General features: G+C 45.9%; 1 protein-coding gene across 1 annotated transcript; it reads left to right on the top strand.

Annotated features, from left to right (window-relative positions):
- The first annotated feature begins 30,303 nt into the window (after window positions 1-30,303).
- cga (glycoprotein hormones, alpha polypeptide) lies at window positions 30,304-61,357 on the top strand. Its single transcript, XM_085977695.1, has 3 exons — window positions 30,304-30,407; window positions 58,251-58,435; window positions 60,878-61,357. The coding sequence occupies exons 1-3, from the start codon at window positions 30,308-30,310 to the stop codon at window positions 60,953-60,955; spliced, it is 363 nt and encodes a 120-aa protein (XP_085833821.1). The 5' UTR covers window positions 30,304-30,307; the 3' UTR covers window positions 60,956-61,357.
- Window positions 61,358-72,089: the final 10,732 nt, after the last annotated feature.

The following is a 72,089-nucleotide window of genomic DNA, read 5'->3' as shown; positions in this document are numbered from 1 at the left end:
AGTATGGTGTAGATTCTGATGATGCAATATGGTGTAGATTCTGATGATGCAGTATGGTGTAGATTCTGATGATGCAGTATGGTGTAGATTCTGATGATGCAATATGGTGTAGATTCTGATGATGCAGTATGGTGTAGATTCTGATGATGCCGTATGGTGTAGATTCTGATGATGCAATATGGTGTAGATTCTGATGATGCAGTAATGTGTAGATTCTGAAGATACAGTATGGTGTAGATTCTGATGATGCAGTATGGTGGAGATTCTGATGGTGCAGTATGGTGTCGATTCTGATGATGCAGTATGGTGTAGATTCTGATGATGCAGTATGGTGTAGATTCTGATGATGCAGTATGGTGTAGATTCTGATGATGCAATATGGTGTAGATTCTGATGATGCAGTATAGTGTAGATTCTGAAGATACAGTTTGGTGTAGATTCTGATGATGCAGTATGGTGGAGATTCTGATGGTGCAGTATGGTGTAGATTCTGATGATGCTCTATGGTGTAGATTCTGAAGATACAGTATGGTGTAGATTCTGATGATGCAATATGGTGTAGATTCTGATGATGCAGTATGGTGTAGATTCTGATGATGCAGTATGGTGTAGATTCTGATGATGCAGTATGGTGTAGATTCTGAAGATGCAGTATGGTGTAGATTCTGATGATGCATTATGGTGTAGATTCTGATGATGCAGTATGGTGTAGATTCTGATGATACAGTATGGTGTAGATTTTGATGATGCAGTATGGTGTAGATTCTGATGATGCAGTATGGTGTAGATTCTGATGATGCAGTATGGTGTAGATTCTGATGATACTGTATGGTGTAAATTCTGATGATGCAGTATGGTGTAGATTCTGATGATACAGTATGGTGTAGATTCTGATGATGCAGCATGGTATAGATTCTGATGATGCAGTATGGTGTAGATTCTGATGATGCAGTTTGGTGTAGATTCTGATCATGAAGTATGGTGTAGATTCTGATGACACAGTGTGGTGTAAATTCTGATTATACAGCATGGTGTAGACTCTGATGATACAGTATGGTGTAGATTCGGATGATACACTATGGTATAGATTCTGATGGTAGAGTATGGTGTAGATTCTGATGATACACTATGGTGTAGATTCTGATGATGCTGTATGGTATATATTCTGATGACACAGTGTGGTGTAAATTCTGATTGTACAGTATGGTGTAGATTCTTATGATACAGTATGGTGTAGATTCTTATGATACAGTATTGTGTACATTCTGATGATGCAGTATTGTGTAGATTCTGATGATGGATTATGATGTAGATTCTGATTACAGTGTGTTGTAGATTCTGATTATAATATATGGTGTAGATTCTGATGATGCTGTACGGTGTGGATTCTGATGATGCAGCATGGTGTAGATTCTGATGATGCAGTCTGTTGTAGATTCTGATGATGCAGTATGGTGTAGATTCTGAAGATACAGTATGGTGTAGATTCTGATGATGCAGTATGGTGTAGATTCTGATGATGCAGTATGGTGTAGATTCTGAAGATACAGTATGGTGTAGATTCTGATGCTGCAATATGGTGTAGATTCTAATGATGCAGTACAGTGTCGATTCTGAAGATACAGTATGGTGTAGATTCTGATGATGCAGTATGGTGGAGATTCTGATGGTGCAGCATGGTGTAGATTCTGATGATGCAGTATGGTGTAGATTCTGAAGATATGGTATGGTGTAGATTCTGATGATGCAATATGGTGTAGATTCTGATGATGCAGTATGGTGTAGATTCTGATGATGCAGTATGGTGTAGATTCTGATGATGCAATGTGGTGTAGATTCTGATGATGCAGTATGGTGTAGATTCTGATGATGCAGTATGGTGTAGATTCTGATGATGCAATATGGTGTAGATTCTGATGATGCAGTATAGTGTAGATTCTGAAGATACAGTATGGTGTAGATTCTGATGATGCAGTATGGTGGAGATTCTGATGGTGCAGTATGGTGTAGATTCTGATGATGCAGTATGGTGTAGATTCTGATGAAGCAGTATGGTGTAGATTCTGATGAAGCAGTATGGTGTAGATTCTAATGATGCAGTATGGTGTAGATTCTGATGAAGCAGTATGGTGTAGATTCTGATGATGCAGTATGTTGTAGATTCTGATGAAGCAGTATGGTGTAGATTCTAATGATGCAGTATGGTGTAGATTCTGATGATGCAGTATGGTGTAGATTCCAATGATGCAGTATGGTGTAGATTCTGATGATGGAGTATGGTGTAGATTCTGATGATGCAGTATGGTGTAGATTCTGATGAAGCAGTATGGTGTAGATTCTAATGATGCAGTATGGTGTAGACTCTGATGATGCAGTATGGTGTAGATTCTGATGAAGCAGTATGGTGTAGATTCTGATGATGCAGTATGGTGTAGATTCTGATGATGCAGTATGGTGTAGATTCTGATGAAGCAGTAAGGTGTAGATTCTGATGATGCAGTATGTTGTAGATTCTGATGAAGCAGTATGGTGTAGATTCTAATGATGCAGTCTGGTGTAGATTCTGATGATGCAGTATGGTGTAGATTCTGATGAAGCAGTATGGTGTAGATTCTAATGATGCAGTATGGTGTAGATTCTGATGATGCACTATGATGTAGATTCTGATGATACAGTATGGTGTAGATTCTGATGAAGCAGTATGGTGTAGATTCTGATGATGCAGTATGGTGTAGGTTCTGATGATGCAGTGTGGTGTAGATTCTAATGATACAGTATGGTGTAGATTCTGATGATGCAGTATGGTGTAGATTCTGATGATACAGTACGGTGTAGATTCTGATGATGCAGTATGGTGTAGATTATGATGATGCAGTATGGTGTAGATTATGATGATGCAGTATGGTGTAGATTCTGATGATACAGTATGGTGTAGATTCTGATGATACAGTATGGTGTAGATTCTGATGATACAGTATGGTGTAGATTCTGATGATGCAGTAAGGTGTAGATTCTGTTTATATTGTATAGTGTAGTTTCTGATGATGCAGTTTGGTGTAGATTCTGATGATGCAGTATGGTGTACATTCTGATGATGCAGTTTGGTGTAGATTCTGATGATACAGTATGGTGTAGATTCTGATGATGCACTTTGGTGTAGATTCTGATGATACAGTATGGTGTAGATTCTGATGATGCTCTATGGTGTAGATTCTGATGATGCAGTATGGTGTAGATTCTGATGATGCAGTATGGTGTAGATTCTGATGATGCAGTATGGTGTAGATTCTGATGATGCAGTTTGGTGTAGATTCTGATCATGAAGTATGGTGTAGATTCTGATGACACAGTGTGGTTTAAATTCTGATTATACAGCATGGTGTAGATTCTGATGATACAGTATGGTGTAGATTCGGATGATACACTATGGTGTAGATTCTGATGGTAGAGTATGGTGTAGATTCTGATGATACACTATGGTGTAGATTCTGATGATGCTGTATGGTATATATTCTGATGACACAGTGTGGTGTAAATTCTGATTGTACAGTATGGTGTAGATTCTGATGACACAGTATGGTGTAGATTCTTATGATACAGTATGGTGTAGATTCTTATGATGCAGTATTGTGTACATTCTGATGATGCAGTATTGTGTAGATTCTGATGATGGATTATGATGTAGATTCTGATTACAGTGTGTTGTAGATTCTGATTATAATATATGGTGTAGATTCTGATGATGCTGTACGGTGTGGATTCTGATGATGCAGTATGGTGTAGATTCTGATGATGCAGTCTGTTGTAGATTCTGGTGATGCAGTATGGTGTAGATTCTGAAGATACAGTATGGTGTAGATTCTGATGATGCAATATGGTGTAGATTCTGATGATGCAGTACGGTGTAGATTCTGATGATGCAGTATGGTGTAGATTCTGAAGATACAGTATGGTGTAGATTCTGATGCTGCAATATGGTGTCGATTCTAATGATGCAGTATAGTGTAGATTCTGAAGATACAGTATGGTGTAGATTCTGATGATGCAGTATGGTGGAGATTCTGATGGTGCAACATGGTGTAGATTCTGATGATGCAGTATGGTGTAGATTCTGAAGATACAGTGTGGTGTAGATTCTGATGATGCAATATGGTGTAGATTCTGATGATGCAGTATGGTGTAGATTCTGATGATGCAGTATGGTGTAGATTCTGATGATGCAATATGGTGTAGATTCTGATGATGCAGTATGGTGCAGATTCTGATGATGCAGTGTGGTGTAGATTCTGATGATGCAGTATGGTGTAGATTCTGATGATGCAATATGGTGTAGATTCTGATGATGCAGTATGGTGCAGATTCTGATGATGCAGTGTGGTGTAGATTCTGATGATGCAGTATGGTGTAGATTCTGATGATGCAGTGTGGTGTAGATTCTGATGATGCAGTATGGTGTAGATTCTGATGATGCAATATGGTGTAGATTCTGATGATGCAGTATAGTGTAGATTCTGAAGATACAGTATGGTGTAGATTCTGATGATGCAGTATGGTGGAGATTCTGATGGTGCAGTATGGTGTAGATTCTGATGATGCAGTATGGTGTAGATTCTGATGATGCAGTATGGTGTAGATTCTGATGATGCAATATGGTGTAGATTCTGATGATGCAGTATAGTGTAGATTCTGAAGATACAGTATGGTGTAGATTCTGATGATGCAGTATGGTGGAGATTCTGATGGTGCAGTATGGTGTAGATTCTGATGATGCAATATGGTGTAGATTCTGATGATGCAGTATGGTGTAGATTCTGATGATGCAGTATGGTGTAGATTCTGATGATGCAGTGTGGTGTAGATTCTGAAGATGCAGTATGGTGTAGATTCTGATGATGCATTATGGTGTAGATTCTGATGATGCAGTATGGTGTAGATTCTGATGATACAGTATGGTGTAGATTTTGATGATGCAGTATGGTGTAGATTCTGATGATGCAGTATGGTGTAGATTCTGATGATGCAGTATGGTGTAGATTCTGATGATGCAGTATAGTGTAGGTTCTGAAGATACAGTATGGTATAGATTCTGATGATGCAGTATGGTGGAGATTCTGATGGTGCAGTATGGTGTAGATTCTGATGATGCAGTATGGTGTAGATTCTGATGAAGCAGTATGGTGTAGATTCTGATGAAGCAGTATGGTGTAGATTCTAATGATGCAGTATGGTGTAGATTCTGATGAAGCAGTATGGTGTAGATTCTGATGATGCAGTATGTTGTAGATTCTGATGAAGCAGTATGGTGTAGATTCTAATGATGCAGTATGGTGTAGATTCTGATGATGCAGTATGGTGTAGATTCCAATGATGCAGTATGGTGTAGATTCTGATGATGGAGTATGGTGTAGATTCTGATGATGCAGTATGGTGTAGATTCTGATGAAGCAGTATGGTGTAGATTCTAATGATGCAGTATGGTGTAGACTCTGATGATGCAGTATGGTGTAGATTCTGATGAAGCAGTATGGTGTAGATTCTGATGAAGCAGTATGGTGTAGATTCTGATGATGCAGTATGGTGTAGATTCTGATGAAGCAGTAAGGTGTAGATTCTGATGATGCAGTATGTTGTAGATTCTGATGAAGCAGTATGGTGTAGATTCTAATGATGCAGTATGGTGTAGATTCTGATGATGCAGTATGGTGTAGATTCTGATGAAGCAGTATGGTGTAGATTCTAATGATGCAGTATGGTGTAGATTCTGATGATGCACTATGATGTAGATTCTGATGATACAGTATGGTGTAGATTCTGATGAAGCAGTATGGTGTAGATTCTGATGATGCGGTATGGTGTAGGTTCTGATGATGCAGTGTGGTGTAGATTCTAATGATACAGTATGGTGTAGATTCTGATGATGCAGTATGGTGTAGATTCTGATGATACAGTACGGTGTAGATTCTGATGATGCAGTATGGTGTAGATTATGATGATGCAGTATGGTGTAGATTATGATGATGCAGTATGGTGTAGATTCTGATGATACAGTATGGTGTAGATTCTGATGATACAGTATGGTGTAGATTCTGATGATACAGTATGGTGTAGATTCTGATGATGCAGTAAGGTGTAGATTCTGTTTATATTGTATCGTGTAGTTTCTGATGATACAGTGTGGTGGAGATTTTGATGATGCAGTATAGTGTAGTTTCTGATGATACAGTATGTTGTTGATTCTGATGATGTAGTATGGTGTAGATTCTGATGATACAGTATGTTGTAGATTCTGATGATACAGTATCGTATCGATTCTGATGATACAATATTGTGTAGATTCTGATGATACATTATGGTGTAGATTCTGATGATGCCGTATGGTGCCGATTCTGATGATGCAGTATGCTGTAGATTCTGATGATGCAGTTTGCTGTAGATTCTGATGATGCAGTTTGGTGTAGATTCTGATGATGCAGTATGGTATACATTCTGATGATGCAGTTTGGTGTAGATTCTGATGATACAGTATGGTGTAGATTCTGATGATGCACTTTGGTGTAGATTCTGATGATACAGTATGGTGTAGATTCTGATGATGCTCTATGGTGTAGATTCTGATGATGCAGTATGGTGTAGATTCTGATGATGCAGTATGGTGTAGATTCTGATGATGCAGTATGGTGTAGATTCTGATGATGCAGTTTGGTGTAGATTCTGATCATGAAGTATGGTGTAGATTCTGATGACACAGTGTGGTGTAAATTCTGATTATACAGCATGGTGTAGATTCTGATGATACACTATGGTGTAGATTCTGATGATGCTGTATGGTATATATTCTGATGACACAGTGTGGTGTAAATTCTGATTGTACAGTATGGTGTAGATTCTGATGACACAGTATGGTGTAGATTCTTATGATACAGTATGGTGTAGATTCTTATGATGCAGTATTGTGTACATTCTGATGATGCAGTATTGTGTAGATTCTGATGATGGATTATGATGTAGATTCTGATTACAGTGTGTTGTAGATTCTGATTATAATATATGGTGTAGATTCTGATGATGCTGTACGGTGTGGATTCTGATGATGCAGTATGGTGTAGATTCTGATGATGCAGTCTGTTGTAGATTCTGGTGATGCAGTATGGTGTAGATTCTGAAGATACAGTATGGTGTAGATTCTGATGATGCAATATGGTGTAGATTCTGATGATGCAGTATGGTGTAGATTCTGATGATGCAGTATGGTGTAGATTCTGAAGATACAGTATGGTGTAGATTCTGATGCTGCAATATGGTGTCGATTCTAATGATGCAGTATAGTGTAGATTCTGAAGATACAGTATGGTGTAGATTCTGATGATGCAGTATGGTGGAGATTCTGATGGTGCAACATGGTGTAGATTCTGATGATGCAGTATGGTGTAGATTCTGAAGATACAGTATGGTGTAGATTCTGATGATGCAATATGGTGTAGATTCTGATGATGCAGTATGGTGTAGATTCTGATGATGCAGTATGGTGTAGATTCTGATGATGCAATATGGTGTAGATTCTGATGATGCAGTGTGGTGTAGATTCTGATGATGCAATATTGTGTAGATTCAGATGATGCAGTATAGTGTAGATTCTGAAGATACGGTATGGTGGAGATTCTGATGGTGCAGTATGGTGTAGATTCTGATGATGCAGTATGGTGTAGATTCTGATGATGCAATATGGTGTAGATTCTGATGATGCAGTATAGTGTAGATTCTGAAGATACAGTGTGGTGTAGATTCTGATGATGCAGTATGGTGTAGATTCTGATGATGCAATATTGTGTAGATTCAGATGATGCAGTATAGTGTAGATTCTGAAGATACGGTATGGTGGAGATTCTGATGGTGCAGTATGGTGTAGATTCTGATGATGCAGTATGGTGTAGATTCTGATGATGCAGTATGGTGTAGATTCTGATGATGCAATATGGTGTAGATTCTGATGATGCAGTATGGTGTAGATTCTGATGATGCAGTATGGTGGAGATTCTGATGGTGCAGTATGGTGTAGATTCTGATGATGCAGTATGGTGGAGATTCTGAAGATACAGTATGGTGTAGATTCTGATGATGCAATATGGTGTAGATTCTGATGATGCAGTATGGTGTAGATTCTGATGATGCAGTATGGTGTCGATTCTGATGATACAGTATGGTGTAGATTTTGATGATGCAGTATGGTGTAGATTCTGATGATGCAGTATGGTGTAGATTCTGATGATGCATTATGGTGTAGATTCTGATGATGCAGTATGGTGTAGATTCTGATGATACAGTATGGTGTAGATTTTGATGATGCAGTATGGTGTAGATTCTGATGATGCAGTATGGTGTAGATTCTGATGATGCAGTATGGTGTAGATTCTGATGAAGCAGTATGGTGTAGATTCTGATGATGCAGTATGGTGTAGATTCTGATGATGCAGTATGGTGTAGATTCTGATGATGCAGTATGGTGTAGATTCTGATGATACTGTATGGTGTAAATTCTGATGATGCAGTATGGTGTAGATTCTGATGATACAGTATGGTGTAGATTCTGATGATGCAGCATGGTATAGATTCTGATGATGCAGTATGGTATAGATTCTGATGATGCAGTATGGTGTAGATTCAGATGATACTGTATGGTGTAAATTCTGATGATACAATGTGGTGTAGATTCTGATGATGCACTTAAGAAGCCCACCTACCGATATGCTCTGTGCCTGCACTGAATTCTGTTGCTGTGCCTGCTCCAGCTGAATTTTTGCAGGGCATGCGTATCCCAGGGGCGCAGTTAGTTCGCAGCGTCCCTGGGATCACGTGGGCCACGGGGAGCCAATCAGAGCAGGGAATCTCCATTCATAGATTTGACAGGAATACCTGTGTATGAATAGAGATCAGCCCCTTAAAAGCTAAGTAAAACTTCATATAAATTTCAGAAAAATCACCTTTTTAAAATAACTATAAATTACATAATTTGACTATTTTAAACAAAAATTTAAATCTTTGGAAAAAATGTTTTAATTTTACTTCCTTTTCCTCTTACCTTGTTAAAAGCAAGCCTTCTGCTTGCGTTTCCAGGCACAGCTGCTAGGGACTTACCCGCACTGAAAAACTGAGAAGAAAGCTAAAGCTTGATGCGTATGTGCTGCCTCTCCGGCGCACGCAGTTGTGCTTCGAACCCCTTTCTTCAAGAGAGTGGAAGTTCCGGTTTCCAGTGTATGCACAGTGCATGCGTGTAACCGGCACTTCCGTTGGCCCTACGGGTGAGTACACAGCGCGTGCTCACACGTAGGGAACGGAATTTCAGGCCCTATGTCATACTCACAGAATCAAACTCCTTCATCACCATCCTTGGGTATGTCCTATCCCACCGGCAGGACAGACCCACCAGGCTTGGCGGCACAGTGGTATACAGTCGGGAAGGAGTGGCCCTGGGAGTCCTCAACATTGACTCTGGACCCCATGAAGTCTCATGGCTTCAGGTCAAACCTCCTGCTGATTACCAACTACTGCCCTCCCTCAGCTGATGAATCAGTACTCCTCCATGTTAAACACCACTTGGAAGAAGCACTGAGAGTAGCAAGGGCACAGAATGTACTCTGGGTGGGGGACTTCAATGTCCATCACCAAGAATGGCATGGTAGCACCACTACTGACCGAGCTGGCTGAGTCCTGAAGGATATAGCTGCCATTCTGGGCCTGTGACAGGTGGTGAGAGCACCAACACGAGGGAAAAATCTACCTGACCTTATCCTCACCAATCTACCTGTCACAAATGCATCTGTCCATGACAGTATTGGTAGCAGTGACCACCGCACAGTCCTTGTAGAGACGAAGTCCAGCCTTTACACTGAGGATGCTCTCCATCGTGTTGTGTGGCACTGCCAGAATGCTAAATGGGATAGATTCCGAACAGATCTAGCAGCTCAAAACTGGGCATCCATGAGGCGCTGTGGGCCATCAGCAGCAGCAGAATTGTATTCCACCACAATCTGTAACCTCATGGCCAGGCATATCCCTCACTCTACCATTACCATCAAGCCAGGGGACCAACCATGGATCAATAAGGAGTGTAGAAGAGCATGCCAGGAGCAGCACCAGGCATACCTAAAAATGAGGTGCCAACCTGGGGAAGCTGTATCCAGTTGTGAATGGTGGTGGACCATTAAACAACTAATGGGAGGAGGAGGCTCCATGAATATCCCCATCCTCAATAATGGTGGAGCCCAGCACGTGAGTGCAAAAGACAAGGCTGAAGCATTTGCAACCATCTTCAGCCAGAAGTGCCAAGTGGATGATTCATATCGGCCTCCTCCTGAGGTCCCCACCATCACAGAAGCCAGTCTTCAGCCAATTTGGTTCACTCCACATGATATCAAGAAACAGCTGAGCACACTGGATATAGCAAAGGCTACGGGCCCCGACAACATCCCGGCTATTGTGCTCCAGAACTAGCCGCGCCTCTAGCCAAGCTGTTCCAGCACAGCTACAACCCTGGCATAAGAACATAAGAACATAAGAAATAGGAGCAGGAGTAGGCCAATCGGCCCCTCGAGCCTGCTCCACCATTCAATAAGATCATGGCTGATCTGATCCTAACCTCAAATCTTCTATCACTCTGCATCCACCCGAACCCATGTGATCTCCCGGGAGAGGCGAAAAACCAGATAAAGACCCAATGGCCAATTTGGGAGAAAAAAATCTGGGAAATTCCTCTCCGACCCATCTAGGCGATCGAAATTCTTCCAGGAGATCACTCTGTCCCTATATTTTCTACAGTACTTACCTTCTGTAAAGGCGATCTCCACCCCAGCCAGGAACAGGAATAAAACCATCTCCTGAAATCTAACAGAATTAGAACACAGTAGGAGCAGAACAAGGCTACACGGCCCCTGGGCCCGCTCCACTACCCACAGGGCCATGACCATTCCGAACCCAGACTCATGTCCAATTTCCTGCCCGCTCCCCGTAACCCTTTATTCCCTTTACTTCTAGGAAACTATCTATTTCTGTTTTAAATTTATTTAATGATGTAGCTTCCACAGCTTTCTGGGGCAGCAAATTCCACAAACCTACCACCCTCTGAGTGAAGAAGTTTCTCCTCATCTCAGTTTTGAATGAGCAGCCCCTTATTTTAAGATTATGCCCCCTAGTTCTAGTTTCACCCATCATTGGGAACATCCTCACCGCATCCACCCGATCAAGCCCCTTCACAATCTTATATGTTTCAATAAGATCGCCTCTCATTCTTCTGAACTCCAATGAGTAGAGTCCCAATCTACTCAACCTCTCCTCATATGACCACCCCCTCATCCCCGGGATTAACCGAGTGAACCTTCTTTGTACTGACTCGAGAGCAAGTATGTCTTTTCTTAAGTATGGACACCAAAACTGTATGCAGTATTCCAGGTGCGGCCTCACCAATACCTTGTACAACTGCAGCAATACCTCCCTGTTTTTATATTCCAAACCCCTAGCAATAAAAGCCAACATTCCATTGGCCTTCTTAATCACTTGCTGCACCTGCATACTAACTTTTTGAGTTTCGTGCACCAGGACCCCCAGATCCCTTTGTACTACAGTACTTTCCAGTTTCTTGCCATTAAGATAATAACTTGCTCTATGATTTTTCCTGCCAAAGTGCATAACCTCACACTTTCCAGTATTGTATTCCATCTGCCAAATCTCTGCCCACTTACTTAGCCTGTCTATGTCCCTTTGCAGGTTTTTTATGTCCTCCTCACTCACTACTTTCCCTCCCATCTTTGTATCATCTGCAAACTTTGATATGTTACACTCGGTCCCCTCCTCCAAATCGTTAATATAGATTGTAAAGAGTTGGGGACCCAGCACTGACCCCTGCGGAACACCACTAGTTACTGGTTCTTATGTACTCACCAATAACCTGCTCACTGATGCTCAGTTTGGTTCCGCAAAGACCACTCGGCTCCCGGCTTCATTACAGCCTTGGTCCAAACATGGACAAAGGAGCTGAATTTCATAGGTGCGGTGAGAGTGACTGCCCTAAACATCAAGGCAGCATTTGACTGAGTGTGGCATCAAGGAGCCCTAGTAAAACTGAAGTCAATGGGAATCGGGGGGGAAAACTCTCCACTAGCTGAAGTCATATCTAGCACAAAGGAAGATGGTTGTGGCGGGTGAAGGTCAATCATCACAGCCCCAGGACATCGCTGTAGGAGTTCCTCAGGGCAGTGTCCTAGGCCCAACCATCTTCAGTTGCTTCATCAATGACCTTCCCTCCAACATAAGGTCAGAAATGGGGCTGTTCGCTGATGACTGCACAGTGTTCAGTGCCATTCACAACTCCTCAGATAATGAAGCAGTCTATGCCCGCATGCAACAAGACCTGGACGACATTCAGGCTTGGGCTGATAAGTGGCAGGTAACATTCACACCACAGAAGTGCCAGGCAATGACTATCTCCAACAAGCGAGAGTCTAACCACTGCCCCTTGACATTCAATGGCATTACAATTGCCGAATCCCCCACCATCAACATCCTGGGGTCACCATTGACCAGAAACTTAACTGGATCAGCCACATATATACTGTGGCTGTAAGAGCAGGTCAGAGGCTGGGTATTCTGCGGCGGGTATCTCACCTCCTGACTCCCCAAAGCCTTTCCACCATCTACAAGGCACAAGTAAGGAGTGTGATGGAATACTCTCCACTTGCCTGGATGAGTGCAGCTCCAACAAAACTCAAGAAGCTCAACACCATCCAGGACAAAGCAGCCCGCTTGATTGGCACCCCATCCACCACCATGAACATTCACTCCCTCCACCACTGGCGTACCATGGCTGCAGTGTGTACCATCTACAAGATGCACTGCAGCAACTCGCCAAGGCTTCTTCGGCAGCACCTCCTAAACCCGTGACCTCTTTCGCCTAGAAGGACAAGGGCAGCAGGTGCATGGGAACACCACCACCTCCAAGTTCCCCTCCAAGTCACCCATCATCCTGACTTGGAAATATATCGCCGTTCCTTCATCGTCGCTGGGTCAAATCCTGGAACTCCCTCCCTAACAGCACTGTAGGAGTACGTTCACCACACAGACTGCAGTGTTTCAAGAAGGCGGCTCACCACCACCTTCTCAAGGGGAATTAGGGATCGACAATAAATGCTGGCCTTGCCAGCAATGCCCACATCCCATGAATGAATAAATGTGTTGTGAACTGCTCCATGCTCTTCTAGTTGAGGAATTTTCAGGGTGGCTGGCTGCATAACCAACTGGCGAGGTGCAGAGAATGCAGGAGGCCACACTGGGCTTGTGTGAGTCCCAGCTGTGGTCTTCACTGTAGTTGCTGTTGCTTTGAGTGGCAGTGCCCTCTATCACTTGGGCAGTTATTCTATTTTAATTCATTTTCAGGATGTGGGCATCAGTGGTAAGGCCAGCATTTATTACCCATCTCCATTTCCCCAAGAAGGTGGAGGTGGGTCTTCTTCCTGAACCATTGGAGTTTTAGCCATTTGATACAACTTACGAGCTAACCAGTTTGTTGTGGGCCTGGAATAACATCTAGGCCAGACCGGGAAAGGACAGCAGGTTTCCTTCCCTAAAGAACATTGGTGAACAGGTTGGGGTTTTTAGAACTTTGTGGTCACTTTCATTGATACCAGCTTTTTATTTCCAGATTTTTTTTCAAAATTCTCAAACTACCATGCTGGGATTTGCCTCCTCTGGATTACTAGTCCAGTAACATAACCATTACGCTACCGTACCCTCGCATGATGGTATTGCATGCTAGCCACTGCTTCTGTGTAATGAAATGGTGGGATGGATGAGTGGATGCCGAGTCAAAGAGGAAATATTGGGAGGATTGAAGTGGTGTGTTTTAAGGAGGGCCTTAATAAAGGAGAGAGGCGGAGGGGATTGGTATGAAGGTATGGCCACATCAGTTAGTGAAGAGAGGGGGCAATGTGCAAGAGGCCAGAGTCAGAGAAATGGAGAGCTTGGAGGAGAGGGGTGGTGGAGGGAGTTGTTGGGCTGGTGGAGGTTCTAGAGATAGGCAAGGGCGAGGTCATGAAGGCATTTCAACACAAGGTTGAGAATTTTACACTTGAGGTGTAGGGAACTGGGAGTCAATGTAGGTCAGTGAGCACTGGGGTAATGAATACGTGGGTCTTGGTGTGTGATAGGATCCGGGCAGCAGAGTTTTAGATGAGCTGAAGCTTATGAGGGTGGAAGATGGAAGGTTGGTTTCTAGGCTGGATTTTTTTACTGTGAAATAACAGTGACTACACTTCAAAAATAATTCATTGACACAGTTTGAGATGTTCTGAGGTTGTGAAAGACACTCAGGGCTAAAAATTGGATATCGCTAAAAACCTGCCGGTGCCACCGCAGGCCTGAGTTAATGGCTGCACTGCCAGGACCGAACAATTGGACCTGGAACGAATTAACATCAGCCCAGAGCTAAACTCACCCTGCAACATGGTCCTGGGAGCTTTCACCCCGACAGGAGGCCCCAATATAGCCCAGAGCTAAACTCATCGTGCAACACCGTCCTAGAGTCATAGGGCAGGGTTTTCATTGGGCCGCGGAGGCGGGATTGGAGGCATGTGGGGGGTTAAAATCTTGAAATCGGGGGGCATGAACCCATCCCGCCCCCAACCCGCCTCCATGCCAGTTTCAAAGCAGGCGGGTACCCGACCCGCACTGGGACCCGCCTCCCCGAGGCGGGAAGGGGATTAGTGCCAAGTAACTGTCTAGTTAACAGGCAGTTTTTAGCCTAATCCCTATTTTCATTCTTGAAGTGTGGGATTCCCGACAGCTCCAAACCACGCTAAGTTAACGAGGCGGGCCGCCAGGTGGAAGGGCTTGGAGAGGTCGAGATGTCCGGTGTTCAGGTGAGTGATGGGTGCATGAGTGCAGAGGTAAGTGTGTTTGGTGTGTTTAAAGTGTTTAAAGAAGTTTTACTTACCTTTACAGCCTTCCTTCCTTCAGGTCTCTGGAGTCCCTCATCTCACCGGCACAGAAAGCAGAATGGCCACGATCTGTCAAAAATTGCAGCATTCAGCTTTCTGTTCCGGAGAGATCTCTAAATCATCCTGAGCAGAAGGAATTAACTTAGAGTACAGATTGTCAGTGTTTGACAGCTTCACACAGCTGTGAAACGCTGATATTTCATCTGTCAAAAGGTCTTGACAGATGAAATATCAAACTGTGACGTCACCTGTTGCCGGGTGGCCCTTAATTGGCTTGCTGAGCCCGCTGGGTGGGCTCAACAAGGCCAATCAATTCAAAATTATTAAAGTTGTAGTCCAGCCTCCTACCTGCCTCCTCAATGAAAATCCAGCCCATAGAGTCATAGAGTTATACAGCACAGAAAGAGGCCCTTCGGCCCATCGTGTCTGCACCGGCCATCAAGCCCTATCTATTCTAATCCCATTTTCCAGCACTTGACCCGTAGCCTTGTATGCTATGGCGTTTCAAGTGTTCATCTAAATGCTTCTTGAATGTTGTGAGGGTTCCTGCCTCTACCACCCTTTCAGGCAGTGAGTTCCAGATTCCAACCACCCTCTGGGTGAAAAAGTTTTTCCTCAAATCCCCTCTAAACCTCCTGCCCCTTACCTTGAAACTATGCACCCTGGTTATTGACCCCGCTACTTAGGGGAAAAGTTCCTTTCTATCTAACCTATCTATGCCCCTCATAAATTTGTACACCTCAATCATGTCCCCCCTTAGCCTTCTCTGCTCTAAGGAAAACAACCCCAGCCTGTCCAGTCTCTCTTCATAGCTGAAATGACCCAGCCCAGGTAACATCCTGGTGAATCTCCGCTGCACCCTCTCCAATGCAATCACATCCTTCCTATAGTTTGGCGACCAGAACTGCACATAGAAACATAGAAGATAGGAGCAGGAGTAGGCCATTCAGCCCCTCGTCCTGCTCTGCCATTTAAAGAGATCATGGCTGATCATCCAAATTCAGTACCCTGTCCATGCTTTCTCCCCATATCCCTTGCTCCCTTTAGCCTTAAGAAATATATCTAACTCCTTCTTGAATATATTTAATGAATTGGCCTCAAATGCCTTTTGTGGTAGAGAATTCCACAGGTTCACCACTCTCTGGGTGAAGAAATTCCTCCTCATCTCTGTCCTAAATGGCTTACCCTTATCTTTAAACTGTGTCCCCTGGTTCTGGACACCCCGCTATCAGGAACATCCCTCCTGCATCTAGTCTGTCTAGTCCTGTTAGAATTTGATAAGTTTCAATGAGATCCCCTCTCATACTTCTAAACTCCAGCGAATATAAGCCCAATCGACCCAATCTCTCCTCATACGTCATTCCTGCCATCCCAGGTATCAGTCTGGCGAATCTTCGCTGCACTCTCTCCATGGCAAGAACATCCTTCCTCAGATAAGGCGAGCAAAACTGCACACAATACTCCAGGTGTGGTCACACCAAGGCCCTGTACAACTGCAGCAAGACATCCTTGCTCCTGTACTCGAATCCTCTCGCTATGAAGGCCAACATACCATTTGCCTTCTTAACCGCCTGCTGCACCTGCATGCTTACCTTCAGTGACTGGTGCACAAGGACACCCAGGTCTCGTTGCACTTTCCCTTCTCCCAATCTATTGCTGTTCAGATAATAATCTGCCTTCCTGTTTTTGCCACCAAAGTGGATAACCTCGCATCTAGCCACATTATACTGCATCTGCCATGCATCTGCCCAATCACCCAACCTGTCCAAATCATACTGGAGTTTCTTGGCATCCTCCTCACAGCACACATGCCCACCCAGCTTTGTGTCGTCTGCAAACTTGAAGATATTACATCTAGTTCCCTCGTCTAGATCATTTATATATATTGTGAATAGCTGGGGTCCTAGCACTGATTCTTGCGGTACCTCACTAGTCACTGCCTGCCACTCGGAAAAAGACCCGTTTATTCCAACTCTTTGCTTTCTGTCTGCCAACCAGTTCTCTATCCAAGTCACTACCTTACCCCCAATCCCATGTGCTTTAACTTTACATGCTAATCTCTTATACGGGACCTTATCGAAAGCCTTCTGAAAGTCCAAATACACCACATCCACTAGTTCACCCTTATCTATTCTAAAAATTCCAGTAGATTAATCAAGCATGATTTACCTTTTGTAAATCCATGTTGACTTTGTCCGATCCTGTCACTGTTTTCCAAGTGCTCTGCTATTACATCTTTTATAATGGACTATAGTATTTTCCCCACTACCGATGTCAGGCTTACCAGTCTATAATTCCCCGTTTTCTCTCTACCACCTTTTTTGAATAGTGGGGTTAAATTAGCTACCCTCCAATCCATGGGAACTGTTCCATATTCTATAGAATTTTGGAAGATGACCAGCAATGCATCTAGTATTTCTAGGGCCACTTCCTTGAGTAACCTAGGATGTAGATTATCAGGCCCTGGCGATTTATTGGCCTTCAATCCCGTCAATTTCCCTAACACCATTTCCCTACAAATACTGATTTAATTCAGTTCCTCCCTCTCATTAGACCCTATGTTCCCCGACATCTCTGGGAGGTTGTGTCCTCCTTTGTGAAGACAGAACCAAAGTATGTATTTAATTGGTCAACCATTTCTTTGTTCCCCATTATAAATTCCCCTGATTCTGACTGCAAGTAACCTACACTTGATTTCACCAATCTTTTTCTCTTCAAATATCTATAGAAGCTTTTACAGTCAGTTTTTATGTTCCCTGCAAGCTTACTCTCATACTCTATTCCCCCCCTCTTAATTAATGCATTTGTCCTCCTTTGCTGAATCCTAAACTGCTCCCAATCCTCAGGTTTGCTGTTTTTTCGGGCCAATTTATATGTCGCTCCTTGGATCTTATGCTATCCCTAATTTCCCTTGTTAGCTACGGATGAGTCACCTTCTTTGTTTTATTTTAATGCCAAACAGGGATGAACAAATTCTGTAGTTCAACCATGTAATCTTTAAATGTTTGCCATTGCCTATCCATCGTCAGCCCTTTAAGTAATGTTCCCCAATCCATCCTAGCCAACTCACGCCTCATACCATTACAGTTTCCTTTATTTAAATTCAAGACCTTAGTCTTTGAGTCAAATACTTCACTCTCCGTCTTAATGAAGAATTTTATCATATTATGATCGCTCCTCCCCAAGGGGCCTTGCACAACAAGATTGCTAATTAATCCTTTTCTCATTACATAATACCCAGTATAAGATGGCCTGATCTCTAGTTGGTTCCTCGACATATTGGTCCAGGAAACCATCCCGTATACACTCCAGGAATTCCTCCTCCACAGTATTGTTACTAATTTGGTTAGCCCAATCTATATGTAGATTAAAGTCACCCATGATAACTGCTGTGCCCTTATTGCACGCATCTCTAATTTCCCATTTAATGCCATCCCCAACCTCAGCATTACTGTTTGGGGGTCTGTATACAACTCCCACTAACGTTTCCTGCCCCTTGGTATTTCTCAGCTCTGCCCATACAGATTCCACATCAGAGCTAATATCCTTCCTTACTATTGTGTTAATCTCCTTTTTAACTAGCAATGCTACCCCACTTCCTTTTCCTTTTTGCCTGTCTTTCCTGAATATTGATACCCCTGGATGTTGAATTCCCAGCCTTGGTCACCCTGGAGCCATTTTTCCGTAATCGCAATTATATCATATCCGTTTACATCTATTTGCACAGCTAATTCATCCACCTTATTATGAATGCTCCTCGCATTAAGACACAAAGCCTTCAGGCTTGTTTTTTTAACACTCTTAGACCTTTTTGAATTATTATTATTATTTACTGTGGCCATGTTTGATTTAAACCCTTGATTTCTCTGACTGCCACTTTCTCATTCCTGTCTTTTGCTTCTATCCTTGCTTCCCTTGCCTCTGTCTCCCTGCACAGGTTCCCAACCCCCTGCCATTTTAGTTTAAACCCTCCCCAACAGCACTGGCAAACACTGCGCACAGTATTCTAGCCCCGGCCTAACTAGCATTTTGTGCAGCTCCATCATAGCACCCCTGCTCTTATATTCTATGCCTCGGCTAATAAAGGCAAATATCCCATATGCCTTCTTAACAACCTTATCTACCTGTCCTGCTGCCTTCAGGGATCTATGTAGATGCACACCAAGGTCCCTCTGATCCTCTGTCCTTCCTAGCATCCTACCATTCATTGTGCATTCCCTTGCCTTGTTAGCCCTCCCAAAATGCATCACCTCACACTTTTCAGGGTTAAATTCTATTTGCCACTGTTCTGCCCATCTGGCCAACCCATCTATATTGTCCTGTAGCCTGAGGCTTCACTCCTCGCTATTTACCACTCCACCAATTTTTGTGTCATCTGCATTCACCCCGACAGGAGGCCCAGTGTAGCGCAGAGCTAAACTCACCATGCAACACCGTCGTGGGGGCATTCTCCCCGACAGGAGGCCCAGTGTAGTATGGCTGAAGCATCATTGCAGCAACAACAGCCTTCTGTTAAAACGAGGCTGTCGTTTCAGAAGGCAGTTCGATCTCTTAAAGGGGAACTGCCTTCTGAAATGAAAAATAAAGGAACAAAGAACATAAGAAATAGGAGCAGGAGTAGGCCATTTGGCCCCTCGAGCCTGCTGCGCCATGTAATGAGATCATGGCTGATCTGATCTTGGGCTCAGCTCCATTTCCCTGCCCACTCCCCATAACCCGTCACTCCTCCCTTATTGTTCAAAAAGCTGCCTATCTCCACCTTAAATATATTCTATGACCCAGCCTGCACAGCTCTCTGGGGCAGAGAATTCCACAGATTTACGACCCTCTGAGAGAAGAAATTCCTCCTCATCTCAGTTTTAAATGGGCGACCACTTATTCTGAAACTATGCCCCCTAGTTCCAGATTCCCCCATGAGGGGAAACATCTTTGCTGCATCTACCTTTTTGACCCCCCTCAGTATCTTATATGTTTCAATAAGGTCACCTCTCATTCTTCTAAACTCCAATGAGTATAGGCCCAACCTGCTGAACCTTTCTTCATAAGCCAACCCCTTCAGGTTCAAGGGAGAGGGATTCAAATTCCTGGGACATTGGAACCAGTTCTGGGGGAGGTGGGACCAGTAAAAACTGCACGGTTTGCACTTGGGCGGGACTGGGACCGATGTCTTAGGGGGACTGTTTGCCAGTGCTGTTGGGGAGGGTTTAAACTAAAATGGCAGGGGGTTGGCAACCTGTGCAGGGAAAGGGAAGCAAGGATAGAAACAAAAGACAGGAAGGAGAAAAGTACAAGTGGAAGGCAGAGAAATCAAGGGTGTAAATCAAACAGGGCCACAGTAAATAATAATTCTAAAATGACAGAGATTGTTAAAAAATCAAGCCTGAAGGCTTTGTGTCTTAATGTGAGGAGCATTCATAATAAGGTGGATGAATTAGCTGTGCAAATAGATGTAAACAGTTATGATATAATTGGGATTATGAAGACATGGCTCCAGGATGACCAAGGCTGGGAATTCAACATCCAGGGGTATTCAATATTCAGGAAGGACAGGAAAAAAGGAAAAGGAGGTGGGGTAGCATTGCTGGTTAAAGAGGAGATTAACACAATAGTAAGGAAGGACATTAGCTCTGATGATGTGGAATCTGTATGGGCAGAGCTGAGAAATACCAAGGGGCAGAAAACATTAGTGGGAGTTGTATACAGACCCCCAAGCAGTAATGTTGAGTTTGGGGATGGCATTAAATGGGAAATTAGAGATGCATGCAATAAGGGCACAGCAGTTACTATGGGTGACTTTAATCTACATATAGATTGGGCTAACCAAATTAGTAACAATACTGTGGAGGAGGAATTCCTAGAGTGTTTACGGGATGATTTCCTGGACCAATATATCGAGGAACCAACTATAGATCAGGCCATCTTAGACTGGGTATTATGTAATGAGAAAGGATTAATTAGCAATCTTGTTGTGCAAGGCCCCTTGGGGAGGAGCGATCATAATATGATAGAATTCTTCATTAAAATGGAGAGTGAAGTAGTTGACTCAGAGACTAGGGTCCTGAATTTAAATAAAGGAAACTACTATGGTATGAGGCATGAGTTGGCTAGGATGGATTGGGGAACGTTACTTAAAGGGTTGACGGTGGATAGGCATTGGCAAACATTTAAAGATCGCATGGATGAACTACAGAATTTGTTCATCCCGGCTTGGCATAAAAATAAAACAAAAAAGGTGACTCAACCGTGGCTAACAAGGGACATTAGGGATAGCATAAGATCCAAGGAGAGGACATATAATTTGGCCAGAAAAAGCAGCAAAGCTGAGGATTGGGAGCAGTTTAGGGTTCAGCAAAAGAGGACAAAGGGATTAATTAAGAGGGGGGAAATAGATTATGAGAATAAGCTTGCAGGGAACATAAAAACTGACTGTAAAAGCTTCTATAGATATGTGAAGAGAAAGAAATTGGTGAAGTCAAACATAGGTCCCTTGCAGTCAGAATCAGGGGAATTTATAATGGGGATCAAAGAAATGGCAGACCAATTAAATACATACTTTGGTTCTGTCATCACAAAGGAGGACGCAAATAACCTCCCAGAGATGTCGGGGAACATTGGGCCTAATGAGAGGGAGGAATTGAATGAAATCAGTATTTGTAGGGAAATGGTGTTAGGGAAATTGACGGGATTGAAGGCCGATAAATCCCCAGGGCCTGATAATCTACACGCTAGGGTACTCAAGGAAGTGGCCCTAGAAATAGTAGATGCATTGCTGGTCATCTTCCAAAATTCTATAGACTCTGAAACAGTTTCCATGGTTTGGAGGATAGCTAATGTAACCCCACTATTTAAAAAAGGTGGTAGAGAGAAAACGGGGAATTATAGACCGGTAAGTCTGACATCGGTAGTGGGGAAAATGCTAGATTCCATTATAAAAGATGTAATAGCAGAGCAATTGGAAAGCAGTGACAGGATTGGACAAAGTCAACATGGATTTACAAAAGGTAAACCATGCTTGCATAATCTACTGAAATCTTTTGAGTTAAAGTTAAAGCACATGGGATTGGGGGTAAGGTACTGTCTTGGATAGCGAACTGGTTGGCAGACAGGAAGCAAAGAGTTGGAATAAACCGATCTTTTTCCGAGTGGCAGGCAGTGACTAGTGGGGTACCGCAGGGATCGGTGCTGGCACGCCAGCTATTCACAATATATATAAATGATCTAGACGAGGGAACCAGATGTAATATCTCCAAGTTTGCAGACGACACAAAGCTGGGTGGGCGTGTGTGCTGTGAGGAGGATGCCGAGAAACTCCAGTATGATTTGGACAGGTTGGGTGATTGGGCAGATGCATGGCAGATGCAGTATAATGTGGATAGATGCGAGGTTATCCACTTTGGTGTCAAAAACAGGAAGGCAGATTATTATCTGAATGGCAATAGATTGGGAGAAGGGGAAGTGCAACGAGACCTGGGTGTCCTTGTGCACCAGTCGCTGAAGGTAAGCATGCAGGTGCAGCAGGCGGTTAAGAAGGCAAATGGTATGTTGGCCTTCATAGCGAGAGGATTCGAGTACAGGAGCAAGGATGTCTTGCTGCAGTTGTACAGGGCCTTGGTGTGACCACACCTGGAGTATTGTGTGCAGTTTTGGTCACCATATCTGAGGAAGGATGTTCTTGCCATGGAGAGAGTGCAGCGAAGATTCACCAGACTGATACCTGGGATGGCAGGAATGACGTATGTGGAGAGATTGGGTCGATTAGGCTAATATTCGCTAGAGTTTAGAAGAATGAGAGGGGATCTCATTGAAACTTATCAAATTCTAACAGGACTAGACAGACTAGATGCAGGAAGAATGTTCTCAAAGGTGGGGGAGTCCAGAACCAGGTGTCACAGTCTAAGGGGCAAGCCATTTAGGACTGAGCTGAGGAGGGTTTCTTCACCCAGAGAGTGGTGAACCTGTGGAATTCTCTACCACACAAGGCAGTTAAGGCCAATTCAGTAAATATATTCAAGAAGGAGTTAGATATATTTCTTAAGGCTAAAGGGATCAAGGGATATGGGGAGAAAGCAGGGACAGGCTACTGAATTTGGATGATCAGCCATGATCTCATTAAATGGTGGAACAGGCTCGAGGAGCCAAATGGCCTACTCCTGCTCCTATCTTCTATGTTTCTATGTTTCATCTCAGGAATCAACCTCGTGAACCTTCACTGAACTGCCTCCACCTTAAATAAGGAGACCAAAACTGTACACAGTACTCCAGGTGTTGTCACACCAATACCCTGTACAGTTGTAGCAGGACTTTCCTGCTTTTATTATCCAACCCCTTTGCAATATAGGCCAACAGTCCATTAGCCTTCCTGATTACTTGCTGTACCTGCATGCTAACTTTTTGTGTTTCATGCACAAGGACCCCCAGGTCCCTCTGTACTCAACATTTTGTAATGTCTCTCCATTTAAATAATAATTTGCTTTTTTATTTTTCTTAACAAAGTGGCTAACCTCACATTTTCCCACATTGTACTCCAACTGCCAAATGTTTGCCCACTCACCTAGCCTGTCTATATCCCTTTGCATATTCTTTGTGTCCACTTCACAACTTGCTTTCCCACCTATTTTTGTATCATCAGCAAATTTGGCCACATTACACTCAGTCCCTTCATCCAAGTCATTAATATAAGTTGTAATTAGTTGAGGCCCCATCACTGATCCCTGTGGCACCCCACTACTTACCGTTTACCAATCTGAAAATGACCTATTTATCCCGACTCTCTGCTTTCTATTTGTTAGCCAATCCTCTATCCATGCTAATATATTACCCCCAATCCCGTGAGCTCTTATCTTGTGCAATAAACTATTTTGTGGCACCTTATCGAATACCTGCTGGAAATCCAAATACACCACATCCACTGGTTCCCCTTTCTCCACCCTGCTCGTTACATCCTCAAAGAACTCCAGCAAATTTGTCAAACATGATTTCCCTTTCATAAAACCATGCTGACTCTGCTTGATTTTATTATGATTTTCTAAATGTCCTGCTATTACTTCCTTAATAATGGACTCCAGCATTTTCTCAGTGACAGATGTTAGGCTAGCTGGTCTATAGTTTCCTGCTTTCTGTCTCCCTCCCTTCTTAAATAGGGGCGTTACATTTGTGGTTTTCCAATCCACTGGGACCTCTCCAGAATCCAGGGAATTTTGGTAGATTGCAACCAATGCATCCACTATCTCTGCAGCCACTTCTTTTAAGACCCTAGGATGCAGACCATCAAGTCCAGGGGACTTGTCCACCTTTAGTGCCATTATTTTACCGAGTACTTTTTCTTTAGTGATAGTGATTGTTTTAAGTTCCCCCCTCCCTATAGCACCTTGATATGTATTATTGAGATGGTTTTAGTGTCTTCTACCGTGAAGACTGATATAAAATATTTGATCAAAGTCTCTGCCATTTCCCTGTTCCCCATTATTAATTCCACAGTCTCATCCTCTAAGGAACCAATGTTTACTTTAGCTACTGTCTTCCTTTTTATATACCTGTAGGAGCTCTTACTATCTGTTTTTATATTTCTTGCGAGTTTATTCTCAAAGTCCATCTTCTCTCTCTTTATTAGTTTTTTAGTTGTCCTTTGCTGGTTTTTAAAAATTTCCCAATCCTCTGGCTTTCCACTAATCTTGGCAACATTGTATGCCTTTGTATTCAATTTGATACCATCCTTTACTTCCTTAGTTAGCCACGGATGGTTCTCCCTTCTCTTAAAATCTTCTCACTGGAATATATTTTTGTTGAGAGTTATGAAATATCTCCTTAAATGTCTGCCATTGCTTATCAACTATCTTACCATTTAATCTATTTTCCCAGTCCACTTTAGCCAACTCTGCCTTCATATCTTTCTAATTTCCTTTATTTATGATCAGGGCATTGGTTTGAGACCCAACTTTCTCACCCCCCAATTGAATTTGAAATTCAACCATGCTATGATCACTCTTTCCTAGAGGATCCTTTACTATGAGATCATTTATTAATCCTGTCTCATTACACATTACCAGATCTAAGATAGCCTGCTCCCTGGTTGGTTCCACAATGTATTGTTCTGGGAAACCATCCCGGATACACTCTATTTACTCTTCCTCGAGGCTACCTTGGCCAATTAGATTTGTTCAATCAATATGAAGATTAAAATCACCATGATTATTGCTGTACCTTTCTTACAAGACTCCATTATTTGTTGATTTATACTCTGTCCAACAGTGTAGCTACTGTTAGACGATGCCCACCAGTGACTTCTTTCCCTTATTATTTCTTACCTCCACCCAAACTGATTCTACATCTTGCTCTTCTGAGTCAATATCGTTTCTCACTACTGCACTGATCTCATCCTTTATTAACAGAGCTCCTTTTCCTTTCTGTCTGTCCTTCCAAAATGTCAAATACCCCTGGAATATTCAGTTCCCAGCCTTAGCCACCTTGCAACCATGTCTCTGTAATGGCTATCAGATCATACCCATTTATATCTATTTGTGCCGCCAACTCATCTATCTTGTTACGAATGCTGCATGCATTCAGATAAAGTGTTTTTAATTTTGTCTTTTTACTATTTTTCCTTGCTTTGACCCCACTGTCTGATGCACTCTTATTTTTATATGTTCGGTCCCTTCCTGTCACACTCTGGTTACAATTACCCCCATCGCTACCCTGCTCTGTTGCCTTCTCCTTTCTCTTTGACTTTTTAAATTCCCGCTCACCTGAGCCCTCCCCCCCACTATTTAGTTTAAAGCCCTCTCTACAGCCCTAGTTATTCAATTCACCAGGACACTAGTCCCAGCATGGTTCAAGTGAAGCCCATCCCAATGGAGCAGCTCCCTCTTACCCCAGTACTGATGCCAGTGCCCCATGAATCTAAACCCATTTCTCCCACACCAGTCTTTGAGCCACACGTTCATCTCTCTGATCTTATTTACCCTATGCAAATTTGCTCGTGACTCAGGTAGTAATCCAGAGATTCTTACCTTTGTGGTTCTGCTTTTCAATTTAGCCCCTAGCTGCTCATACTCCCTCAGCAGAACCTCTTTCTCTGTTCTACCTATGTCATTGGTACCTACGTTGTCCATGACAACTGGATCTTTTCCCTCCCACTCCAAGTTCCTCTCCAGCCCAGTAAAAATAGGCCCTTACAGCTCAACTACCTTCTGAAAAAAAATAAACATTAAGAAGTATTCCCAAATGGGAGTTTGCAGCTCTTAAAACTGAATTGCTTTCTGCAGCTAAAAGAATGGGAAAAGTGCTTCAACACTAACATAATGTGTCTCGCATACAGCACTCCAGCTTTGTGCAGGGGGCCAACACTGCAAGAGAGGTCCTCTACCCACAGGGGCCAGGAGGCCCCCCAAGAAGAACGATGTGGGACCACATCACCGAGGCCGTCACTGCCCACAGTATCGCCCCCACCACCTGGCTCCAGTGCCCAAAGAAGCTTCATGACCTCAGACCACTGGTCAAGGTCAGTGAATGCATCTTCAAATGCCGCCTCCTACCAACTGCACCACGAGCCTCACACACTACTCAATGCACGATTCCCCCCACCACAATCACTGACCTACCAACAATCTGTACCAATCACGAGGCACAGCTCCCATTCCTGGAATCATCGAATCAAAGAAAGTTACAGCACGGAAGGAGGCCATTTCGGCCATCGTGTCCGCGCCGGCCAACAAAGAGCTATCCAGCCTAATGTCACTTCCCAGCTCTTGGTCCGTAGCCCTGCAGGTTAGAGCATCCCAAGTGCACATCCAAGTACTTTTTAAATGTGGTTAGGGTTCCTGCCTCTACCATCCTTTCAGGCAGTGGGTGAAGAAATTTCCCCTCAAATCCCCTCTAAACCTTCCACCAATTACTTTAAATCTGTGCCCCCTGGTTTTGACCCCGTTGCTAAGGGAAATAGGTCCTTTCTATCCACTTTATCTATGCCCCATATAATTTTATACACCTCAATAAGGTTTCCCCTCAGCCTCCTCTGTTCCAAGGAAAACAGACCCAGCCTATCCAGTCTTTCCTCATAGCTAAGATTCTCTACTCCCGGCAGCATCTTTATAAATCTCCTCTGTACCCTCTCTAGTGCAATCACATCTTTCCTGTAATGTGGTGACCAGAACTGCACGCAGTACTCTAGCTGAGGCCTAACTAGTGTTTTATACAGTTGAAGCATAACCCCCCTGCTCTTGTATTCTATACCACGGCTAATAAAGGCAAGCATTCTGTATGCCTTCTTAACCACCTTATCTACCTGGCCTGCTAACTTCAGGGATCTGTGGACATGCACTCCAAGGTCCCTTTGTTCCTCTACACTACTCAGTGTCCTACCATTTAATGTATATCCCCTTTCCTTGTTAGCCCTCCCCAAATGCATTACCTCACACTTCTCCGGATTGAATTCCATTTGCCACTGTTCTGCCCACCTGACCAATTTATTGATATCTTCCTGCAGACTACAGCTTCCTTCTTCAGTATCAACCACACAGCCGATTTTAGTATCATCTGCAAATTTCTTAATCATACCCAATATATTCAAGTCAAGGTCATTTATATATATCACAAAAAGCAAGGGACCTAGTACTGAGCCCTGCAGAACCCCACTGGAATTAGCCTTCCAGTCACAAAAACACCCATGAACCATTACCCTCTGCTTCCTGTCTCTGAGCCAGTTTTGAATTCAACTTGACACTTTGCCCTGGATCCCATGGGCTTTTAACTTCATGACAGTCTGCCATGTGGAACCTTATCAAAAGCCTTGCTAAAGTCCATATACACTACATCAAATGCACTACTCCTAGTTTCTATTCCTAGTTTCACCTCACCACTTGGAGGAGACGGTGCTGTCCATTCTTGGCAGGGGCATGGCTCAGCCCTTGGCCAGCAGTGAGGCTGAAATGATACAAGATGCTGGTATCCTCATATGTTATCCTCCTTCTGGCATGCACGCCTTGATTTCCCGCCTTCCCCTCATCACAACTCCACCCTTGTGCTTTCCTCATTTCACACACCCAAGAAATGCAGCCTGCCCAGCCAATGGTTGGCCAAGAAAAGGGAGAGGAGAAGAAGAAGAAACACCGTCACTCGACTTCACACTTACAGCCACCAGCTCCTCGAGGTTGTCCTGCAAGGCCACTTGCAGTGTCCCCCACTGAAAGTCAGCAGCCTTCCACCAGCCATGCTGCAGGCACTGGGGTAGCACTGCGTGACATCAGTAAGATAGGCAAAGGCACACACAAGACAGTCACTAAGAGAATGCATAAGGGTGATGAGTTTATTTCTTGATGTCATATTGGATGGATAAATGTATAAAGTTGAATTGAAAAGTTTGCTTTGTGGTGGCTTTTAATTCAACATCGTGGCCAAGTGGATGCTGTGATGGTCAGTAACAGAGGGAAGGTAAGGTGTGGGATAAATGTTGAAAGGGGAATTGGGGTTGTGGTCACTGATACCGCAGACGGATGATTCCATCCCGGATATCCCGGTTAGAAAGGGGCTGTCTGGACTGCATCCTTCCTTCTGCTTCCTCCTCTTCTGCGTCCTCCTCTCCCTATGCGAGCAGATGCTGGCTATCTGAAATGACAGCATAAAATGCTGAAATACTTAGCAGGCCAGGCAGCACCTTGACCTGAGACGTGAACTCTGTTTCTCTCTTCACGGATGCTGCCTGACCTGCTGAGTATTTGCAGCATTTTCTGTCTTCTCAGAGGCCTAACTTTATCATCCGAGGCCTTGTAAGCATCCAGCAGGACTCCCTACACTCTTAAAAAACTTTTAACATATATTGCATCAAGTCACTACTTTAATAAACTTTAAAAAATCCAGTCCAAAAGCTTAAATGCAAACTAGCCTGAAAGATGTGTGTGTCCCTTTAAGAGGTGCTGACATCATCTCCGTGATTCTGCTGAACGCTGGGTTTTCAGAGCGAGCTTAAGGCCCAGCGCTGAACTCTGCACTAAGGTCGAAGTTGGCTGGCGTGGCGTCAAGTCGGTGTTGCCCGCCGATTGACGTCACGTTCTCTTCATTTCCATTTCCAGGGCCAGCGCTAGTATCGGCAGCTATAAGGCCCTCACCAAAATGGCAGCCGCCATTTGTCCCCAGGATAGCGGCGTGAGCGGGTGGCGATAAGTGGCCCAATTTCTGGGCCTCCGGATTTGGAAGTTTTGGTTGTGCCTTTACGAATATTACTAAAGGCTTGGAGGTGGGTGGGATAGGGGTGAAATTGCTCCTATCAATAATTTCAGGAAAAAAAAATGGGAAATACCGTTTTGTGCCATGTGCCCACCTAAATTGGTGAACTGGAGGACTTTCACCCCAGGCATTCAACGCTACCAAAAAGAACTACTTTGCAGTTATTTTATGACCTCACGCTGCCAGCACTGAGCTTTGCACATGTTGGAAAAATGGGCGTGCACTGCCCGTGGTCGTAAAATGATGTAGTGCGCCTGCCGCGATGTGTATTTCTAGCAGGCAAGGCTCCCCGATGAGATCACAACTCCATTAAACACAAATGGCCGAGTAGACTTTGGATTAATTTGACTATGTGACAATAGTAATTGGCCTAGAAATTCGGTATGGCCCCGCCAGGTCTTTTGCGCCCGAAATTTTGTGCTCGCCAGGATTCCCGTAGCGCCCGCCTAAAATTCAGTTGCGACGGGCCAAGACGGCGGCAGGCGCTACTGCAGGGTTTGGCCGCCTCGCTAGGGGCGATGAATGTCACTTTCAGGCGTCCAGCTGCCGCTGCGGCACCCGATGCGGTGCGGCAGGCTGGGGTACTGCAGGCCTCCTCCTTCTCTTAAGGAGGAGCTGCCTGCAGCCGTCAGATCGCCGGTGGATTCCCCCGGCAAATGAGCCCGGCACCACGGAGAAGTGTCGGGCTCGCGGGACTCAGACATCAATGCCGCGGGAGGGTGGTGCAGGAGTCCGGGGAGGGAGGTGCGGGCAGGCGGCCACCGGGAAAGCGGCCGGCCGCTGCTCCACCTTTATGCGCCGGCCTTTCGGAGCTGCAAGACCCCGTTTCACAAACGCTGTTTGCGGCTGCCACGGGCGAGGCGGCCGCAACTGAATTTGGCCATCGGGCCGGAATAGCATTGCAACCGGGGCGCTGCGCACACCGATGACGTCATCGGTGCCGGCGCGGCGCTACCGGCTAACGCCGATGTTAGGGTCCATCTGAATTTCAGGCGATAAAAAACTTCAGGCGCAAACCACTTTATAGCCAATAAGTGGGCGCAAACGCAACTGAATTTCTAGGCCATTATTTTTAATGGTTGTTATTTATGTTTCAGCCTGTGTACAGGATGGCTCGTTACATGAAGTGTGGTGGTCTGGCTCTGGTGGTTCTCCTCGTGGTGGAGCAGGGCTTGCGTTCCTTCCCTGAGGTGGAGGCTGCAGCACAGGGTGAGTATCACCAGGGCTCAACAGGACCAGTAAGTGGTCGAGATTAAGCCACCATTTGAAGGCAGGATATGTGGAAGATATCAGAAGCGTAAATCAAAAGAAAACCAACGCAAAAGGCAAAATCTTAACCGATGAATCCTGGCCAATTGGCATCTTCTGGCAATAGCATCTTCAGGACGGGTAACTAGCCACATTTATAGAAGAGAGCTGGAGTGCCTGGCGGTGCCGAGGGTTTTTTGAGGGCATGTTGTTGTTGGAAGAGAAAGAGAGAGAGACTGGGCGGAGAAGAGAGAGACTTGGGGGGAGAGAGCGACTGGGGGGAAGCGGGGGAGAGAGCGACTGGGGGGAAGAGAGAGAGAGAGAGACTGGGGGGGAGAGAGAGGCTGGGGGGGGGAGAGAGCGACTGGGGGGAAGAGAGAGAGAGAGAGACTGGGGGGGAGAGAGAGGGACTGGGGGGAAAGAGAGAGAGGGAAAGAGAGAGGGGGAGGGAGAGAGAGAGAGAGAGAGACTGGGGGGAGAAGAGAGAGATGGGGGTGAAGAGAGAGAGAGAGACTGCTGGATTTAGTTTGGGATTAGCCTGAAGAGAGAGGGGGGGAAGGAGCACCTCAGTCCTGGCCCAATGGACCCCTGCGAAGGAAGGAAGGAAGGAAGAAGGCGAGCTCTCCCTCCCTCTCCCACCCCCTCACTCTTTCCCTCCCTCACCCTCTCTCTCCCTCCCCCTGTCTCTCCCTGCTTTACACTCTCTCCCTCCCTCCCCTCTCCTCTCCCTCCCTGCCCCTCTCCTCTCCCTCCCTGACCCTCTCCTCACCCTCCCTCCCCCTCTCCTCACCCTCCCTCTCTCCTCCCCCTCTCCTCTCCTCTCCCTCCCCCTCTCCTCTCCTCTCCCTCCCCCTCTCCTCTCCCTTCTCCTCTCCTCTCCCTCCCCCTCCCCCATCCTCTCTCTCCCCCTGTCCTCCCCCTCCCCCTGTCTCTCCCTGATTTCCTCTCTCTCCCTCCCCCCCCTCTCTCCCCCTCCCTCCCCCTCTCTCTCTCTCCCCCTCCCTCCCCCTCTCTCTCTCTCCCCCTCCCTTCCCCACTCTCTCTCTCCCCCTCCCTCCCCCTCTCTCTCTCTCTCCCCCTCCCCCCTCTCTCTCTCCCTCCCTCCCCCTCTCTCTCTCCCTCCCTCCCCCTCTCTATCTCCCTTTCCTCCGAGCCCGGATGCGGTGAGCCGAAGCCCCCGTGTGCGGATCAGCGCCTCAGGGCCGGCCGGTGCGCGGCCGAGCGCGTGAGGCCCGGCCCAACTCTCAGGTCCCGCTCCGGGCCGCAGCCGACGTTCACGCGTTCGCTGTCTCCCGCCCCACCAGCCTTTACCAAGATGGCTACACCCGGCTCAGTCCCACCACGCCAGTCTTTACCAAGATGGCGGCGATCGCGGGACGCTGGTTTGGAATCGGCCCCAGCGGGACGGGTGGTGCCTAGCTCGGGCATGGCTGGCGAGGAGAGGCCGAGGCTTCGAGGCCTGAGGGCTGCAGGCAGCTCATCCACCGCCGAGGGTGGGAAAGCCCGAGTCCCCTTTGCAAAAGGATTTTTTTTTTTTTTAAAAGCAACTTTTTTTTTTGCTGGAAATCTAAATTTCAAAATAAACACACAGAAAGTGGGAAAAATAAATCAATAGTTAGGAATCAAGATGGCGGCCACTCACCTCAGCTCAGAAGGATTAGGCCCGCCCACACGCAATGAAACACCCCCCGTGATGCACCAATTGGTCAACCATCAGGTTAACCCCCTGTACGATTGGTCAACCATCACGTCACTCAACGCTAATGAGCGGAATTTTGCCATTTTTTGAACCTTTTTTGTATACTGTCCGAACAATTTTTGTCTGACCAAATAGTAAATATGCCAATTAGACTCCCCTAATGATAAGCTTTCTTTTGATATAACATATGTGTAGGTACGCTCTATAACTTTTGATTGTATAGCCGGACAGGCAGACAGACAGACAGACAAACAGACAGAAAGACAAACTCTTTTATATATATAAAAATAAGACTAGCTGGCGTGCCCGGCAGTGCCGAGGGTTTTTTGAGGGCATGTTGTTGTTGGAAGAGAGAGAGAGAGACTGGGGGGAGAAGAGAGAGACTGGGGGGGAGAGAGCGACTGGGGGGAAGAGAGAGAGACAGAGACTGGGTGGGAGAGAGAGAGAGACTGGGTGGGAGAGAGAGAGAGAGACAGAGACTGGGTGGGAGAGAGAGAGAGACAGGGGGGGAGAGAGAGATGGGGGGGAAGAGAGAGAGAGAGAATGCTGGATTTAGTTCGGGATTAGCCTGGAGAGAGAGGGGGGAAGGAACGCCTTAGGCCTGGCCCGATGGACCCCTGCGAAGGAAGGAAGGAAGGAAGAAGGCGAGCTCTCCCTCCCTCTCCCACCCCCTCACTCTTTCCCTCCCTCAAACTCTCTCTCTCCCTCCCCCTGTCTCTCCCTCCCTCCCCTCTCCTCTCCCTCCCTGCCCCTCTCGTCACCCTCCCTCCCCCTCTCCTCTCCTCCCCTTCCCCTCCTCCCTCCCCCCTGCCCTCCTCCCTCTTCCCCCCTCCCCCTCCTCCCTCTTCACCCCCCTCCCCTCCCCCCTCTTCCCCCCCCCTCCTCCCCCCTCCCCCCCCCTCCTCCCCCCTCCCCTCCTCCCTCTTCCCCCCGCCCCCTCCTCCCTCTTCCCCCTCCCCTACTCCCTCTTCCCCCCTCCCCTTACTCCCTCTTCCGCCCTCCCCCTACTCCCTCTACCCCCCTCCCTGTTCCCCCTCCTCCCTCTTCCCCCTCCTCCCTGTTCCTCCCTTCCCCCTCCCCCCTCTCCGAGCCCTCATCCCCCGCTCCAATTCCTCTTTCCGCCCCGGGGCCCGGGCCTTGGCACCTGGATGAACGCGTTCCCCTGGACGTTTTTGGTGGCCTCGGCCATCACCCTGATGCCGTTGGCCGAGGCGAAGACGGTGACCTGGTTGGCTTTCTGCCCCGGTGCCCGGGCCTCGGCACCTGGGTGAATGCATTCCCCTGGACGCTTTTGGCGGCCTCGGCCGTCACCCCGATGCCGTTGGCCGAGGCGAAGATGGTGACGTGGTCGCGGAAATGAACGGACTTCAGCAGGTTCGACAGGTTCCGGGCGCGCCGGGAATCCGCTGAACTCGAAGCCCAGGCTTCCCGCGCTGCTAGGCCGCAGCTCCGCGCATCCACTACAATAAAGAGAGATTCCTAAATATTATAGTTCAGGTTTTTAAGCACCCCATAGCTAAGAAGAGAACTGCACAAAAGAACCTAACGGGGTACACACAGAAAGTGGGAAAAATAAACACACAGAAAATGGGAAAAATAAATCAATAGTTAGGAATCTAGATGGCGGCCACTCACCTCAGCTCAGAAGGGTTAGGCCCACCCACACATGCAATGAAATGCCCCCTGTGACGCACCGATTGGTCAACCATCAGGTTAATCCCCTGTACGATTGGTCAACCATCACGTCACTCAACGCTAATGAGCGGAATGTTGCCGTTTTTTGAACCTTTTTTGTATACTGTCCGAACAATTTTTGTCTGACCAAAAAGTAAATACACCTATTAGACTCCCCTAATGATAAGCTTTCTTTTGATATAACATATGTGTAGGTACGCTCTATAACTTTTGATTGTATAGCCGGACAGACAGACAAATAGCCGGACAGACAGACAGACAAACAGACAGACAGACAAACAGACAGAGAGACAAACTCTTTTATGTAGATAGATACTAGCAGACCTCCTGTGGCGATGCTCACGTCGAGCCAGAGGGTAGGTAATGTCTGATGTGTGACATCTCGAGTGTGATAGGAAGCTTACAGGAAGTGTGCACTATATGCCAGCCTTTTGATGTATTATACACACAATTTCATGAAACTCATCTCCTACTGGGCACTCTCAGCTGGCATTTTTGCCATTATTTGATAGAGAAGGTAGCTTTGACTCCACATTTATTTTTGTCTGTTTCGTCCCAACACATCATTCTACATCCCTTCAACTTCCAACCTCTCAAGACTACTTTTCTGCTGATATGACAAGATGGCAATGCAAGGGCACAATTCCAACCTACAGAAAGACCTCCTTCAAGGTGAGGTGGTGAAAGCACATCTCTGTTGACATGCCCAAGGAGATCTGATGAATCTGTGGACCAGCCTACATTGGGCAATGGCGGGTCTATGCCACTTGTCTCAAGAACAGGCAGTCCTCCCTCTGAGGAATCCTTTGGAAATCCTCCTTAACCTCCAGCTGTAAGAGGGAAAGAGGAAATTCCAGAAGGTATGGCTAGCCTACCAGCGGGAGATGTTGCAAATCAAAGTGAAACTCCCCTCGCTGGTAGGTGCTAAAGGGGAATCTTTTAAAATAAAAATCAAAGGCTAGGTTAAACCAAAATGCAAAACAATGTACTTAAACAAATGCAGAAGGAAACTGAAAAAGAAAAAATAAATGAAAAAAATAACATTCATTCACCTAACCACTGGACACAGAGGTTTAAGACGAATGGGAAGTGACTTCTCCTGGCTATACAGTTGGTGTGATATCATTCAAAAGCTGCTGCAATATGGAAAGTCCCTAGCTTGAAGGCCCACCATCTATTTGTATTATTTTTGACCTCTAATGAGGCTTGCACACAGTCGTGGCACGAACCTCTGTTTCTCCCAATGCAGGCCAATTGGAAATGACAGCACTTGGCTGCTCCCAGCCCCCCTCTCCTCCAGTCTCCTCCTCTGACCGACTAGGTACCAGTGCCCAGCAGCAGAAAATATACCTTCATATGCCATCTTAACTTGATACACTTGTTACAGTGTTAACTGGTTTGTTTGAGGGAGAGGCCAAGCTATTCATAGCATTACATACAATTCACAGCACAGAAACAGGCCATTCGGCCCAACTGGTCTATGTCAGTGTTTATGCTCCACATGAGCCTCCTCCCACCCCTCTTCATCTAATCTTAGCAGCATAACCCTCTATTCCTTTCTCCCTCATGTACTTATCTAGCTTCCCCTTAAATGCCTCTATGCTATTCACCTCAACCACTCCTTGTGGTTGCGAGTTCCACATTCTCACCACTCTCTGGGTAAAGAAGTTTTTCCTGAATTCTTTATTGAATTTATTAGTGACTATCTTATATTTATGGCCTCTAGTTTTGGACTCCCCAACAAGTGGAAACGTCCTCTCTATGTCTATCCTATCAGAATAGTTCAGAAATAGGAGGGAGCAGACAGCGCACAAATGGAGAGGGTTGATGTGGTTGAGGGGCTAAAGACAGACTCTATCTGGTTAGAATTAAGGAACAGTAGAGGAGCTATTACGCTACCAGGTGTGTACTGTAGGCCCTCAAATAGTGGGAAGCAGATAGAAGAGCAAATTTGAAGGCAAATTACAGAAAGATGCAAGAACTACAGAGTAGTGATAATGAGGAACTTCAATTATCCTAATATAGACTGGGATAGTAACAGTGTAAAGGGGAAAGAGGGGGAGGAATTCCTAAAATGTGTACAAGAGAACTTTCTTGATCAGTGTGTTTCCAGCCTAACAAGGAAGGAAGCAGCACTGGATCTCGTTCTGGAGAATGAAGTGGAGCAAATGGAGCATGTTTCAGTGGGGGGGTGGGGGGCATTTGGGGAACAGTAATCATAATATCATCAGGTTTAGAATAGTTATGGAAAAGGACAAGGTACAATCAAATGAAAAATACTTAACTGGAGGAGGGCTAACATCAGTGAGTTGAAAAGGGATCGGGCCCAGGTAGATTGGAATCAAAAATTGGTAAGCAAACCAGTAATTGAACAATGGAAGGCCTTCAAAGAGGAAATGGTTCAAGTACAGAATAGACGCATTCCCCTGAGAGGGAAAGGAAGGGCCTCCCTGGATGACTAAAGATATAGAGGTTAAAATGAGACAGAAAAAGGAGGCTTATGACAATTGTACGGTTCATGCTACAGTAGAGAACCAAGTTGAATACAGAAAGTACAGGAGATCATAAAAGGGAATACGAGGGGCAAAGAGAGTAGATTAGCAGCTAACATAAAAGGGAACCCAAGAGTCTTTTATAAATATATAAATAGTAAAAGGGTAGTCAAAGAAAGGGTGGGTCCAATTAGGAACCTAAAAGGAAATCTTCTTGTGAGATACTAAATGAGTACTTTGCATCTATCTTCACTAGAGAAACATAGAAACATAGAAGATAGGAGCAGGAGTAGGCCATTCGGCCCCTCGAGCCTGCTCTGCCATTCAATAAGATCATGGCTGATCATCCAAATTCAGTACCCTGTCCCTGCTTTCTCCCCATATCCCTTGGTCCCTTTAGCCTTAAGAAATATATCCAACTCCTTCTTGAATATATTTAATGAATTGGCCTCTACGGCCTTCTGTGGTAGAGAATTCCACAGGTTCACCACTCTCTGGGTGAAGAAATTCCTCCTCATCTCTGTCCTAAATGGCTTACCCCTTATCCTTAGACTGTGACCCCTGGTTCTGGACTCCCCGACCATCGGGAACATCCTTCCTGCATCTAGTCTGCCCAGTCCTGTTAGAATTTGATAAGTTTCAATGAGATCCCCTCTCATTCTTCTAAACTCCAGCGAGTACAAGCCCAATCGACCCAATCTCTCCTCATACGTCATTCCTGCCATCCCAGGTATCAGAAGAGGATGTTGCCAATGTAGCAGTAAAGGAGGAGGTAGCTGTGATATTGGCTAGGATAAAAATAGATAAAGCGGAGGTACTTAAAAGATTGGCAATCTTCAGAGTAGAAAAGTCACCCGGTTCGGATTGGTTACATCTTAGGCTACTGAGGGAAGTAAGGGCAGAATTGCGAAAGCTCTGGCCACAATCTTCAAATCCTCCTTGGATATGGGGATGGTGCCAGAGGACTGGAGGATTGCAAATGTTACACACCTGTCTAAAAAAGGGGAGATGGATAATCCCAGCAACTACAGGCCAGTCAGCCTAACGTCAGTGGTAGGGAAACTTTGAGACAATAATCCGGGACAAAATTAATGGGCATTTAGAAAAGTATGGACTAATAAATGAGAAGTCAGCATGGATTTGTTAACGGTAAATCGTGTTTGACTAACTTGATCCAATTCTTTGATAAATTAATGGAGAGGGTTGATGAGGGTAGTGTGGTTGATGTTGTGTATATGGACTTTCAAAAGGTGTTTGACAAAGTACCACATAATAGACTTGTTAGCAAAATTAAAGCCCATGGATTAAAGGGACAGTGGCAGCCTGGATACAAAATTGGCTAAGAGACAGAAAGCAGAGAGTAGTGAATGGTTGTTGTTTAGACTGGAGGGAAGTATACAGTGGTGTTCCCCAGGGGTCAGTATTAGGACCAATGCTCCTTTTGATATATATTGATGACCTGCACTTGGATATACAGAGCATAATTTCAAAATTTGCAGATGATACAAACCTCAGAAATATAGTAAACAATGAGGAGGATAGTAGCAGACTTCAGGAGGACAATAACAGACTGGTGAAATGGGCAGACATATGGCAAATGAACTTTAATGCAGAGAAGTGTGAAGTGATACATTTTGGTAGGAAGAATGAGGAGAGGCAATAAAGGTACAATTTTAAAGGGAGACCTGGAGGTGTATGTACACAAATCTTTGAAGGTGGCAGGACAAGTTGAGAATGCTTTTAAAAAAAACATACGGGATCCTTAACTTTATTAAGAGGAATAGAGTATAAAAGCAAGAAAGTTATGCTATACCTTTATAAAACACTGGAAGGATGTCAAGGCCTTGGAGAGGGTGCAGAGGAGATTTACTAGAATGGTACCAGGGATGAGGGATTTCAGTTATGTGGAGAGACTGGAGCGGTTCTCCTTAGAGTAGAGGAGGTTAAGAAGAGATTTGATGGAGGTGTTCACAATCATGAATGGGTTTGATAGAGTAAATAAAGAGAACCTGTTTCCAGTGTCAGAAGGGTCGGTAACCAGAGGACACAGATTAAAGGTGATTGGCAAAAGAACCAGAGGCGACACGAGGAAACACTTTTTTTAAACGTAGCGAGTTGTTGTGATCTGGAATGCGCTGCCTGAAAGGCTGGAAGCTGATTCAATAGTAACTTTCAAAAGAGTACTGGATAAATACTTGAAGGAAAAAAAATTACAGGGCTATGGGGAAAGAACAAGGGGTTAATTGGATAAGTCTACCAAAGAGCTGGCACAGGCACGATGGGCTGAATGGCCTCCCTTTGTGTTGTATCTTCCTATGATTTTATGATTCTAAACCCCTTCCTAATTTTAAAGACCTCCATTATGTCACCCATCAGCCTTCTCTTTACTATAGAAAGGAGCCCCAGCCTGTCCAGGCTTTCCTGATAGTTATAACCTCTCAGTTCTGGTATCATCCTATTTGCACCTTCTCCAGTGCCTCTATATCCTTTTTGTAATATAAGTTTGTGGCCTCCTTATTCCTCCTACCAAAATACACCACCTCACACTTAAGTGCAATTGAAATACTAATATCATGTGAGATTTGTTCAAGTATATGTTTGATTGGCAGTTTTGTTTTATAAAGCTAAAATGTATGTACAGTGTTCTGCTTACTTTCCTTTTTGCCAAAATGCTTCCCAGAGAGAAAACAGAATCTAATTCATTATTGCCCATCATATCTGTGCTACTGGCACCTTTGGCTGGTTAGATTCAGGGGTTCATGTTCCCCCTCATCATTTTTGTGGGGCCTGCCTTGCTCCAGCTTCTCTTTGACAAGCACATGTATGTCACTGTCCGTGGCAATACTGACCAGCACTCAACATTCGAAAATCATTCCAACCATTCACTGGAAATAGCTCAGATCGCCAGGTGGTGAAGGATAGAGTACTAGAGCCCAGTCTTCAGTCATTTACACCTTTCATATATTGATGTCAGTGATTGACAGCTGGTGCCATCACCAATAAAATGGAAGCTCGTGCCCCCTCTTAACCAATAAATCGGAAATGAAACACAATTTAAATAAAACTTAACAAATCAAGTCAGAATTTTGTTCCCAGGGTGATGATGCACTCCAGTCCCTGCGATGCTCACTGGTCGTGGAAGGCCTCAAGTGTGCCGGCAGACACTGTGTGCCCCATCTCCAGGGCCACCCGGGCGCGAACATAGTCATGGAAGAGAGGCAGGCAGTCGAGCCAAACCACCCCCTCGACCGCCTGCTGCCTGGACCTGTTGATGGCCACCTTGGCCAGGCCCAGAAGCAGTCCCTACGACCTGCCCGCTCCCCTCCGCACCGGGTGACCAAAGATCAGGAGCGTGGGACTGAAGTGCAACCAAAATTCGAGGAGCAGCCCCTTCAAATAGTGGAAGAGGGGCTGCAACCTCTCACACTCGACGTACACATGGAACACGGACGCCTCCATGCCGCAGAAATGGCAGGCAGCCTGGGAGTCCATGAACCTAGTTATAAGTTTGTTGCACGGGACTGCTCCATGCAACACCCCCACACCAAGTCCCCACTGGAAAAGGGGAGGACTCCCACGTAGAGAGCCCTCCACTGGGGACCCGCCTCCTCTGGAAGGCAAGATGGGATGGCAGACGAAGAAGACAAAGTGGAGAGTGTGCAAGAGCAGCTTCTACAGGAATCCCCTCCGTGCAGATTGGAAAGATATGGAAGGGATCTCCAAGTGACAGCTCAAGCTGTGATGCGCCGGCTCCCGAGGGAGGTTTCGGGTCCTGATGCTGATGAGGAATTCCTTCCAAACGGGGGTCAGCTCGGACGGGATCGCCATCGACTACGTCCTTGACTCTGGTCACCTTGCCAACCAGGGCCCTCCCCTCCGTCAGCCATCTGAAACCGCAGTGGTGGAGGTGTGGATTCTTGAGGACAGCCACCACTCCTGATGGGGGGGAACTCTGGCTGGAGGCGATGTTCCAGATCCTGATCAGTTCCTGGTAAAAGACAGGCAGCTCCTGCAAGGAGGCACGTGTACCGCCCAGTTTTATAAACAGGAGTTGCGTGTTGTAGTTGAGGCCGTGCAGCTGGCGGAAGAAATACGTCGCCAGCACACACCATCTGGGAGGATCCTCGACGTACAGGTATCTCTGCAGGGTCTGAAGACGGAAAAGCGCAGCCTGGGTCCGCACGCACACCTGTGCCTGACTGCCCTCCCTAAGCAGGAGACTCAGAACCGGGGCAGAGATCTTGGTGACAAATGCAGGGGGAGGGATTTAAGTGACCAACCGGTACCACAGCATAGTGGCCACCATCTGATCTATGACCAGCACTTGACCCCTGTAGGACAACACTTGGAGAGGTCATGCCAGCGCCCTAGGTGACTTTGGCCTCCAGCTCTTGCCAGTTCACCGGCCATGAGGAGCACGTCATCGGCGTAAGCTGAGGGGACGACCGCCACGCCCGGCTCTTACAGTGTCAGTCTCGTCAACATCTTCTGCAAGAGGTGCAGGAAAGGCTCTATGCAGATGGCATATAACTGGCCAGACATGGGGCATCCCCGATGCACCCCTCACCCGAAGCGAAGGGGCGCCGTCAAAGACCCGTTAACCTTAATCAGACACTTTGCGATGGCGTACAGAAGTCGGATCCGGGCGACAAAATGCATCCTGAACCCTAATGCGTGCAGAGTCCCGAAGAGGTACTCATGATCCACCCTGTCGGATGCCTTCTCCTGATCCAGGGAAAGGAAGGAGACCGACAGACCAGCTCTCTGGGAATGGTGGACCAGGTCCCGGACCAGATGAATGTTGTCCTGGATGGTTCGGCCGAGGACCGTGTAGGACTGGTCGGGGTGGATCATGTGGGCAGCACAGTGCCAAAGCGAGCAGACATGGCCCTGGCAAAGATCTTGTAGTCCGTGCCGAGGAGGGAGACTATTAAATCCGTGTGTTAATGGAGACACGGAATGCAGGAGTTGGTTTAACAAGTCTTTACTGAATGGAGACAATCTGAAAACTGAAACTACAGAAGCCTGCCAGGGCCTTTTATACAGGGGTGGTCACTGCCGGTACTGCAGTCTGAGACCAGTTATTCCCTTAAAGGGACATACACAACAATTCCTCCCCTTTTAGATAAACAGTACATAACATTCATTTAACAACTAAATAATAACTAAATACAATTACAATTACAATTACTGTTGCTAGATACATTAGTTGAAGTTAAGCAATTATAAGTTCAGTCTTTGAGGAGGCTTCCTGATTCTGTCTGGATAACGCCTCTTTGGGATATCAGGTTCTTCTGGCAAGGTTGAGTCGGAATCAATGTCGTTGTTTGGTTCGTCTGCTTCCAATATCACCGATTCTGCGGTAGATGCAATTGGTACTTCGGTTTCATCGCCAGGTGTATCAGATCGTGGTGTGGAGTTGAGGTTTTCCAGTGACTCTAGAATCTGGTCAGCATGGCGTCTTACAATGCTTTCTCCAACGTCCACGGTATACATTAGAGGTCCTTGCCGTGTACAGATCGTTCCTGGCTGCCATTTCTCTGTGCGGTAGTCCCGGGCCAAAACTGGTTGACCTATCTTAAAATTCCTGGTCGGCCTTTCATTCATATTCTGAAACTGCCTGTTCTCCACATCTCTTCTGACGTTTGGCTTAACCAAATCCAAGCGGCATCGTAGTCTTCGATTGAAGAACATCATGGCTGGAGTTTGGTTGGTAACCGCATGTAGGCAAACAAGAAGTTATCCACCTTGTGTTGTAGGGGTATATCTTCATTACACATTGCCTTGATAGCCTTCTTGAATGTTTGAACAAACCTCTCGGCCAATCCATTAGTGGCTGGATGATATGGGGCGGATGTGTAATGCTTAACACCATTGTTCTTTAAGAACCTCCGGAACTCTTCAGACACAAACTGTGGTCCATTGTCAGAGCAAATCTGTTCAGGCAGTCCATTCCTGGCGAATATGGTTCGTAAGACTGTGATAATTTTTTCTGTGGTGGTTGAGGACATTTTTATTACCTCTGGCCACTTTGAATGTGCATCCACCGCAATTAAAAACATCGAGTCCATAAAGGGACCAGCAAAATCAATGTGCACCCTTTGCCATGGAGATGAGGGCCACTCCCATGGATGTAGAGGAGCTTGTGGTGGGGCGTTTTGGACCTTCTGGCATCCTGTACAGCTCTTGGTCATCTCTTCAATTTCTCTATCGATTCCCAGCCACCACACAAACGCTCTGGCTAAGTTCTTCATTTTTACCCCTCCCAGATGACCCTCATGAAGCTCATTGAGCACTCTATCCTTCAATTTGGGTGGATTTACTACTCTGGATCCACACATCAAGGTTCCTCTGCACCCTGACAGCTGTTCTCTTCTCAGTGAGAATGCTGGCAGCAGTGGTTCGCCATGTGCTGGCCATCCCTTCACCGTTAAATCATAGACCCAGGAGCGTGTCGGGTCATTTCGTGTTTCCTTTTCTATGTTTGCATTCGTCACAGGGAGACATTCGACAATAGTCGAGTGGAATAACTCCACTGGATCCACTGCCAGTTCTTCTTCTACCATCGGCAATGGTAGGCGCGACAATCCATCAGCATTCCCATGCTGTTTAGTTCCTTTGTACTCGATGTCATATTGGTGTGCCCCTAGGAAAAGGGACCACCTCTGTAGCCGTTGTGCCGTCATTATCGGTACGCCCTTCTGAGGGTTGAAAATGGAGACGAGATGTTGATGATCAGTTAGTAGAGTAAATTTCTGACCGTGCAGGTAGTGATTGAACTTCTTCACCCCCCCCCACACCAGGCTGAGGGCCTCTCTGTCAATCTGGGCGTAGTTACGCTCGGCTGAAGTTAACGAGTGTGACGCAAAAGCTATCGGCCTCTCAGAACCATCAAGGAATTTATGTGACAGTACCGCCCCAATGCCGTAGGGAGACGCATCACACGCCAGTCTTATCAGTAGTGATGGGTTGTAGTGAGCCAATACTTCTCTTGAAGTGATTAGGTCTTTACTCTTCTGAAAGGCCCACTTACATTCATCGCTCCATTTCCATGCTACTCCAGTTTGTAGTAGGGCGTTCAGTGGATGCAGAATTGTCGACAAATTCGGCAAAAACTTATGGTAGTAATTCATCAATCCGAGGAATGACCTCAGTTGTGACACATTTTCAGGCGCTGGAGCCTTAACCACCGCTTCAATTTTGTCAGGGGACTTATGCAACCCCTCTTCATCAATCACGTGGCCACAATACGATATCTGTTTCTTAAAAAACTCGCACTTGGGGCGATTGGCTCGTAGCCCATGTTCACAGAAATCACAGAAACCCCACAATGCAGATAGAGACCATTTCGGCCCATCGAGCCTGCACCGACACATATCCCACCCGATCCCTGTAACCCCTACACTAACACATATCCCACCCTACCCCTGTAACCCCACGTATTTAATCCCCCTAACACTAAGGGTCAATTTTTATCATAGCCAATCAACCTAACCCGCACATCTTTGGACTGTGGGAGGAAACTGGAGCACCCGGAGGAAACCCACGCAAACACGGGGAGAATGTGCAAACTCCACACAGACAATCGCCCGAGGCCGGATTCGAACCCGGGTCACTGGTGCTGTGAGGCAACAGTGCTAACCACTATGCCACCGTGCCCCGTAGTCTAGTGAGCACCTACTCTAGGTTGGCAAGGTGTTCACTGTCATCTTCACCTGTCACTAGGATGTCGTCCAAGTAACACTGAGTCCTCGGAATCCCTTGCAGGACTTGTTCCATCGCTCTTTGCCATATTGCCGGAGCTGATGCTACTCCGAATACCAGTCGATTATACTGGTAAAGACCTTTGTGAGTGTTTATCGTGAGATACTTCCTAGAGGATTCTTCAACCTCCATCTGCAAATATGCTTGCGCTAGGTCAATTTTTGTAAAACGCTTCCCTCCGGATAGTGAGATGAAGATATCTTCTATCCTTGGAAGAGGATATTGTACTGTGTGAAGGACTGGGTTCACAGTCACCTTGAAGTCCCCACAGATGCGAACCTTCCTTGGCTCCTCAGACTTATTGTTTAACGTTTTCTTCATGACAGGAACGATGGGTGTCGCCCACTCGCTCCAGTCTACCTTAGATAACACGCCTGCATTCTCCAGATTCTCCAGCTCTGCCTCGACGGCTGGGTGAATTGCATATGGTACCGGTCTTGCTTTGAAAAACTTGGGAATTGCATTCTCCTCTATTTTTATCGAGGCGGTTACGCCTTTAAGAGTGCCCAGTTCTTGTTGAAATACCTCTTTGGCGTCAGCTAAGATTGTTGACAATCGTCCAGGAGTGACGTCGTCATCCTTTTTGCCAGCCACCGTCAGTGCCTGAATGGAGTGCCAGTCTAAACTTATCTTTCTGATCCATTCACATCCCAATAACGGTGGTCCACCATCTTGCAGAATGTAGAGATACAATTTCCGTATTTTCTTGCCGTTGTATTCGACAGGCACCCTTATTTTTCCTCTGGGGTATACTTTTTGCCCCGTATACGACCTCAAGACAATGGATGTCTCTCTCAAGGGTATGTGTGAGAATAGCCGCTCGTAGTCTCGTCGATTCATGACGGTTAGAGCTGATCCTGTATCCAACTCCATTTTGACTTGAGACTCTGCTATCGTGAGGGTGACCCAAATGGCTCGGTGATCCTCTTTTGCGATTATGTTGTGAAGTTTGAGACAGCTTAGTCTCTTGTTCCCGGATTCACTATCGCTCATCTGGTCTTCGGAACTACTGTCCGTCATCTTCTGTACTTTCCTGTACGGTTCCTTAGTAGCCTTTTTATTGTCGTTGGTCTTCTTCTCAGACCTGCAAACTCGTGCAATGTGTCCCATCTTTCCGCATTGCCTGCATATTTTGTCCTTGGACCAGCAGTCCTTCTGGTCATGGTTTGTTCTGCCGCAGCGATAACATTTTGCAAATTCCCGTGTCATTTCGTGGGTGCCGTATTCCTGTGGCTTTTGTTGTATTTCCGCAGCTCCCCTTGCTGCTGCTTCATACGACACTGCCACGCTGAAAGCCTTATCTAGCGTCAGCTCTTTCTCTGAGAGTAACCTCTTCTGGGTTCCTTCACTCAGGAGTCCACAGACAAATTTGTCCCGTAAGGTATCTGCCAGTCCTGCTCTGAACTGGCAGTGCTTTGATAGCTTGCGTAGTTCCGTAAGGTAATCAGCATTGCTCTCATTTTTAATGCTGATTTCTCCTGTGGAATTTAAATCTTTCTGCTATCAGCAGCGGTGTAGGATTTAGGTGTTCCTGTAGGATAGCAACAATTTCGTTAAAACTCTTCGCCTTTGGTTTGGCTGGAGTAATCAGGTCCCGCAATAGGCCGTACGTTCTTGCGCCCATTAAATTTAGCAATACCGATGCCTTTTTCCCCTCGGCTATTTCGTTTGCCTCGCAATATACCTCGACTCTTTCCACATACGTGGTCCAGTCTTCTATTGCATTATCGAAGGCAGTGATATTGCCAGTCTTTGGCATCTTGAAAATCTAAGATGGTGTCTCCCGCGCTTTTCCTTCGTCCCCGATGGATCAAAATGGCGCCTCCCGCGCCTTTCCTTCTTCCCCGCCGAGTTAAGATGGCGCCTCCCGCGCTTTCCCGCCGCTGCCGCTCCTGTCAACGCCGCTCTCTGCGGTATTTTTATTTTTAACCGTTCCCGTCGTGGAGCGGACCCTCTGGGACAGTTCCCTCCCTCTTCTTAGGTCCGAACGCTGCCCGGCTGCGAAGCACCGGCTGCACCCTGTGTGCTCCACCCTCTCTCTCTCTCTGCTTCCCGACTCGCTGCCCAGCCCCGTTGCAGAGCCACCCGATCGAGCTCTAGCCCGCCGCAGCCCAGGAAGGATCAGTGCACTACCTGCCACCAGCCCGATTAGCTGGGAAACCACAGACTGGGGAACCAAGCCTGGCTCTGGACAGTCTCTCCTGCAAGTTTTCAATCTGATGATTTGGAGGGCGGTTGCCCACGGTCGACGCCCGTTTCTCGAGTTTCTTTGGATTATTTTTTTTTTTTCTTTTCTGGCTTCGACCTTCAATAACGTCGTCTGAGGTGCTGCCGAGTTGCAGGTAAGTTCGTTTCTTACTCGTCGCCAGTATTAAATCCGTGTGTTAATGGAGACACGGAATGCAGGAGTTGGTTTAACAAGTCTTTACTGAATGGAGACAATCTGGAAACTGAAACTACAGAAGCCTGCCAGGGCCTTTTATACAGGGATGGTCACTGCCGGTACTGCAGTCTGAGACCAGTTATTCCCTTAAAGGGACATAAACAACAGAGACCAGGCGCCAGTTCTTAAGTAAGTGGTCTCACCAAGGCCCTGTACAACTGCAGCAAGACATACTTGTTCCTGTACTCAAACCCTCTCGCTACAAAGGCCAACATACCATTTGCCTTCTTAACCGCCTGCTGCACCTGCATGCTTACCTTCAGCGACTGGTGCACAAGGACACCCAGGTCTCGTTGCACTTCCCCTTCTCCCAATCTATTGTCATTCAGATCTGCCTTCCTGTTTTTGCCACCAAAGTGGATAACCTCACATTTATCCACGTTATATTGCATCTGCCATGCTTCTGCCCAATCACCCAACCTGTCCAAATCATACTGGCAGCACACATGCCCACCCAGCTTTGTGTCATCCGCAAATTTGGAGATATTACATCTAGTTCCCTTGTCTAGATCATTAATATATATTGTGAATAGCTGGGGTCCAAGGACCAATCCTTGCGGTACCCCACTAGTCACTGCCTGCCACTTGGAAAAAGACCCGTTTATTCCAACTCTTTGCTTTCTGTCTGCCAACCAGTTCTCTATCCAAGTCAATACCTTGCCCCCAATCTCATGTGCCTTAACTTTACACGCTAATCTCTTATGCGGGACCATATTGAAAGCCTTCTGAAAGTCCAAATACACCACATCCACTGGTTCTCCCTTATCTATTTTAGTACATAAGTACATAAGAAATAGGAGCAGGAGTAGGCCAATCGGCCCCTCAAGCCTGTTCCGCCATTCAATAAGATCATGGCTGATCTGATCCTAACCGCCAATCTACTATCACAGAACCATCTCCTGAATCTAACAGAATTAGACACACGAAATAGGAGCAGGATCAGGCTACATGGCCCCTGGGCCCGCTCCGCTACCCACAGGGCCATGACCGATCCGAACCTAGACTCATGTCCAAATTCCTGCCCGCTCCCCGTAACCCTTAATTCCCTTTACTTCTAGGAAACTGTCTATTTCTGTTTTAAATTTATGTAATGATGTAGCTTCTACAGCTTTTTGGGGCACCATATTCCATGGACCTACCACCCTCTGAGTGAAGTAGTTCCTCCTCATCTCAGTTTTGAAAGAGCAGCCCCTTATTCTAAGACTATGCCCCCTAGTTCTAGTTTCACCCATCATCGGGAACATCCTCCCTGCATCCAACCGATCCAACCCCTTCACAATCTTATATGTTTCAATAAGATCGCCTCTCATTCTTCTGAACTCCAATGAGTAGAGTCCCAATCTACTCAACCTCTCCTCATATGTCCATCCCCTCATCCCCGGGATTAACCGAGTGAACCTTTTTTGTACTGACTCGAGAGCAAGTATGTCCTTTCTTAAGTATGGACACCAAAACTGTACGCAGTATTCCAGGTGCGGTCTCACGAATACCTTGTACAACTGAAGCAATACCTCCCTATTTTTATATTCTATCCCCCTAGCAATGAAAGCCAACATTCCATTGGCCTTCTTAATCACTTGCTGCACCTGCATACTAACCTTTTGAGTTTCGTGCACCAGGACCCCCAGATCCCTTTGTGCTTCAGTACTTTCCAGTTTCTTGCCATTAAGATAATAACTTGCTCTACGATTTTTCCTGCCAAAGTGCATAACCTCACACTTTCCAGTATTGTATTCCATCTGCCAAATCTCTGCCCACTTACTTAGCCTGTCTATGTCCACTTGCAGGTTTTTTATGCCCTCCTCACTCACTACTTTCCCTCCCATCTTAGTATCATCTGCAAACTTTGAAATGTTACACTCGGTCCCCTCCTCCAAATCGTTAATATAGATTGTAAAGAGTTGGGGACCCAGCACTGACCCCTGTGGAACACCACTAGTTACTGATTGCCAGTCTGAGAATGAACCATTTATCCCAACTCTCTGCCTTCTGTTAGATAGCCAATCCTCTATCCATGCCAGAATATTACCCCCAATCCCGTGATTTTTTATCTTAAGCAATAATCTTTTGTGTGGCACCTTGTCAAATGCCTTTTGGAAGTCTAAATACACTACGTCCACTGGTTCCCCTTTATCCACCCTATATGTTACTTCCTCAAAGAACTCCAGCAAATTTGTCAAACATGACTTCCCCTTCATAAAACCATGTTACATCCTCAAAAAATTCCAGTAGATTAGTCAAGCATGATTTACCTTCTGTAAATCCATGTTGACTTTGTCCGATCCTGTCACTGTTTTCCAAGTGCTCTGCTATTACATCTTTTATAATGGACTCTAGCATTTTCCCCACTACCGATGTCAGGCTTACAGGTCTGTAATTCCCCGCTTTCTCTCTACCACCTTTTTTGAATAGTGGGGTAACATTAGCTACCCTCCAATCCATGGGTACTGTTCCAGATTCCATCGAATGTTGGAAGATGACCAGCAATGCATCTACTATTTCTAGGGCCACTTCCTTAAGTACCCTAGGATGTAGATTATCAGGCCCTGGGGATTTATCAGCCTTCAATCCCATCAATTTCCCTAACATCATTTCCCTACAAATACTGATTTCTTTCAGTTCCTCCCTTTCATCAGACCCTATGTTCCCCGGCATCTCTGGGAGATTATTTGTGTCCTCTGTGAAGACAGAACCAAAATATGTATTTAATTGGTCTCCCATTTCTTTGTTCCCCATTATAAATTCCCCTGATTCTGACTGCAAGGGACCTATGCTTGACTTCACCAAACTTTTTCTCTTCACATATCTATAAAAGCTTTTACAGTCAGTTTTTATGTTCCCTGCAAGCTTACTCTCATATTCTATTTTCCCTTTCTTAATTAATCACTTTGTCCTCCTTTGTTGAATCCTAAACTGCTCCCAATCCTCAGGTTTACTGCTTTTTCTGGCCAAATTATATGTCCTCTCCTTGCTATCCTCTTATGCTATCCCTAATTTCCCTTGTTAGCCATGGTTGAGTCACCTTTTTTGTTTTATTTTTATGCCAAACTGGGATGAACAAATTCTGTAGTTCATCCATGCGGTCTTTGAATGTTTGCCATTGCCTATCCACCGTCAACCCTTTGAGTGACATTCCCCAATCAATCCTACCCAACTCACGCCTCAGACCATCGTAGTTTCCTTTATTTAAATTTAGGACCCTAGTCTCTGAGTCAACTACTTCATTCTCCATCTTAATGAAGAATTTGATCATATTATGATCGATCCGAGAGGCAATTTTAACTAAAGGGTACAATCCTGAAGTGGGTGCATGAACAGAGACCTGGGGGTATATGTGCACAAATCATTGAAGGTGACAGGGCAGGTTGAGAAAGCAGTTAAAAAAGCATACGGGATCCTGGGCTTCATAAATAATGGAATAGAGTACAAAAGCCAGGAAGTTATGATGAACTTTTATAAAACACTGGTTCGGCCCCAACTGGAGTATTGTGTCCAATTCTGGGCACCACATTTTAGGAAGGATGTGAAGGCCTTAGAGAGGGTGCAGAAAAGATTTACAAGAATGGTTCCAGGGATGAGGTACTTCAGTTTCATGGATAGACTGGAGAAACTGGGGTTGTTCTCCTTAAAGCGGAGAAGGTCGAGAGAAGATTTCATAGTGGTGTTCAAAATCATGAAGGGTTTAGATAGAGTGAATAAAGAATAACTGTTCCCATTGATGGAAGGGTCAATAACCAGAGGACACAGGTTTGAGGTGATTTGCAAAAGAACCAGATGCGACAGGAGGAAAAACATTTTTATGCAGTGGTTATGATCTGGAATACACTGCCTGATAGGGTGGTGGAGGCAGACTGAATCGTGACTGTCAAAAGGGAATTGGAAAAGTTCCTGAAGGAAAAAAGTTTGCAGAGCTACAGGGAAAGAGCGGCGGAGTAGGACTAGCTGAAATGCTCTCGCAGAGAGCCGGCACAGGCTCGACGGAGCAAATGGCCTCCTTCTGTGCTGTAACCATTCCATGATTCTATGATTCTATAGGCACGGGCCTTGGCACTGATGCCCTCTGGAACTGAGGCAAGGGATCCGTCGTCGGCCAACAGCCCCAAGAGCTGCTTATGGACCCCCTGCCTTTTTTCCAGTGAGTAGAAGGGGGAGCCGTGGTCCAGGTCTTGGAGGAACTGAATACGCGACCTCTCCTACGTGCCTCGGAACTCGACGAGCTGCAGGTCCTTCAGCGCGCCCTTCTTCTCTTCGTACACCTTCCGCAGGGCCGGGTCTTTGACGACTTGACTGAGACGGGACTCCAGGTTGAGCAGCTCCTTCTCCAATCGCCCGACCTGAGCCTTCCGTCTCTTGGTCGACTCCCTCACATACTCCTGACAGAAGAGACGGACGTGAGCTTTGCCCATGTCCCGCAATAGGTTCAACGAGGGGAAGCCCCCCTGCTTCCTTCTCCAGTCGACCCAGAATTGACGGAACGAATCCCACAACCTCTCGTCCTCCAGCAGCAGGTTGTTAAAATGCCACTACGCGGACCCCACCCGTGCGTGGAGCGGAGCGAGCTCCATTCACACCTGGTGCTGGTCTGAGGACAGCAGCAGCCACGTGGAAGCCGCCAGAATGTGGGAGACGTACGCTCGGGAAATGTTAATACGGTCGATTCTTGACCTTCCTCCTCTAGATCTTAGGCGAGTGAAGGCGTTGGAGTCGGGGTGGAGATTTCGCCAGACATCCAGCAAGTCGAAGGACCCGAGCTGGTCCCTCAACTTCCCCATCGGTGCCATGCTGCCCTTGCCTCAAGGGTGAAGTTCAAATCCCCCCTGAGGATAATGCACTTGCTGGCATTGGTGGAGTCTAAAAGAGTGGAGACTTCTTCAAAGAAGTGCATTTGCTGTGCATCAGTCTGTGGGACGTACACGTTCACTAGATGGAGCGACACATCCCCCAGGTGAACAGTGGGATGGAGCAAGCGGCCTGGCACAGGCTCCTTGACCCCCAAGATCTCTGGTGGAAAATGTGGGGCCAGCAAGATAGCCACCCCGCAAGAAGTGGTGGCGAAGTGGCTCATGCAGACCCCTCCTCACCATTCCAGGAGCCACATGGCCTCGTCTCCTGGAACAGTGTGGGTTTCCTGCAGGAAGCACACCGCATACTTCCCTTCCTTCAGGAGCGAGAACTTAATAAATATGCGGCATGCCTCTCTGCTGCCGTTGATTTTGAGGCTGACTGTGGTTATCTTCACGATGAGAGCATTGTGCAACCTTTACTTAACCCTACTGTGGGGAGGGAGCAAAGTCACACGTTATCCTCCACTCCCTCAGCAGCCCAGTGAGGAGTGTCTTGAACCAATGCAGCTCTCTGTAGTTTACACCCTTGCCCACGCTCAGAGTCTTAGCAGCGGAGCGGACGGACCTGATGAGCAACGCCAGCTCCAACCATCTGCCGAGGGCCAGCTGGACATTATTGCAGTGACCCAGGCAACCGACCAGAAATTCCTGGAGCTCCTCAATGGGGGTGAGGAGAGACTCAGTGGGGATGAGGGGAGACTCGGCAGGGAACTCGGCAAAGGTGTTTATTCTTCCTCCACACCTTCCTTCCATGCGGACGCTCTTTCCCTCCCTGCCGGAGGCCATACTGACTTTGGCCTCTGATGTCGACCGCGCATTTGGTGTTACTGGTGCGGGCACGGGGACGGGGGCGGGGGCGGTGTCAGCCTCGGCTGCTTTAGTTGTTTTTGTTAGATCCGTGTATCTTGATGTTGTGTCCTTCAATAATTAGACAAAAGATTGCAGGGAACAATCAACAGGTGTTTACTGAATGAGGGTTACTCTAAAACTAACTGTACAGATCCCTACTCAGGGTTTATATACAGGTGTGGTCACTGCCGGTACTACAGTATACAGGAGCTGTAAAAAGTAGTTCTCCCCTTAAAGGTACATAAACTACAATTCCTCCCCTTTTAGATTAACAGTTCCATAACATTCATTTAACAATTAAATATCAACTAATTACAATTAACACTTTTAACATGCAACATTAACTGAAAATAGTCTATTTATAAATTCAGTCTTTGGGGCGGATCTCTGATCCTTTCTGGATAGTGCCTTTCCTGAGTGTCTTGCTCTTGGTGTGGAGGCGATTCTGGCCCCCTGTCGTCGGTTGGTTCATCAGCTTCCGATGCTACTGTTTCTGGGGTAGATGCTACCTGTATGTCGGGTTCATCACCAGGTACGCGAGACATGGGGTTGACTCGCTCCTGTGACTCTAGGATCTGGTCCACATGGCGTCTCACAATGTTCTCCCCAACATCCACTGTGTACATTAGTGGCCCCTGCCGTGTGCATATCGTTCCTGGTTGCCATTTCTCTGTTCGGTAGTCGCGGGCCAAGACTGGTTGCCCTACATTGAAGCTCCTTGTCGGCTTCTCATTGATGTGCTGGAATTGCTTATTCTCAACATCTCTTCCTACATTTGGTCTGAGCAAATCCAGACGAGGTCTCAACCTTCGGTTAAAGAACATCATGGCCGGGGTCTGGTTGGTGACTGCATGTGTCGCATTTCTGTAGGCGAACAGGAAATTGTCCACCTTATGCTGCAGTGGAATGTCATCATCGCACATGGCCCTTACTGCTTTTTTAAAGGTTTGTACGAACCTCTCAGCCAATCCATTTGTGGCTGGATGATATGGGGCGGATGTGTAATGCCTTACCCCATTCCTTTTCATAAATCTTCGAAATTCTTCGGACACAAACTGTGGTCCGTTATCAGAGCAAATCTGCTCTGGCAAGCTGTTCCTGGCAAATATGGTCCGTAGGACTGCAATAGTTTTCTCCGTGGTGGTGGAGGACATTTTGATCACCTCAGGCCATTTCGAGTGCACATCCACGGCTATTAAAAACATTGAGTCCATGAATGGACCAGCAAAATCAATATGCACCCGTTGCCATGCAGATGAGGGCCACTCCCATGGGTGTAGAGGGGCATGTGGTGGTGCATTTTGGACCTTCTGGCATCCTGAGCAGCTCTTTGTCAGGTCCTCGATTTGCTGATCGATCCCCGGCCACCACACATAAGCCCTAGCAAGGCTTTTCATTTTCACCCCTCCCAGATGGCCTTCATGAAGCTCATTGAGCACTCTCTCCCTTAACTTGGGTGGAATTACCACTCGGGATCCACACATCAAGGTCCCCTGGCATACTGACAGCTGTTCTCTTCTGGATGAGAATGCTGGCAACAGTGAGTCGCCATGTGTTGGCCATCCCTTCACCGTCAAGTCATATACCCGAGACAGTGTCGGGTCATTTCGGGTCTCCTTCTCTATACCAGCGTTAGTTACTGGCAAGCATTCAATTATCGTCCAATGAAATATTTCGACAGGGTCCACTGCTGGTGCTTCCTCCGCAGTAGGTAGTGGCAGGCGTGATAGCCCATCAGTGTTTCCATGCTGTTTCGTGCCCTTATACTCGATTTCATATTGGTTTGCCCCTAGAAAAAGGGACATCTTTGTAGCCGTTGCACAGTCATCACCGGAACGCCCTTCTTTGGATTAAAGATGGAGACAAGTGGTTGGTGGTCAGTCAGCAAGGTGAACTTCTGCCCGTGCAGATAGTGGTTAAACTTTTTCACTCCCCACACTAGGCTGAGGGCCTCCCTGTCAATCTGGGCGTAGTTACGCTCGGCTGAGGCTAGTGATCGTGACGCAAAGGCTATTGGCCTCTCTGAGCCGTCTGAGAATTTGTGCGACAGCACCGCTCCAATGCCATAGGGTGATGCATCACACACCAACCGAATTGGTAGTGCTGGGTTGAAATGAGCCAACACCTCTTTTGATGTGATCAATTCTTTGCTCTTCTGGAAAGCTCGTTTACATTCGTCATTCCACTTCCCTGGTACCCCCGTTTGCAGTAGGGTTTTAAGTGGGTGTAGTACGATAGACAAATTCGGCAAGAACTTATGGTAGTAGTTCACCAGCCCGAGGAACGACCTCAGTTGTGACACATTTTCCGGTGCTGGAGCCTTGACTACTGCCTCAATCTTTTCAGGGGACTTATGTAACCCCTCTTTATCAATAACGTGGCCACAATACAAGATCTGCTTCTGGAAAAACTCGCATTTGTGGCGATTAGCTCGGAGCCCATATTCCTTCAATCTAGTGAGCACCTGCTCCAGGTTGGCGAGGTGATCACTGTCATTTTCGCCCGTGACCAGGATGTCGTCCAAATAACACTGGGTCCCTGGAATCCCTTGCAGGACTTGATCCATTGCCCTTTGCCAAATAGCTGGAGCTGATGCTACCCCGAACACCAGCCGATTGTATTGGTAGAGACCTTTATGATTGTTGATCGTGAGGTACTGTTTCGAGGCTTCTTCTAACTCCATTTGCAGGTACGCCTGGGCCAGATCAATCTTAGTGAAGCGTTTCCCTCCAGATAGCGAGGCAAAAAATCTTCAATCCGCGGAAACGGATTTTGTACAGTGTGAAGGACTGGGTTCACTGTCACCTTAAAGTCCCCACAGATGCGAACCTTCTTTGGTTCCCCATGCGTATTACTCAACGACCTCTTCATTACAGGAACGATGGGTGTAGCCCACTCGCTCCAGTCCACTTTGGACAGTACTCCTGAACGTTCCAAACCTTCCAGCTCTGCTTCAACGGCTGGGCGGATCGCATAAGGTACCGGTCTGGCCTTAAAAAACTTTGGGCTTGCATTTTCCTCTATTTTGATCATCGCTGTTATGCCTTTTAGTGTTCCGAGTCCCTCCTGGAACACTTCTTGTGCGTCAGTTAGCATTTTTGACATTCGTCCAGGTGTGACGTTGTCATCCTTTTTGGCATCTACAGTCAGTGCTTGTATGGAATGCCAATCTAGCTGTATCTTCCGGATCCATTCACGTCCTAGTAGTGGTGGTCCTCCATCTGGCAATACATATAGGTCCATTTTTGGTGTTTCCTTGCCGTTATATATAACGTTCACCCTTATTTTTCCTTTGGGGTAGACTTTTTGCCCCGTGTACGTCTTCAAGACAATCTCTGTATCTCTCAAGGGTATATGTGAGAATAGCCACTTGTAGTCCCTTCGGTTTATGACTGTTAGGGCTGATCCTGTGTCCAATTCCATTTTCAATTGGACTCCGGCTATCTTGAGCGTGACCCAGATAGTTTGGTGATCCTCCATTTTGATCACATTATGTAGTTTCAGACAACCCAGCTCCTTGCTTCCGGAGTCTGTATCACTTTTCTGTTCATCTGAACTACTCTCCGTCACCTTATGTACCTTCTTGTACTTCTCCTGCTGGTTTTCTTTCCCGACCTGCAGACTTTTGCTATGTGTCTTACTTTTCCACACTGTCTGCACACTTTGTCCTTGAACCAGCAATCATTATGGTCGTGTGTTGTTCTGCCGCAGTGAAAGCACTTCACTGTTCCGTATGACATTTCATTTGTGCCATATTCTTGCGGTCTCCGATGTATCTCTGCCACGCCCTGTGCTGCTGCTTCATGTGATACTGCCATGCTGAAAGCCTTGTCCAGCGTAAGATCATTTTCTGATAGAAGCCGTTTCTGGGTTCCTTCACTTTGAAGCCCACACACAAACTAGTCCCTTAAAGTATCTGCTAGTCCCGTTCCAAACTGGCAGTGTTTCGATAGCTTGCGCAGTTCCGTTAAATACTCAGCATTACTTTCATCTTTATGCTGGTTCTTTTTGTGAAACTTAAATCTTTCCGCTATCAGCAGCGGTGTGGGGTTTAAGTGGTCCTGTAGGATTGACACTATGTTTTCAAAATCCTTTTCCACTGGCTTCTCTGGGGTTACTAGGTTTCACAGTAAGCCATACGTTTTTGCACCCATTGAATTCAACAATACCAGCGCTTTCTTGTCATCTGGCACTTCATTCGCCTTGCAGTATACTTCTATGCGTTTGAGATATGTCGTCCAATCTTCGACTTCATTGTCGAACGCTGTGACACTGCCACTCTTCGGCATCCCTGGGTGTGGTTAGACTGGCTCAAAATGGCGTCTCCCGTGCTCTCCCTTCTTCCCCGCTGCGGCTCAAAATGGCGTCTCCCGCGCTCTCCCTTCTTCCCCGCTACGGCTCAAAATGGCGTCTCCCGCGCTTTCCTTTCTTCCCCGCTGACACTGCTCAGCCCTTGAACACCGGCTGCATTCTGCGCATTTTCCTGCGTGCCTCTCTTTCTCGTTGACGCTGCTCAGCCCTTGAACACCGGCTACGCTCTGCTCTCTCGGTGACGCCGCTTGGTCCTGAACACCGGCTGCACCCTGTGCGCTCTACCCTCTCTCTTCTCCCATCGACGCCACTCGGTCCTGAACACCGGCTGCGCCCTGTGCGCTCTACCCTCTCTCTTCTCCCGTCGACGCTGCTCGGCCTTTTGCTGTGCCGTCGGTCGGCTCTAGCCGCCGTTGTCCGGGAAGGGTCTGCGCAGTACCTGTTGCCAGCCCATTTTGCTGGACCACTGTGACTGGAGAACCAAGCCCGGCTCTCGACAGCCTCCCCTGCGATGCTGGAATCTCCGCTGGAAGACTGGGGGGTTTCCCGTGGTCGACGCCCGTGCTTCTGGACTCGGCCTTCTTCTTTCACTGTTCTCCAGGAGCAAATCCCTGGGAGGTGATGCAGAGTTGCAGGTAGGTTTGAACCTTCTCGTCGCCAATGTTAGATCTGTGTATCTTGATGTTGTGTCCTTCAATAATTAGACAAGAGACTGCAGGGAACAATCAACAGGTGTTTACTGAATGAGGGTTACTCTAAAACTGACTATACAGATCCCTACTCAGGGTTTATATACAGGTGTGGTCACTGCCGGTACTACAGTATACAGGAGCTGTAAAAAGTAGTTCTCCCCTTAAAGGTACATACACTACAGTTTTGGCAGCCTTGAGGCAGGGCAGTTTTTACGTACGTGCCCCACCTCCTTGCAGGCGTGGCACCGCACCCCGTTCAATGTCTAGAAGACGCAGTAGGGAGACCCTGGTGGTTATCTATGAATCCACCCTCTGTGTCCTCCTCCCTCGCCAGAGGTCAGAAATATAAGATAGTCAGTAATATATCCAATAGGGAATTCAGGAGAAACTTTTACTCAGAGACTGGTGAGAATGTGGAACTCACTACCATAGGGAGTAGTTGAGGCGAATAGCTTAGTTGCATTTAAGAGGAAGCTAGATAAGCACATGAGGGAGAAAGGAATGGAAGGATATGTTGATGGGGTTAGATGGAAGGATATGATAAGAGGGGTGGAAGGAAGCTTGTGTGGAGCATAAACACCGGCATAGACCAGTTGGGCCGAATGGCCTGTTTCTTTGCTGTACACTCTATGTAATTCTATGTATTGCACATTTGCAGTTTTCCTAATGGTGCTTGGGCTCTGCTACTTAAACTAAACCCCAGGGACCCTTCTGGTTCCCTATGCAGTACAAATATAACTTGCATTCACTTCTGAGTGAATCAAACACAAGCAAACTTAAGAGCCTGTACATTTATTAAGGAATGCTTAACAAGCTCTCTTGGGGATGGATGGAAAGAGAAAAATAGCCAGACATGACCACAATAAACCTGATGGCACATTTTGATATGACTTATATCATGGTTGTAGACTAACAGAAAATAATTTGCACAGCACAAACCATGTACTGTAGTTTGTGCCAAATCCAGTATTTGGAAGAATTACCTAATCTGTTCTTACTCTGTTTCCTTCTGAAGGATGTCCAGACTGTAGACTGAAGGAGAACACACGTTTTTCAAGAACAGGGCTGCCTATCTTCCAGTGTAAAGGCTGTTGTTTCTCCCGTGCTTATCCCACACCAATGCGGTCCAAGAAAACGATGCTGGTTCCCAAGAATATCACTTCAGAGGCAACGTGCTGCGTAGCTAAATTATTTTCCAGGGTAAGACTTTTGGTTGAAGTAGAAAATCGTATTACAAGAAGTGAATTTGGTAATAAGACTGAAAATGTACTCCATTCTTTCAGCCAAACAGGTGGTGCAGTAAATAAAATACATTTGAGGGATCATTTTGCCAGGCTATGCTCCGGTGTGGACCTTCACGGTGGGGGGCACGGTGGCATAGTGGTTAGCACTGTTGCCTCACAGCGCCAGGGACCCGGGTTCAAATCTGGCCTCGGGCGACTGTCTGTGTGGAGTTTGCACATTCTCCCTGTGTCTGCGTGGGTTTGCTCCGGTTTCCTCCCACAGTCCAAAGATGTGCAGGTTAGGTTGATTTGGCTGTGATAAATTGACCCTTAGTGTTAGGGGATTAAATACGTGGGGTTGCGGGGATGGGGTGGGATGTGTGTCGGTGCAGGCTCGATGGGCCGAAATGGCCTCTATCTGCACTGTAGATTCTGTGATTCTGTGATTCAGTAAACGGGAGCACAGGACGGAGATAGGGGTTGGCTTTCTGTAGGAGATTCTCATATATCCCGATTGCCCTTATGGAGATTTATAGGGTATTGTCATTCATTCTTTACCTCTAATACGAGGCGTAGGGAAACACTGAAAATGTCTGATTTATTAAATCATGTCAATGAGATAATAAGATATTACCCCTTACATGTAGTATATATGAGATATAGGTACCAATAATTCTCGCATATTTCAGGAGATGCCTTTGCTGCTTCCGCTAGTCTCAGCGTAGATAGAAGAGATCCCCTCTTGAGCTTTTGGGAGTTGAATTCTAGTATCTTTCATCACAGATGTCATCACTACTACCTTCCTGTTCTCACAGCTGCTGTTACCCTTTCTTGCGTCTGCCTTTTATGTCTTATCTCTTCCAATCTTTATTGCAAAGGAAATGTAATCTCATATCTACACTGGCTTCTTCACACTTCACCCCCTGCTGTGATAAGAAGCCTATCTGGAACTGCTCTGTGTCTCTCTCTAGCATGTTATAAACTCTCAATATTATATTCTGTATAATGCCAATGAGGCATTCTGTTTAATAATCTATATGTGCCTACCCTTACAATTGGGCTACGATGTTGTAGGGTTGATTCTGTGACCGTGCTCCAGTCCAGCAGGGCTCCAAGTTTGCAAAAGTACCCCTTTGATGCCAGATAAATAGGAGAACAGTCACACGACTTATATACAGTTTATAGCTGTAGTTCCATTGCCTATAGAAATATCGGAGCACCCTGCTGGCTAAATGCAATGCTCTTGTTTGATACTCAGCCATAGAGACTGGAAGTCCAATCCTCATTCTGTGCTGAATTTGCTGATCCCAGTGATAGGGATGCCAGAGGTGCCGAAAGGTAAGGAAGGGAAAAGTCAGCCAGGTTTTCAGCTCCCAGTGACCCTTTGCTGAAAAGTGTAGGCATGATGACCGGCTGAGGACAGGACTGAGCTCAGCTGCAGGGAGGCCCTCCCCAGAGTTAGTGGAACATGCTCACACTCGGTCTCCTACCAACCATTTGGTACACACACAGCGACAGAACAATTCATCAAATAATTATCTAGACCTCTCAGCGGGATCATTACGTGATACAAGAAACAATTACCTCTCTGCCTGGCACAGCGAGATCAATTGATAATTGATTACCACTCTCCCCAGGGGGTCGATTTATCCAGAAAGTCACCTGAAAAGAAAATTGATCAATTATCTTATAATAAGAATGTAACAAACATTTGTATCACGCCTTTCACAACCTCAGAACTTCCCAAAGCGCTTTACAGCCAATTTTGAAGCACAGTCACTGTTGTAATGTAGGAAACGCGGCAACCAATTTGTACACAGCAAGCTCCCACAAACAGCAATGTGATTATTAATGACCAGATAATCTTTTTTTTAGTGATGTTGGTTGAGGGATAAATATTGGCCAGGACACTGGGGAGAACTCCCCTGCTCCTCTTCGAAATAGTGCATGGGATCTTGAGAGGGCAGTTGGGGCCTCAGTTTTACGTCTAATCTTAAATAACTACGCCACCTTTGAGAGTGCAGCACTCCCTCAGCACTGTACTGGAGTGTCAGCCTGGATTTTGTGTTCAAAGTCTCGGGAGTGGGACTTGGACCCACAACCTTCTGACACAGAGACGGGAGTGCTAACATGGTATTTAGCTTCATTGCTAAAGCTCTTTGCATTGTTTTCTACAGAAACAAAACAATAACAAAAAGCCAAAAAACACACTGCATAAGCAAATATAACATTTGTACCAGTCAATAAAGGGGTAGAGGAGGCAACCACTTCTGGAGAGGAGAGGAGGAGAGAATGTAGATGAGAGAAAAAACAGCTGACTGATTGATGAACATGGATGAACCTCAGTACCCAGTCCAAGGAGATGTGTTTGTATGTTGGATGTCACTGTGACACTGTTTTATTACTTAAATATTTTTAGGTGACGTTAATGGGAAACCTGAAGATTGAAAATCACACAGACTGTCACTGTAGCACCTGTTACTATCACAAGTCCTAAGAGTGTAAAAAACCTGAGGAAAGAAAGTATATAAAAGTGCACGTGTTCTTCATTGCTTCATATAAGTGGTTACCTGATGTAACTGTAGGCTTTTAAACTATGTATTTCTGTGTAACCAACATGCTATCGCAAATAAGTTTACCTTCTCACAGACTTGTGTGCAAACAAAGGCTCATTTCACAATATCACCAAACAGCTAAGTTCCTGTGTTGCAATGAAACTCCTTGGGGGAGAAATTGGGTGGAGCCGCAAACGGGGCGCCAAGCTCGCCTGGGCGCCAGATTTTGCGCTGCGATTGGAGCAGCAGCGATCGCTGGAAATTCAGCTTGAGCTCCCCAAGAGGGACACGGAGCGAGGCTCGAGGCGCGCCGCGTCCCTCTTAGGGCGCTGAAACTGAATATCGCAGCGCAACGTACCGCAGCGCCACACGCTGCGGCATGGCGCGCTGCGGTACTGCAGGCCTTCCTCCCATTCTTAAGGGGGAGGTGCCTGCAGCAGCGCGATGAGCGATCGCGAGTACCGACAAAAGAGCCCGGCACCGAGGAGAAGTGCCGGGCTCTCGGAAAACAGCCGGCAATGCCGCGGCGGGAAAACAGGGGGCCGGGGACGGAGGTGCTGGCAGGCGGCCGCCGAAAAAACGGCCGCCCCGCACCTCCACCTTAATTTGCGCCACTGCCGCCACAGGTAGGCCCGGTGAACTGGGCGCGATTAGCGAGCGGCGCTACAGAGGCAGTCGCTGCCAAATATCGCGATCGGGGTGGTAGCGGGGCGCTGCGCACACCGATGACATCATCGGTGGCGGCGCAGCGCAACAGGCTAACGCCGCCATTAACGCCCCAGCTAAATATCGCGGGAGGCATGGCCAGTGGTGCTAAAGCCACTGAGTGCCCTCTTCAGGCGCTAACTGGTGGTGCAGCCCACCGAATTTCTCCCCCCTTATGTTTGAGAAACTGTGGTTTCATTTCAAGTTAAGACTGAAATTTATACTTCAGATGTTTATTGATCAAAAGAAACATTCAAAAATTGCCAGCAATTCAGCACCTTTTTAAAGAATCAGGCCCCTAAAAGTCGTCAGTTTCTTCTTTTTTACATGTCCAAGCTTATATCTCCCACCACCACACACAAAAAAACCTTGCTGTGGCCACAACCTTACTTGTCTTTAGAGGAGGAGGTGGCGGATGAGAAGATGAAGGAAGAGGAGAGAGAAGAGGTAGAGGAGGGAGAGGGTGGAGTAAGAATAGAAGTAGGTGGAGGTAGAGGATGTTGAGGAAGCGTAGAGAGAGGTAGTAGAGGTAGAGGAGGAGGAGAGGGGGTAGTAAGAGAAGGAGGTGGTGGTGAGGAGGTGGAGGAGATGGTGGATGTTGAAGAGAAGGAGGAGAAGGTCCAGACAAAGGACGAGGTGGGTGTTGAAAAGGAGGTGGTGGATGTTGAGGAAGAGGAAGAAGAGAAGGGTAAGATGGAGGAAGAAGAGAAAGGTAAGCAGACCAGGTGGAGGATGTTGAAGCAGAGGTGGAACAGGAGGTAATGGATGTTAGGAAGAAGGAGTGGAGGAGAAGGTGGTGGATGTTGAGGAGCAGTAGGTGGACCTTGCGAGGAGGAGATTGTACGAAAGACTGGTATTAGAGATTCTTAGTAGATGGGAATCATATATGTACAAATTTAAGCGTAGCCATTGACCAACTAACCTTACCCATGATTCTCTATGAGTATGGAAATGTTAAAGACTGTTCGAATGTAGCCACAAGACAGTTAAAAAGCAGTTTTGACTAAGCTCAGATAACAAACAGCCACAGGCTGCGAGTGAAGGTTAAATTGTTAAATAACATATTATAGTACTATTAACATATTATAATGCTAAGTAGGAATTAGAGTTCGCTTAACAAAACTAATTGCAAAGATATTTGAAAGATAATTAGTATAAAAGATGTAAAATGAAAGAGATCTTGGGAGTTAAAGTGTCCACTTGGTAGATCAAAGTGAAATAGTCTGAACACTGTCATGATAAGGGAGACAGCTCCGAGATGGGCCTCTTGGTATTAGGCCGTATATTGCTTGTACCAGGGAAGATAGAATAAGAGAGATAAGTTCCAATAAAGTGAAGAAACGTATAAACAAGATAACGATGAAACAGAGTAGAGTTATTGGAAAATTTACTGAGCAAGGAGTCAAGATACTATCCTTAGTCTGAGTGACAGATGGTATTTTGACCATTAGAACCTATGAAAAAAGGTGATTTTGTTAAAGACCATATATGGACACTGGCCAAACGAACTGTTGATAACAAAAGGGTTAAAACCCCGATACTAAAAGAATAACTTCACACAGACCTACTGCGTGAACAAAGGAACAGACTGAATACGACGTCACCCGTCTCCGAGAGGTTCCAGAGACCAAGGGCTGCAAGCTACTCGTTAGAACTATCACCTGTTGTTAAGTATGTTACGCTGTAAGCTTAATAAATCTTGATCAATTGCTCAAACATACTGGCTGCTGCATATTTGTGTCTTGTCCAAGAACTCTGAGGGATCATTTAAGATCTTACAAGATGGAGAAGGAGGTGTGGATGTTATGGAGTACATTTCAATGGAATGAAAATCAGCTGGTCTCTATAAAGGGCAGGCGGTCCGCTCTGACAGATTCCGCCCAGGCAGTGAAGATGAAGACTTATCCCACTGGTGCTGTGCCATTGTGTAACCAGCCCATTGTATGACTGGGCACTACAAAAGCTTGTTTTCAATTTCTCCCTTCCTTTCCTGGTGGCGGATGATTCCATGTGCAGCGGCTGGCCTCTGGTACTTTACCCAAGTGTGAGCCTAGATTTTGAGTATCAATGGGCTTTTCAACGATGAAAGGTATTACAGTTGAGCTAATTTCTGTCCTTACCCTTCATGCAGAGACACATGTGAGCTTCGATGGGCTACTGAACCATGTATGGCATCATAGTTGAGTTCAATCCTGTCCTCGACGATCATGCACATTGTTGCAGAGGGTTAGGACACTCTGACCAGTAATGAGGAGCCTGGCATGCAGAAGCTACAGCCAATTGTATACTCACTAACACATCATATGGGACAGTTACCCCTGAGGTTCCCTAGGTATTTGTCAAATTCTATTGAAGAAAACCCTTTGATGATGTTTTACTTGTGAATTACAGAGCACACATTGGAGCACTGTACCATCCAGTTGGCACAAAGGATGAACACTCGATTAAACTCACTGACCATGTAATTCCAACTGACGTAAAAATGATGATTGTTATCAGTTTTGGGGACAACTAGTTTGACATGAAGAAAGATTTTGAGAAATGGAGCCGTAGATTCCCAGTAAAATGCTGTAGGAAGTTGTAATGCAGAGAACACACTCTTACACATCTTCTGCACATGCCCAAAGATCCAGTCTTACTGGTGGAAATTACTAAGTGATATAAAAGAAACTACTCAGTGACACAATCGAGCTAGCATGCTGCTTCTTGAATCTCCTTTAGTGCATCTTATGGACTTGAACGCAAGTGAGCTCCTCCAATTCCTACTAACCGCTGCTAGGAGGAGCAGTTATTAAAGGATGAGATCAGTACAGTAGTGACAAATGATCTTGGCTAGGAAAATCAAGATGTAGAGTCAGTTTGGGTGGAGATAAGAAATAATAAGGGAAAGAAGTCACTGGTGGGAGTTGTTTATAGGCCCCCTAACAGTAGCTACACTGTAGGACAGAGTATAAATCAAGAAATAATGGGGGCTTGTAAGAAAGGTACTGCAATAATTGTGGGCAATTTTAATCTTCATATAGATTGGACAAATCAAATTGGCAAAGGTAGACTTGAGGATGAGTTCATGGAGTGTATTCAGGACAGATTCTTAGAACAATACATTGTGGAACCAACCAGGGAACAGGCTATTTTAGATCTGGTAATGTGTAATGAGACAGGATTAATTAATGATCTCATAGTAAAGGATCCTCTCGGGAAGTGTAATCATAACATGATAGAATTTCACATTCAATTTGAGGGTGAGAAACTTGGGTCTGAAACTAATGTCTTAAACTTAAATAAAGGCAATTACAAGGGTATGAAGACAGAGTTGGCTAAAGTGGACTGGGAAAATAGATTAAACGGTAAGATGGTAGACAAGCAGTGGCAGACTTTTAAGGAGATATTTCATAACTCGCAGCAAAGATATATTCCAGTGAGAAAGAAAGACTCTACGAGAAGGATGAACCATGCATGGCTAACTAAGGAAGTTAAGGAGGGTATCAAATTGAAAACAAAGGCATACAATGTTGTGAAGATTAGTGGTAGGCCAGAAGATTGGGAAATTTTTAGAAACTTGCAAAGGAGGACTAAAAAAATAATAAAGAGGGAGAAAATAGCTTATGGGAGTAAACTTGCAATAAATATAAAAACAGACAATACGAGCTTCTACAAGTATATAAAAAGGAAGAGAATAGCTAAAGTAAACATTGGTCCCTTAGAAGATGAGACTGGGGAATTAATAGTGGGAAGCAAAGAAATGGCAGAAACTTTGAACAAATATTTAGTATCTGTCTTCATGGTAGAAGACACTAAAAGCATCCCAATAATCGTAGATAATCAAGGGGCTATAGGGAGGGTGAACTTAAAACAATCACTATCACTAGAGAAAAAGTAATAGGCAAACTAATGGGACGAAAGGCTGACAAGTCCTCTGGACCTGATGGCCTGCATCCTAGGGCCTTAAAAGAAGTGGCTGCAGAGATAATAGATGCATTGGTTGTAATCTTTCAAAATTCCCTAGACTCTGGAAAGGTTCCAGCAGATTGGAAAACTGCAAATGTAATGCCCATATTCAAGAAAGGAGGGAGACAGAAAGCAGGAAACTATAGGCCAGTTAGCCTAACATTTGTCATTGGGAAAATGCTGGAATCCATTATTAAGGAAGTAATAGCAGGACATTTAGAAAATCATAATAAAATCAAGCAGAGTCAACATGGTTTTATGAAAGGGAAATCACGTTTGACAAATTTACTGGAGTTCTTTGAGGATGTAACGAGCAGGGTGGATAAAGGAGAACCAGTAGATGTAGTGTATTTAGATTTCCAGAAGGCATTCGATAAGGTGCCACATAAAAGGTTACTGCACAAGATAAGAGCTTACGGAGTTGGGGGTAATATATTAGATTGGATAGAGGATTGGCTAACTCACAGAAAACTGAGTGTCGGGATAAATGGGTCATTTTCAGGTTGGCAAACTGTAACTAGTTGGGTGCCACAGGGATCAGTGCTGGGGCCTCAACTATTTACAATCTATATTAATGACATGGATGAAGGGACCGAGGGTACTGTGGCCAAATTTGCTGTCGATACAAAGATAGGTGGGAAAGCAAGTTGTGAGGAGGACACAGAGTCTGCACAGGGATATAGATAGGTTAAGTGAGTGGGCAAAAATTTGCAGATGGAGTATAATGTGGGAAAATGTGAAGTTATTCACTTTGGTAGGAAGAATAGAAAAGCAAAATATTATTTAAATGGAGAGAGACTACAGAATGCTGCGGTACAGAGGGATCTGGGTGTCCTCGTACATGAAACACAAAATGTTAGTATGCAGGTACAGCAAGTAATTCGGAAGACAAATGGAATGTTGGCCTTTATTGCAAGGGGGTTGGAGTATAAAAGTAGGGAAGTCTTGCTACAACTGTACAGGGCATTGGTGGGACTACACCTAGAGTACTGCGTACAGTTTTGGTCTCCTTATTTAATTGGAGGCAGTTCAAAGAAGGTTCACTAGGTTGATTCCTGGGGTTGTCTTATAAGGAAGGGTTGAGCAGGTTGGGCCTATACTCATTGGAGTTTAGAAGAATGAGAGGTAATCTTATTGAAACATATAGGGGGAGAAATTGGAGTGCTAACCTCGCTGGGGCGCTACTTTTAGCAAAGCAACCAAATTTTTTCCCCATGAGATTCTGAGGGGGTTTGACAGGGTAGATGATGAGAGGATGTTTCCCCTCAAGGGGGAATCTAGAACTAGGGGGCATAATCTCAGAATAAGGGGTCGCCCATTTAAGACGGAGATGAGGAGGAATTTCTTCTCTCAGAGGGTCGATAATCTTTGGAATTCCCTACCCCAGAGAGCTGTGGAGGCTGAGTCAGTGAATATAATGAAGGCTGAGATGGACAGATTTTTGAACTACAGGGGAGTCAAGGGTTATGGGGAAAGGAAGGAAAGTGGAGCTGAGGCCAAGATCAGATCAGCCATGACCTTATTGAATGGCGGAGCAGGCTTGAACAGCCAAATGGCCCAGTCCTGCTCCTATTTCTTATGTTCTTATGTTCTAACTGAGGTGGGGGCAGGTGGGTCTTGCCATCCAGTCGATGCAGACTGAGGTACTGTCAAAGATAGTAGAACAAGAACATTATATCCTCATTGAGGCTAATCTAGCAGCAATTTGGCACAATTGGATCTCCACTGCTGACCTAGTGTGAACAACTGGCCAGCACATCAATAATACTCTGCACACAGGCACCTTGTAAGACACACCTCACCCAACCCAAACAGAGGAACTCAAAGGCATTGTTGGGACAGTGACAAGCACTGCAGCAAACCCAAACACTGTCATTGCTTCACGTAGTCTGTCCACAGGGTCAGCTGCCAGCCAAGTCACAATGCAAGGCTTGCTCACCATCTTGCTGTAACATATACACTGGACCGTGTACGCTGCATATTATTAAGGCAGCAATGGCAGTATATTGTAACCAATGAACAGCTGTAATAAGAACAGCTCTGAGAAAAAGTATTTCATTTCACAGAGAATCCTCGGCCTCCTGAAGTGTGTGGTGAATATGGATTCCCAGCAGTTCTTCAAAAGGGAGTTGGACAATCACAGAGCAGAGAATGCCAGAATAGAGGGGGATTTGTGGGTAAGCTGGGGGTTGAAGGTTTTTTTTGGTTACAACAGTCTCTTGAACCCATAAAAGCTTACGGGGTAGAAGAGAAATTTCCCAGAGTATCTCCTCAATTTGCCTCAGGTATTTCCTTCACTTCTTTTCTTTCTCCCAGATTACACAATTGGGAGGGGGTGGGTGCGGGGGGTAAATGGGGTAAGTGGGGCATGTCACTGCACTGTGTCTGGATGGAGTGAACTGATGGTCTTCTCCCATTTATATTGCCTGTTTGGATCTCGGAGAAGTGCAGATTAGTGTTGCTACAGATACATTCTTTGGTGCAAACAACAGGTGCTAGTAAGACAATGCAACCTCTATGTGATGGCTTAAGAACAACGACAATGAGCAATTATAAAGCATCATTAACGCGAGAAACACCTCAGGAGGCTTTAAGGATGGAAACTTGAGTCAATTTTGTATGACAGATAAATTGTCTGGATACATAGATCGGGTTTCTCACTCTCTATATATACAGACCGGGTTTCTCTCTCCCTATACAGACCGGGTCTCTTTCTTTCTATATATTGACTGGGTCTCTCTCTTTATACTGACCGGGTTTCGCTCTCTCTCTATACTGACCGGGTTTCTCTCTCCCTATACAGACCGGGTCTCTTTCTCTCTATATACTGACCGGGTTTCTCTCTCTCTCTCAATATAGACCGGGTCTCTCTCTCTCAATACAGACCGTGTCTCTCTCTCTCTATACAGACTGGGTTTCTCCCTCTCTATACAGACTGGGTTTCTTTCCCTCTATACAGACCGGGTTTCGCACTCTCTATACAGATCGGGTTTCTCTCTCTCTCTCTCTATACAGACCGGGTTTCTCTCGCTATACAGACCGGGTCTCTCTCTCTATATACAGACCGGGTTTCTCTCTCTCTCTATACAGACCGGATTTCACTCTCTCTCACAATATAGACCGGGTTTCTCTCTCTCTATACTGACCAGGTCTCTCTCTCTCAATACAGACCGTGTCTCTCTCTCTCTATACAGACTGGGTTTCTCCCTCTCTATACAGACTGGGTTTCTCTCTCCTATACAGACCGGGTTTCTCTCTCTATATACAGACCGGGTTTCTCTCTCTCGCTATACAGACCGGGTTTTTTTCTCTCTATACAGACGGGGTTTCTCTCTCTCTCTATACAGACCATTTCTCTCTCTATATATATATAAGAACCGGGTCTCTCTCTCTCTCTATACAGACGGGGATTCTCTCTCTCTATAAACAGACCGGGACTCTCTCTCTTTGTACAGACGGGGTTTCTCTCTTGCTCTCTATACAGACCGAGTTTCTCTCTCTCTATACAGATCGCTTTTCTCACTCTCTATACAGACCGGGTCTCTCTCTCTCTATACAGACCGGGTTTCTCTCTCTCTATACAGACCATGTTTCTCTCTCTCTATACAGACCGGATTTCACTCTCTCTCTCAATATAGACCGGGTTTCTCTCTCTCTGTACTGACCAGGTCTCTCTCTCTATACAGACCGTGTCTCTCTCTCTCTATACAGACTGGGTTTCTCCCTCTCTATACAGACTGGGTTTCTCTCTCCTATACAGACCGGGTTTCTCTCTCTATATACAGACCGGGTTTCTCTCTCTCGCTATACAGACCGGGTTTTTTTCTCTCTAGGCAGACGGGGTTTCTCTCTCTCTCTATACAGACCATTTCTCTCTCTATATATATATATATATATATATATATATATATATATATAAGAACCAGGTCTCTCTCTCTCTCTCTACAGACGGGGATTCTCTCTCTCTATAAACAGACCGGGACTCTCTCTCTTTATACAGACGGGGTTTCTCTCTTGCTCTCTATACAGACCGAGTTTTTCTCTCTCTATACAGGTCGCTTTTCTCACTCTCTATACAGACCGGGTCTCTCTCTCTCTATACAGAGCAGGCATCTCTCTCTATCTATACGGACCGGGTTTCTTTCCCTCTATACAGACCGGGTCTCTCTCTCTCTATACAGACGCTTTCTCTCTATATATATATATATATATATATATATATATACTGACAGGGTCTCTCTCTCTCTCTATACAGACCGGTTTTCTCTCTCTATGCCGACCGGGTTTCTGTCTCTCTATACAGACCGGGCATCTCTCTCTCTATACTGACCGAGTTTCTCTCTCTTTGCTGACTGGGTTTCTCGCTCTATACAGGCCTGGTTTCTCTCTCTTTCTATACAGACCAGGTGTCTCTCTCTGTATACTGATTGGGTCTCTCTATATAGACCAGATTTCTCTCTCTCTCTATACAGACCGTGTTTCTCTCTCTCTATACGGACTGGTCTCTCTCTCTCTTTATACAGACCGGGTTTCTCTCTCTCTCTATGCAGACTGAGTTTCTCTCTCTAGATATATACAGTCCGGGTCTCTCTCTCTCTTGCTACAGGCGGGGTTTCTCTCTCTCCCTATACAGACCTTAAGTCTCTCTCTATACAGACCAGGTTTTTCTCTCTCTATACAGACCGGGTTGCTCTCTCTCTATACAGACCGGGTCTCTCTCTCTCTATAAAGACCGGGTTTCTCTCGCTCTCTCTATACAGACCGGGTTTCTCTCTCTCTCTATACTGACCGGGCCTCTCTGTCTCTCTCTCTCTGTACAGACCGGGTTTCTCTCTCTCTGTCTATGCAGACCGGTTTTCTCTCTCTCAATATATACAGGCCGGGTTTCTTTCTCTCTATACAGACCGGGTTTCTCTCTCTCTATACAGACCGGGTTTCTCTCTCTATACAGACCGTTTCTCTCTCTCTCTATGCAGACCATTTCTCTCTATATATATATATATATATATACTGACCGGGTCTCTCCCTCTGCCTATACTGACCTGGTTTCCCTCTATCTATAGAGACTGGGCTTCTCTCTCTATTTATACACAGACCGGGTCTCTCTCTCTATACAGACCGGGTTTCTCTCTCTCTCTCTATACAGACGGGGTTTGTCTCTCTCTCTCTGTACAGACCGGGTCTCTCTCTCTCTATACAGACCGGGTTTCTCTCTCTCTATACAGACCGGGTCTCTCTCTCTCTATACAGAACAGGTATCTCTCTCTCTATACAGACCGCTTTTCTCACTCTCTATACAGACCAGGTTTCTCTCTCTCTCTATATACAGACCGTGTTCCTCTCTCTCTCTCTATACAGATCATGTTTCTCTCTCTCTATACTGATTGGGCCTCTCTCTCTCTCTATACAGACTGGTTTTCTCCCTCACTCTCTCTATACAGACTGGGTCTCTCTCTATATATACAGACTGTGTTTCTCTCTCTCTCTATAAAGACCGGGTTTCTCTCCCTCTCTCTATACTGACCATTTTTCTCACTCTCTATACAGACTGGGTCTCTCTCTCTTTTTATACTGACCAGGTTTCTCTCTCTCTCTATACAGACCGAGTTTCTCGCTCTCTCTATAAACAGACCAGGTTTCTCTCTCTCTAGACAGATGGTTTCTCTCTCTTTCTATACAGACCGGGTCTCTCTCTATACAGACCGGGTCTCTCTCTCTATATATATATATATATATATATACAGACCGGGTCTCTCTCTCTCTATACAGACCGGGTTTCTCTCTCTATATACAGACCGGGTCTCTATCTCTCTCTCTAAACAGTCCAGTTTTCTCTCTCTCTATACAGACCGGGTTTCTCTCTCTCTCTCTATACAGACTGGGATTCTCTCTCTCTATACACACCGGGTTTCTCTCTCTCGTTATACAGACCGGGTTTCTCTCTCTCTCTCTATACAGACCCCTTTTACCTCTCTCTATACACACCGGGTCTCTCTCTCTCTATACAGACTGTGTTTCTCTCTCTCTATACGCTCTCACTATACAGACTGAGATTCTCTCTCTCTCTATACAGACCAGATCTCTCTCTCTCTCTATACAGACCAGGTTTCTCTCTCTCTCTATACAGACAGGGTGTCTCTCTCTCTATATACAGACCGTGCCTCTCTCTCTCTATACAGACCAGTTATCTCTCTCTCTATACAGACCAGTTATCTCTCTCTCTATACAGACCAGGTAACTCTCTCTCTCTATACAGACCGGGATTCTCTCTCTCTCTCTATACAGTCCGGGTCTCTCTCTCTCTATCCAGACCAGATTTCTCTCTGTCTCTCTATACACTGGGTCGCTCTCTGCCTATACAGACCGTGTTTCTCTCACTCTATACTGACCGGGTCTCTCTCTGTATACAGACCATGTTTCTCT

The sequence above is a fragment of the Somniosus microcephalus genome, chromosome 3 (assembly GCF_052327205.1).
Source record: "Somniosus microcephalus isolate GS21.2 chromosome 3, FLI_Smic_1.0, whole genome shotgun sequence".
NCBI classification, from domain to species: domain Eukaryota; kingdom Metazoa; phylum Chordata; class Chondrichthyes; order Squaliformes; family Somniosidae; genus Somniosus; species Somniosus microcephalus.
Note: the sequence above shows the minus strand (reverse complement) of the source record. Positions and strands in the feature narration are given on the sequence as shown.

Bases quoted from the DNA above. Each gene is read 5' to 3' on its own strand.
- cga (XM_085977695.1), top strand. From the start codon at position 30,308: ATGGCTCGTTACATGAAGTGTGGTGGTCTGGCTCTGGTGGTTCTCCTC. The intron at 30,408-58,250 runs GTGAGTATCACC...TTCCTTCTGAAG, and splicing joins GGTGGAGGCTGCAGCACAGG to GATGTCCAGACTGTAGACTG. The intron at 58,436-60,877 runs GTAAGACTTTTG...AAATATTTTTAG, and splicing joins TAGCTAAATTATTTTCCAGG to GTGACGTTAATGGGAAACCT.